At 39.3% G+C, this 68,406-nt stretch overlaps 1 protein-coding gene and 6 pseudogenes across 4 annotated transcripts; 3 read left to right on the top strand and 4 right to left on the bottom strand.

The window, feature by feature from the left end:
- Nucleotides 1-10,704: 10,704 nt before the first annotated feature.
- LOC143541845 (inorganic phosphate transporter 1-4 pseudogene) lies at nt 10,705-14,924 on the bottom strand (annotated as a pseudogene). The gene is made up of 2 exons (XR_013136815.1): nt 14,611-14,924; nt 10,705-12,307 (listed from the first exon to the last, which is right to left on the bottom strand). The product of XR_013136815.1 is annotated as an inorganic phosphate transporter 1-4 pseudogene (transcript).
- A 10,737-nt stretch (nt 14,925-25,661) lies between these two features.
- LOC143541844 (low affinity inorganic phosphate transporter 1 pseudogene) lies at nt 25,662-28,623 on the bottom strand (annotated as a pseudogene). The gene is made up of 2 exons (XR_013136814.1): nt 28,450-28,623; nt 25,662-27,304 (listed from the first exon to the last, which is right to left on the bottom strand). The product of XR_013136814.1 is annotated as a low affinity inorganic phosphate transporter 1 pseudogene (transcript).
- A 20,569-nt stretch (nt 28,624-49,192) lies between these two features.
- Nucleotides 49,193-50,969, top strand: LOC143541843 (anthocyanidin 3-O-glucosyltransferase 2 pseudogene; annotated as a pseudogene).
- Nucleotides 50,970-51,330: 361 nt separating this feature from the next.
- On the top strand, nt 51,331-51,918 carry LOC143541798 (UDP-glucose flavonoid 3-O-glucosyltransferase 6-like). Its single transcript, XM_077034526.1, has one exon. The coding sequence runs from the start codon at nt 51,331-51,333 to the stop codon at nt 51,916-51,918; it is 588 nt and encodes a 195-aa protein (XP_076890641.1).
- Nucleotides 51,919-52,011: 93 nt separating this feature from the next.
- Nucleotides 52,012-52,425, top strand: LOC143541797 (UDP-glycosyltransferase 71A15 pseudogene; annotated as a pseudogene).
- Nucleotides 52,426-56,674: 4,249 nt separating this feature from the next.
- LOC143541819 (anthocyanidin 3-O-glucosyltransferase 2 pseudogene) lies at nt 56,675-58,120 on the bottom strand (annotated as a pseudogene).
- Nucleotides 58,121-63,951: 5,831 nt separating this feature from the next.
- On the bottom strand, nt 63,952-66,925 carry LOC143541841 (low affinity inorganic phosphate transporter 1 pseudogene; annotated as a pseudogene). Its single transcript, XR_013136813.1, has 2 exons — nt 66,747-66,925; nt 63,952-65,594 (listed from the first exon to the last, which is right to left on the bottom strand). The product of XR_013136813.1 is annotated as a low affinity inorganic phosphate transporter 1 pseudogene (transcript).
- Between the last annotated feature and the right edge of the window lie 1,481 nt (nt 66,926-68,406).

Genomic DNA, 68,406 nt, shown 5'->3' with positions numbered 1-68,406 from the left:
AGGTTGGTACCCGATATGGTCAGCACTGAGGCTAAGAGAATCAAGTGTTATGTGAGGGGATTACCACAGAGAGTCCGCATGTTAGTCAGGACAAGTAAACCTGCTACTTTCGATTCTGCTGTCGAACTCGCAGAGATGGTCTATGCAGACCTGGCTGCGGATGATGTGGTGGTGGGAGACGAGAAGAAAGAGAAGAAATGGGCCGCTCCTGCTAAACGACCCGGTACTCAGTTATGGAACCCCAAAGATAAGAAGCAGAGAGTGTGGGAGAAGAGATCGTGTAAGACATGCGGAAAGATGCATGGTGGTGAGTGCAAGTGGGGTAAAAGTTCTGGTGTTTGTCTCAAATGTGGAAAGGCTCATGGTGGGGAATGCCGGATGGGGTCTAATGTGTGTTATAAGTGTGGGAAGGTAGGGCATTATGCCAATGAGTGCAGTGCAAAGCCAGCATGTTACAAATGTGGCATGACAGGCCACATGGCGAGAGAGTGCACAGATGGTGAAGCTGGAGGTAGTGGAAGGAAGGATGCCGATCAAGCTAGGCCAAGAACTAGAGCCTACATGCTGACCCAAGAACAAGCCAAGCAGATTCCGGATGTCGTCACAGGTACGTTTCTAGTGAACGGTGTTTCCGCTTCTGTATTATTTGATTCGGGCGCAAACAAAAGTTTCGTAGCCACACCATTTAGTAAACTAGCTAAAATGAAATGTTGCCGAGTGTTTGAAACTTTTGTAGTAGAAACCGCCAGTGACACTTCGGTTAAAATAACAAAAATGGTTAAGAACTGTAAGATAGAATTGGAAGGACATGAGTTCCCGGTTACCTTGTACGTTATGACCTTGGGAGGGTTCGATGTGGTTTTGGGTATGGATTGGTTGTCTGAGTTTGAGGCTCAGATAGTATGTAAGAGTAGGATGATAAGGTTAAAGTCATTTGATGGTAGTGCGGTAACGGTTTATCGTGATAAGGAAAGTTCTGGGCTTAATGTCATTTCGATGATAAAAGCCGAGGGTTTGCTAAGGCGAGGGTGTCGTGCCTACCTGGCGTATGTCGTCAACGCTGCGGCCGAGACGAAAGAAATGAAAAATGTTCCTTTTGTACGCGACTACCCAGAAGTATTCCCTGAGGATCTTCCGGGGTTGCCGCCGGAGCGAGAGATGGAATTTCAGATAGATTTAATACCAGGAGCCCAACCTGTCGCGAAAGCGCCTTACCGTCTAGCACCGTCCGAGATGAAAGAATTGATGTCACAACTGCAAGAACTCCTCGACAAAGGTTTCATAAGACCGAGTGTTTCCCTGTGGGGCGCACCAGTGTTGTTCGTGAAAAAGAAGGATGGAAGTATGAGAATGTGCATAGACTATCGTGAGTTGAATAAGCTTACGGTAAAGAATAGATATCCGTTGCCAAGGATTGACGATCTGTTTGACCAACTTCAAGGTTCAAGTTGGTTCTCACGAATAGATCTCAGATCAGGCTACCATCAGCTGAAGGTGAAGGAGGCAGACATCCCTAAGACAGCGTTCCTAACGCGGTATGGACACTACGAGTTCCTCGTAATGTCATTCGGTCTAACAAATGCTCCTGCAGCATTTATGGACATGATGAATAGGGTGTGTCGGCCGATGTTGGATAAGTCGGTTATCGTCTTCATTGACGATATATTGATTTATTCAAAGAACGAGTCTGACCATGCTGAGCATCTGAGAGAGGTATTGGAGACTCTGAAGAAAGAGAAGTTGTATGCCAAGTTTTCGAAGTGCGCGTTCTGGTTAAGAGAAGTGCAATTTTTAGGTCACGTGATTAATCCGGAAGGGATTACCGTGGACCCAGCTAAGATTGAAGCGAAAACGAATTGGAAGACACCGCAGAACCCGACTGATATACGAAGCTTCCTTGGGTTAGCTGGCTACTATAGGAGATTCATCGAAGGTTTCTCCAAGATAGCCGCACCGCTGACCGGTATGACTCGAAAGTCGATAGTATTCAGTTGGGGAAAGTTTCAGGAAGAAGCCTTTGAAAAATTGAAGAAGAGACTCACGCAAGCTCCAATCCTTACTCTACCCGATGGTGACGAGGATTTCGTTGTTTGTGCTGATGCTTCGCATCAAGGATTAGGTTGCGTGTTGATGCAACGAGGGAAGGTGATAGCTTACGCCTCTAGACAGTTGAAGGTCCATGAAAGTACTTATCCGACGCACGATTTGGAGTTAGCAGCTGTAGTGCATGCTCTTAAGATATGGAAGCATTATCTGTACGGTACTAAGTGCACTATCTATACAGATCATAAGAGTTTAAAGTACTTCTTCGAGCAGAAAGAATTGAACATGAGGCAGAGAAGATGGTTAGAATTGATAAAGGATTACGACTGTGAGATTAAGTATTACCCCGGTAAAGCTAACGTGGTCGCTGATGCGCTAAGTCGTAAGAATGAGGAAGTCCTTGCAGCAGTGAAGTCATACAAGTTGATCATGAACTCAAGTCTTTTTGAAGAAATCATCAAAGTACGGTCAGAAGTGTTAGTAGACGAAGGGTTAGTAAAGAAAGAAAGGATTTATGGCCAGCAAGATGGGTTGATGGAAAACACTCATGGAGTTAAAACTAGGTTCGACCGTATGTGGATCCCACGCCATGGTGATCTTAGAAGTCGAATCTTAAATGAAGCTCATAAGTCAAGGTACTCAATCCATCCTGGAGCTACAAAGATGTACCAAGACTTGAAAAGAGATTACTGGTGGCCAGGAATGAAGAACGATGTAGTGGATTATGTTGGTAAGTGCTTAACTTGCTTACAAGTCAAAGCCGAACACCAAAAGCCTTATGGGAAAATGCAACCGCTAGAGATACCTGAGTGGAAATGGGAACACATCACCATGGACTTCATAACTAAGCTACCTCGTACAGCTAAGCAACATGATACCATCTGGGTGATTGTGGACCGTTTGACCAAGAGTGCTCACTTTCTGCCCATACGAGAGGCATCTCGTCAGAAACGTTAGCAAGCTTGTTCATCAAAGAAGTTGTAACCAAGCATGGAGTACCGTTATCAATCGTGTCTGATAGGGATACACGGTTTACTTCGAGGTTCTGGAAGAAATTCCATGAAGCTATGGGGACGAGGTTGAACATCGGTACGGCGTATCATCCTCAAACCGATGGACAGTCTGAAAGGACGATCCAAACCCTTGAGGATATGCTACGTGCTTGTGTCTTAGATTTTGGTGGAAGTTGGGATGATCATCTGCATCTGGCAGAGTTCTCCTATAACAACAGTTACCATTCAAGTATTAGTATGCCACCGTTTGAGATGCTTTATGGTAGACGATGTAGAACCCCGGTGTGTTGGGGTGAGATTGTACAGAAAGAAATGGGAAGTCTAGAAGTGGTTCAAGAAACGTCTTCAAAGTTCGATCAAATCAAAGCAAGAATGAAAGCCGCGCAAGACAGACAAAAGTCTTATGCAGATAAGCGGCGACGACCAATTGAGTTTAACGTTGGTGACAATGTGATGCTCAAGGTCTCGCCTTGGAAGGGGATTATCCGTTTTAGGAAAAGAGGAAAGTTGAGTCCGAGGTACATTGGACCGTTCAGGATTGTAAATCGTGTGGGTGAAGTAGCTTATAAACTGGATTTACCCGATGAGTTAGAAGGAATTCATTCAACCTTCCATGTTTCTCATCTGAGGAAGTGTCTAGCTGATGACACGTCTAACGTGCCATTAATGGACATCGAGGTTGATGAACAATTGAACTACATCGAGCAACCGATAGAGATCGTTGATCGTAAGGAGAAGCAGCTTCGTCACAAGACTATACCTTTGGTAAAAGTGATATGGAAACACCGCAAAGGATCGGATGCTACTTGGGAAGCCGAGGATGAGATGCGCAAGTTTTACCCTAGTTTGTTTATGTAATAGTTAGGTTTCGGGGACGAAACCTCTTTAAGGGGGGAAGACTTGTAACATCCTAAAAATTTTAATGATGAATAAAGGAAGTTATGTTTAGTGATTTCGCGTAATTAATTAATATCGGGTAGGGAGCGGGTCTTGGACGTGGATTAATTGAGATGGGTTAAATGAGAATGGGATTTCAGGGATATAAATACCCCCAAAATCCCAAAATATCTTCATTTTCACCAAACTCCCTAACACCCCAAAACACACACACACACCACACGCATACCGCCGCCGGCCGGCCGAGCCAAGGGAAGAGTCGGGCAGGTCCGAGAGAGAGCGATTAGTGTACTAGCAAGTAAACGAGATCCAAACAAGCCCAAAAAGGTATGATTCTTAATCTTTGAAGTTTAAAGATCCAAGCTTTTTTAGTGTATAAGCGACCGAAAATGGTCGGGAAGCGTAGTGGGTGATATTGAACCATAGCAAGGGTGTTAAAATCGCTCAAAATGCTGGAAAGAAACCGAACAGCGGCTGTCTGGGCAACTTCGCCTGCATCTGGGCAACTTCGCCTTCAAAGCGATGAACTTCGCCTGCAAGCTAAGTTCGCCTGATGAACTTCGCCTGCAAGCTAAGTTCGCCTGATGACAACTTCGCGTGAGGCCAAGTTCGCCTGATGACAACTTCGCCTAAAGCCAAGTTCGCCTGATGACAACTTCTCCTAAAGCCAAGTTCGCCTGATGACAACTTCGCCTAAAGCTAAGTTCGCCTAAGGTTTAACTTCGCCTAAAGCTAAGTTCGCCTAAGGTTTAACTTCGCCTAAAGCCAAGTTCGATTAGGAAGTAAACTAAAAATCTAATGAAAAATGTGTTAAGACAGTTAATGGAAATAAAATTTTTCCAAGCTGACATGGCAGCTCGACCCCAGCCAGGGGCTCTGCCCCTTGGACCCTGCTAGGGGTTGCCGCCCCTAGACCCCGCTGCCAGGGGCGCTGCCCCCGGACCCCCGTTCGTTGTGGGTCATATAAAGATAGACATACATTATGAGAAGTGATAGTTAATTGATACGTATACTTGTTATACAGTCAGCCGTGCACAACTGAAGAAAGGAATTACGATTAACGGTGAACGTAACCGTGTTCAGGTGAGTTTTTAGCCCCATTCCTTGTTATGTTTTCGGGGCTGTGTGCATACTTGATGTGTTGTTAATACATTTATCCTAAGTGATAAGTGTACGCCCTATGTGATATATGTGTTATGTAAGAATGATTGCTTGATGGTACGTGAACGATCTTCGGATATTGCACGTACTGTCAGGTTGTAATGCAATGTATAAGGTAAGTATAATATGAATGCTTATGCGTATGAACGTGATAGAGATAATAAAAGAAGGAAATAATGATGTATGGTCGTATGGTTACGAAAAGGGGTACCGAGCCCTAATAATACTCGAGGTATGATGTATGGTTGTATGGTTACGAAAAGGGTACCGAGCCCTAATAATACTCGAGGTATGATGTATGGTTGTATGGTTACGAAAAGGGTACCGAGCCCTAAAAATACTCGGGGTATAATGTATGGAACGAAGAGGGAATCGAACCCTACTAATATTCGAAAACTAGGAACCAGACCCTTATAATATCTGTGATGTTAGGGACCAGACCCTTATAATATCTGTGATGTTAGGGAATCGAACCCTTCTAATATTCGAAACTAGGGACCAGACCCTTATAATATCTGTGATGGTAGGGACCAGACTCTTGTAGATGTATGGTTGTATGGTTACGAAAAGGGTACCGAGCCCTAAAAATACTCGGGGTATAATGTATGGAACGAAGAGGGAATCGAACCCTACTAATATTCGAAAACTAGGGACCAGACCCTTATAATATCTGTGATGTTAGGGACCAGACCCTTATAATATCTGTAATGTTAGGGAATCGAACCCTTCTAATATTCGAAACTAGGGACTAGACCCTTATAATATCTGTGATGGTAGGGACCAGACCCTTATAATATCTGTGATGTTAGGGAATCGAACCCTTCTAATATTCGAAAACTAGGGACCAGACCCTTATAATATCTGTGAGGTTATAGGGCGAAAGGCTTTTTAAAACGTATGATTATGTATGTAAAGAAAGTATGAAGGTAAAAATGAAAGTAAAAGCACTTAAGTGTGTATGAAAGAAAGTTAAGAGGTTAAGTATGAAGTGTAAAGAATGTATTGTATGATTATGTGCTTAATTAGAACTCACTCAGCGTAGCTGACTTTTAGTATGCACGCAGGTGAGTATGATGAGACAGCTGGCTTGAGCGGGGACACATGGCAGAAGAATAAGAGCCTGGCATCTGAAGACTTACGATGTTTTAATTTTAATGTTTTAATGTGAAAGACAAAGGACGTTTTGAGACAAGTTATGAAATATTGTAATGTTTTATGAAAGTTTTATATTCCGCGTAAATGTTTTAATTAACTCTGATATTTAGAACTGTGTTTATGAGTAAAACCAACACGAAAGTAGGGTTACCGGTAACGGGGCCTTACAACTTATGACCTGGAGTTTTATGCAGTGGTCCAAGCTGTAAAGCATTGGCGTCACTATTTGTTTCATAAAGAGTTTGTTTTATTCACTGATCATGATTCTCTAAGGCATATTCGCACGCAAGACAAGATATCTCATAAGCACGGGCGTTGGTTAGCTTTTATTGAAAAGTTTACTTTTGTGGTCAAACACAAAACTGGTGTTTCAAACCGTGTTGCTGATGCCTTGAGCAGGAGGGGAAATCTGCTTGTTGCTGTGAGGATCAATGTGTTAGGGTTGGATGTTATTCATGAACAGTTAACCACTGACCCGTATTTTTCAGTTGTATTGCAGGATGTGTAAGCGGGTCAGAAGTCAGACTTTCTTTTGCATGATGGGTTTTTGTTCAAAGGGAATCAGCTATGTATTCCTGAGATGGTGCACTTTATTCCTTGCAAGAAGACGACAAGTGCAGTTAATGAGGCTCAATTATTCTTTCGAGATGTTTATCGTTTGCATGGTTTGCCAACTTCTATTGTTTCTGACCGGGACACTCGTTTCTTGAGTCATTTTTGGCCCAGCCTATGGAAAATGGTGAACAGTCAGCTTAACTTCCGTAGTGCCTATCACCCTCAAACGGAGGTTGTTAATCGGTCACTTGGTAATCTTTTAAGTTGTCTTGTGGGTGATCATGTGAAGTCTTGGGATCAAAAGCTATGTCAAGCTGAGTTTTCTCATAATCATGCTGTCAATAGAAGTACCCGGGTTTAGTCCTTTTCAGGTGGTCTATTCTGCTCAGCCACATGGTCCCCTTGACCTGATGTCACCCCCTGTTCCTGGTTCTGTACCCAAAAAGGTGAAGGATTTTGTTGAAGGGCTACATGATATTCATAAAGATGTGCATGACAACCTGGTTCGAGCCAATTCAAAGTACAAACAAGCTGCTGATCAAAAGCGAATACATGTTGAATTTGAAGAAGGTGATTTTGTCTGGGCTATTTTGACAAAAGATTGTTTTTCTGTTGGGGACTACAACAAGTTATCGGCTAAGAAGATTGGACCCGTGTAAATTGTGGAGAAAATAAACTCAAATGCTTATCGTTTAAAACTACCGAATCACGTTCGTTGTTCTAATGTGTTTAATGTGAAGCATTTACTACCTTATTACGGGGACACTTCTGAGGATGAAGATGTTGCGGATTCGAGGTCGAATTTTTTCTATCCAGGGGGGAATGATGTGGGCCCAAGTATTGAAGACCGGGCTATTATGTTTCTTGAGGCCCAAGATCGCGCAACAAAGGGTGGCCCACGAAAACGGCCATAACTTGGCCCACGAAGCTCCGTTTCAGGCCCATTACCAGTCGAATCGAAGCTTGAGACGAGGAGCACATTGTGGCAAATGCCTACGGCTGTTTGGCCCCTGTCTGAAGCCCAAAAATGACTCTTAAATAAAGTTATGGGCATTTTATTGTTTTTCAGCACTTTTTATGTTTTTATTTTTGGGTTTGTGTTTGGCCCATGGCCCGTTTTAGGCCCATTTCGTATTAGAACTCTTATTTATATGTTGGTGATGTAAGATGAACAATCAGACTTGAATATTAATAAATTTTATTTTTCTCTTCATTTTCCCTAGACCTTTGGGTGGGATTTGGGAGTTTTGAAGTTTATCACGGGTATTCACTAAATCAACGTGATTCGATCTTCATTTTGTTTATACCGTTGCATCATATAGTTTCTAAATAAAAGGGGTGCAATAGTCCCTTTGTAAAAAGTTAATAAAAATGTTTACCGGTTTCACCAAACTCGAGTGTTTTTCTTTGTTATTGTTTTTATTTTACGTTTGCGCCTAAAAAAAAGTTTATCTCACAATACTTCTCTAGTTTGTTGGTTGCGGTGTTACCCTGTTGATGTTTACACTTTAGTACTTCATTCATTAAAGAGGTTTGTTATTTGAAGTGTTACACAAACTACGTGTGCGTAACCATCAACATGATAAATTGACAAGAAAACATGGACGAAAACTAGAGGAAACATAATACAAAATCAAGAATTGTGTGATGACCGCCAAGTCACCAGCATCACGTATAAGAAGTTTGGCTTGCAAACCAACCTTGAAAGTAATATTATCATAGTTTCATATAGGAACATTCATGTGAGTATGTTGGTCTATAACGGATGCATGTTTAAGTTTACTAAAGGAATATGATCTTTATACACCACATTTTGTTTATACGGCTCGTATAGGGCTATACATACACTTGTTAGTTATGTGTGATACATACAACTCGTATAGCTCTATACAAGCCGTATAGACATGTACAATCACCATAGAATGATGTATGATGATCACATCAATTACTAAATGTGTTAACCAAAATTCAAAACATTGGTATGTTAGTCCATAAAGCAACATAGCCCTCTAAGTTTGACTAACCCATTAGGCAATTAGTGGCCCATCACTCTCACTGCTTTCAACTACAACTTACAAGATTTGTTTAAAAAAAACTTGGATAAAATTATAAAAGAAGAGAAACTTAATTTTGCTTTTAATATTATTTTCCACAACTTTGTCATTCCAAAATTTTCGTAGGTCACACCTTAAAAGTAGAAAGAGACTCAAAATAAAATAAAAAAATAAAAATAAAAATAAAAAGAGTTTCATATCTACAAAAAGAAATTGAAATAATTAGATCAAAAAGTTTTGATTTGTTCAAAGATACGAAATAGAAAAACTTTTAATCACGTAACTTTATATGCTATTTTTTTCTTTTCTTTTGAATTTTCTATGCTATTAAAGTTGCATGGTTAGAGAAGTATCTTATTAAAGAACATATATTTATAAAAATTATATAAATTGATACTTTTTATTTAATATACTAACATAAAAAGTAACCAACTAAAATCTAGCTAAATCGTATCTTGGTGTGCTAAACAGTGTCATTTCTTTTAAAGATTGTGGGTTCGAGTCTTGTGATGAACTGTTGAGTAGATTAGACTGATGTTTAAGACGTTTTAAAAAATTTAGCATAGTCTATAATTAATCAATGGAAATTTGCAAAATCTCATCTAGACACAGATTATGACTTCAATAATTTGAAACATTTCATTAGCTTTGTCAAAGATGATACGTGAACATTAGGTGCACCTAAAAGTATAGAATATATTGGATAATTTTTTTTATTAATTTATAAACACTTAAAATGTTGTAAATAATATATCATAACTCCTTTATTATTAATAATAAAAAACCATTTATATCATATTATCATACATAACTTATAATTGTAATAATTATTATTATTGTACTTTATATACATGATTAATTATAACTCATGTATCATAGTTAATTATAAAATAATATATTTTATATGCTTATCTCACCATCATCATCGAACACAGTATATCTCACAAATAGCAAAGCTATGACAAGGTTTGAGAATGGTAAGTTATAGACAACCTTACCTCTACTCTTTAATACTCCTTCCGTCCCATTATAAGTGTCATAGTTTAAATTTTCAAGTTTTTATTTTGCAACATTGACCGTAAATATTTTTGTTCGTGTCATATAATACTTGATGAAAATTATATCAATGTAAAATACGTTTAAACCCAATCCATTCATATATTTTACATCAAGTAATATATAACACAAACAAAAATATTGTCGGTCAAAGTTAAATAAGAAAGACTTGAAAAATCAAACTAAGACACTTATAATGGGACTAAGGAAGTATTAGAGAGGCTGCTTCCGGTGAGACCCCCGGCTCGATAGTAGTTTTGCATCAAGCCTTGACAATAAAGCACACAACATAAGGTACATGCCGATTGGTGCATGTACCTTGGTCTTTCGGCTATCAACGCTACCATATGATGCCTGATTAACCTTCCGCCACTTTTAACGTTATTTTCACGAGATTAGTAAAATAACGTCAAAATTAATGCAGTTTTCCTTTTATCCACCCGAGAATTCACACATATATACATTATATGCGTGCACCGCAAACAATATTTCTATCTAATAATTGGTTTTTAATTTAAAACCAAAATTAGAATAAACAAACCAAAAGAACACATATATTGACACTCTTGGCTTGTTTGTTACAAGTAAAAATAGTACGACAACTTGTTTATCCTAAATAACGTATTCCCGACACAATATCCATGTTGTTATGTTGCGGTCTAGAGCTCGTCGTGCTCGGTCACATTCTCGCTATCGATCCCTTATCGTAATAACACTTAACTACTAAAAAACACACTATACTGACTACTGAGATATATATGAAATTTTCCCTTTATTTTAAACCGGGACTGTTCTATTTTCAACTGTTTCCTCGTCCTCGTCTTCATTTTCCCTTGACATTTCCTCCAACGACTTACCATTCGACTCGGGCACCAAAAACGTAAACAACATCCCGAGACAATTCACGACCCCGAGCACAATAAGCGAGTTTTTTACCCCAATCCCGGGCGGGTAACCTTTATCCGTCTTAGTTTTGTCTTGGCTTTGCGCCGCATACAAAAACCCGAATGCACCAATTATTGCCCCCGCTTTACCCGAAGCCGCCGAAATCCCGTGGCACGTTGACCGAAGCCTTGCGGGAAAAATCTCGGCCGGGACCACAAATGTAGTCGTGTTAGGCCCGAAATTTGCGAAAAAGAACGTTAACGCGTACATTACAACGAACCCGATTCGGTTCTCCTTTTGTGTCCAATGATGGTACGGTATCGCGAGCGCGAACATGAAAACCATCATAAAGAAAAACCCCATTAACTGGATCGCGAACCGCCCGATTCTATCGATAAAGAATACGGTGAACCAATATCCCGGGACCGTACTACAAAGCGCGATTAGCGTTTGCGCTCTCGAGATTTTAAAAACCTCTTGGATCGCGTTCATTGTCTTCGCGTTCGGGATCCACCCGATCGCACTAAATATGTCCTTTTGGAATAAGTTTTGGCTATAAAACGCGATATCAAGCAAGAACCACGTGCTTGTCGTCCCGAGCAAATGTAACCCGTGTCGCTTCAAAAACCGTTTCGAAAAAAGCCCGAACGTGTTTTGTTGTTTCTCGACCACTTTTTCCTGGTCAGGCTCGAGCTCGACTTGTAAAACTTTTGACATATCCGCCGCCGCTTGTTTCGTGTTTTTCGCCACTAAAGCCGTATACCGAGCGGTTTCGGGCATCTTCATCCGCCAATAATAAGTCATCAAAGCCGGGATCGCCCCGAACATTAAAATAATCCGCCACACATAATCCGCTTGTGGGACCGTGGACCCCAACGGGTCCACCTCGTAAGCCGGAGCCGGGTACTTGGCTTTAAACGCGGCGGAAACAATACACGCCACCATCCCGCCCGTCAAAATCCCGAACCCTTGCATCGCAAACACCGCCGCAATAAACGCGCCTCGGGTTTTCTTATTCGCGTATTCCGACATGATCGTCGCGGAAAGCGGGTAATCTCCACCAATCCCAAACCCGAGCCAAAACCGAAAAAAACAAAGGGTTGCCATAACCGCGGTCGGCTCGTTACTAAACGAAAGCCCGGACGCGATCGAACAAATGACCATTAACATAAGTGTCATTCCGTAAACTCGTTTTCGGCCCATTTTGTCACCGAGCCACCCGAAAAAGAGTTGACCCGCGAGGGTGCCACAAAACGCGACCCCGTTAACCGCGGCCGACACGTTAGGAGGCAATGACCCGGGTTTCTCGTCAGCGAAGTCGTGGTAGTAAATTCGGCCTAGTAGTTTCGTTACCAACGAGATGCAAAAGAGATCATAAGCGTCGGTAAAGAAACCCATACCGGCGATTACGATCGCCGTAAAATGGTACCATTGAGTCTTGGCTACATCAAGTGCATTCAACACCTTCAAGTTATCATTTGCCATAACCTATGTGTTCAAGAACAAAAATAAATAGTTATTAGTTCTTTACATATGTAAATAAAAGTAAGTGTGACAGTCCAAATATATTACTTATAGTTACACCGCATGTTTGTATTCATTTATTTAACTTTAACCGAACACGAGTAATGGAAAATAAATATGTTCGTGTTCCTTTATATTAACATTCTGAACTAAGGGTGCAGATGAGCCGAGCTGCTCGCGAGCTACTCAAGATCGGCTCGTTAAAAAGCTCGATCGAGCCCGAGCCTAAAAGTAAGTTCGTTTATATTAACATTCGAATTTTTTTATAAATTCCTATAACATGTAACTCCAACAATTTCCAGATGAATTTAAAAAAAAAAAAAACTAGCCCTTCTTTTACTACAACATCGCAATAATAACAATACGATTTTTCTAGGGAAAATTGTTACTGTTCCAACAAAAATATATTTATCAATTATGTTTATTATTTTTGTTAAAAAGGTGTTGGAAAACATTATACATATAATTATTTGTGTTATATATAGTATTATAATTTTGTTAGAAAGTTTGAAAAAAAAATAAATCAATAAAATAGATTTGTTGGAAAAGTGTAGAAACTTTGCAACCTAGTTTTGTAGAAAAATATGTTGAAAAAATATTAGAAATGATTTTTTCACATATATTTTTCTCACACAACTTTTTGTAGGAAAATCGTTAGAAAATAGGTTTTCCAACAAATTTTCAACAAAATCCTTGTAAGAAAATGACTCATCTTCTAGTAGTGATATCATGACTTAAACCCATTTATGATCCAACACAAGTTTAAGTTTTATCTAATTTCATTTGTCAGCAGGCAACTAATAAATGTTTTAAAGTTATCTAGAACATGTAATATGTATTCACGGGTAAGAAAAATATCACGAAGGAGTTGGCATGTTTAAATAGGTAAATTTAACGTGACTTGTTAGTTAAGGAACCAATTATAGCGTTACAAGTGACAACAATAGGATGGATAGATAATAAACGACTTTTGGAGTCTTTAGAACCAAACACAACAAAATAAGAAAACACCCAATAAATGAATACCGAACATATATGGTCTAACGGCCACAACTATTTGTCATTTATAATAGAAAATGGTAATCGAATATGGGACATATTAGGGTGTACACGTTCCTATAAAAGACCCATACATAATTGAAAGTGATGTTTATCGTCCTCTTCAACTTGGTACTTGGTAAGATGTATTCGGTTTTTGTAATTTACTGGTAGGTGGTTTGCATGAGTGTTTATTTTACGGTTATAAAAAATACGTGCTTTACATGTTTGTAATAGTACCTAATTGGGTTAAAGGGTATCTCGCCCGGATTGCATTGTACAAATTTGTAATAGTACCTAATTACGGATGTACATCTATCTAGCTTTACATGTTTGATTGGTTGTTACACTAAAATCTGATGCACATGTATATAGTAGTACATCAAACTCAATGCAACAAACTATCCAACTTTCATGTTTGATATAACGTTGTAATTAATGATCTTTTTCGATAATGTTGTGTATTTTGTTTGTAAAACTTGTTATTAAAGTGTGTCATTAGACATTTTGATTTTCTACTAACCATATATGTTTTTCACTTTTAGCAACTTAATGATTCCATTAAAAGGCTAAATCTTAATCGGTCAGAGATAAAAATGCGTTTAGTTTGGTTAACATAAAAAACACCTCTTAGTGATTTTCGAAGACTCTTAACGAATAAATTTGAAGTTGTCGAATATAACTAATTAACTATGTCAGAATTGCCTTTATTTTGTTCCTCTTACGTTGTTTACATAACTAAAAGAAAACACAACTACATATTTTAAGTCGGAAATCCAAATACCCCACATCACTAAAAAAAACTATAAGATCTTATATTAAACAGTATAGTCCTAAAATAATAATTTTTTGAATAAACACTTTATTTTTTCAAAACCTGTAACCGACCATTATTAAAATAACGTTGTGTTCCGGTATAACTAGATTTAACCTACTAAACATACATATAACTAGAGTAATTTAGAACTTTACACTTTTTACCAAGAGTAATTACAAATTTACAATACAAAAAAGAAGTGAAATAATAATAATAATTTACTGTAGCTGAAAACTTTAAAGTAATAATAATTATTCTAGTTTAATACAATTATGTTGATTATGTGTGCACTTATCACGTTAAAAGCTGTTTATAACCGTAATAAAAAACCGAAAGCATACCTGATATTAACATCAACTAAACAAAACACAAGTTATAGAAACAAGAAACATAAACAGTTTACGAATCTAACCTCAAACACACAACGAAGGCCGTGAACACCGAGCCTTGTAAGTTGTAACTTGTGCAACAAAAGTAGTACTTTAGTTCAGCCAGATTATGTAGTAGAAGATGGAGAGGTGAGATATGGTGTGGTTGGTGATATATGGCCCCTGTATATAATAACTTCAAGTGGGCCCACTTTTTATAGTTGTCTCACGCCATACGTGAATAATTAACGGCTAGGATTGTTTGATTGATGACGTGGCACAGATCGAATGTGGTTTTTACAAGTCAACAATGACTTTTTTTTCTTGCTTTTAGTGGAAAGTGGTAATACTTTTTGATTTCTTTTCTAGAGTTCATATAAAACTGTTGTTTGAAAATGTAGAATATAAAATGGGAATTTTGTAAGAGGGATAAAAAGGTGGTGAGAAAAACCGAACCGTTAATCGAAATTAATCATATGGTAAAAAACTTGACGGTTATGACTAAGTAAATTTGATTAACACACCGTTATGTTATTTTTTATGATTAATGTGTTTTCGTCAACCAACTTTAACTAAAATGAAGTTTTCATGTTTGTATATTTTCAAATATTATACCTCTCTTTTCATATTTTGTACATCCATTTCTATCTTCAAGCATATAATTATGTTAGAGTTGTTAGTAACATTGCTTGGAACACCATATCCAAGCTTGAATCCGACATATTCTATTTTTGAGACTACATAACTAAGCTTGAAGACTGTAACATAACCATTTTCAACAGTAACCATATCCAAGCTTAAACTCAGCATATTTTAGTTTTTAAACTTCATAACTGAGCCAGGAATACTGTAACCTAACCATTTTCAACTAAAACAGTGGAAAAAAAGTACATTGGCAGTTAAGGAAACTGACCAGTAATCGACGGTCAATCGACCTATTATGAATCGACCACTCGGTTATGGTGGCTATGGTGACTTTGTATACCCTAAGCTAATAAATTAATATATAATATGTATAAATTACGTGTAATAGATTATTTGTTTGAAATACTTTTAGTCATACGAATTACTTTCTCTGCATACAAAAAGGTTTTGAAATTGTGATATTGAAAAGTATAATCTCAATCGCAGGTATCAAAATATTAATGGGATTTTAGTCTACAAAGTACAAATCAAGTGATTCTAAATTCTAATTCGATCCTTAGCCACTATTGGTGTTCAAAAAATAAACCAGAAAAACTAGTAAACCATATTAATTTTGAATTAATATTGTAAATGAAAAAATGGATGATGGATATCTTTTGGATGGTTACTACTTACTACGCAACGTCAAAAGCATAACAAGAAATATATATGTGCGCATAAAGCGTTGATGTAAAATTATAGATAATATGCATTAAGTTATCAAGAATAATGTGTATTATTGATCAATTATATATCTTATGTATTGAAGAAACACTAAGTGACCCCGGCAGATTACGGATAATCTGGGGGTTAAGTAGATGTTTCCCACGAGGGTTAGGTCCGGCAAAGATGGTTATTCTTCTGATGACCTGCAAAACAGACACCGTGAGCTCGTCACTGAGAGGGGGGGGTACCTCCTTGTGACCACCCTCCGGCGTGAGAATCAGACTAGATTGCTCTGAATATGTGTATATTAAGAGAAATAGCTAGAGCAGATATATGATGGTGTAAGATATGATATAAGATGATCCTACCGTTCCAAGGTGTTGGAGTATTTATAGCCGAATGTAGGTTTCCAAGCAGGTACAGCCAGCTGTATAATATTCCTTTTCTACCAACTGTGGGCTACGCACGTGCCATGCTGGTGGTTGGTGGGTAGGCAGCGGCTGATAGTGACATGGCCGGCCGTGTACTATTCCTTTTCCACCAACTGCAGGCTATGTACATGCCACGACAAGGGTTGGTGAGTAGGCAGCGGCTGATAGTGACATTAAGTACTAGAGCGTGCTCCTCGTCGTACTGTTGTCAGTGAGCTGTCGCTGCTTTGGTCAGATCTTGTCTATTTTGTCCATACCTTGGCAGGTATAGTACAAAAGATCCTCCAGAAGCGTACGGACTGGCTCATTTGGGCGGGAGTATTCCCGGCTTGCTCATTCCTTCTTCAGGTGACATTACTGAATTATTGAGAGTTAGTGCCTTGTGCGTGTAGCCTTGCTATTAGTGCGGGTAGCCTCCGCTGATGGCTTGTATCCGCAGCTGCGGGAACAGGCGGGGTACTTCACCATTGAGAGGCTTTTCCTGCGGGAACAGCTGGCGTATGCGCGTAAGGTCTTCATCTCTCTGAGCATGGTGGGTCCTGCGGAACCAGTTGGTCTTTGCGCAGACGTCCCTCTTCAAGGTGAGTCTTGCGGGTCCAACTGGGCTCTGCTGGGACCTACCCCCCAGTCCAATGTTCTTCTCATGAATTGTTAATAAGTGAGGTGAACTTTTGGACTTAAGCAAGGGGTTTTGAAAAGGGTTTTTAGTTTTAAGGTTGTCCGTGGGGATTCTTCCCGCGGTTTCCCTAATGTCACGTGCAGAAATTCCCGACTTTTCTGCTTGATCTTTGGGTATGATGCGGGTAGGTGTGTAACCTCCTCGCAAGTCAGGAGCGTTGAGTTTCACTTGTAGATTCTCCACGAGGTTTTGGTAGTTTTAGACATAGTGATCAATTATGTTAAACAACCAATTCCATCTTGGAGCTTCAAACAATCTAGTTCTCAACGTTCTCGCTATGCGGGGATGTTATTTCCCTTTCCACAAGCATGGCCCAGAAGATCGTTCTTGGTTTTAATTCCCTGCGAGTGCTAAGTATGTGAAGGGTTTCGCCTTGACACTGTACCCGCACTCGTCTTATAGTTACTTGATTCCCAAGGTATTCTTGGCTTCAATTCCCTGCAGGTGCTAAGTATGTGAAGGGTTTTGCTTTGACACTGTACCCGCACTTGTCTTACGGTTTCTTGGTTACCAAGGTATTCTTGGCTTCAATTCCCTGCAGGTGCTAAGTATGTGAAGGGTTTCGCCTTGACACTGTACCCGCACTTGTCTTACGGTTTCTTGGTTACCAAGGTAAGGGGGTATATTCCCTCTTATTTTTGAATCTTTGAATCTTTTTGAATCTTTTTGATTTGCTTTATAAACGTTATATGACTTGCTCATGCATATTATAGTTTAATTTGGCACTTGTTTTGCCTCATAAACAATATATGATTCGCTGATGCATACTTTAGTTTAACTTAGCAATTTTCCAAGTGCTTTGAATAAGTTAACCTTTCGACGCGCGGTTGTCAATAGGTTAATGTTCAGTTTCCTCTATCATGATTGTGCGGGTAGGACCGTCACTTTCCTTTAGTGGGATGACCAAACTTCACCTATAACTGACATGCGTGAAGGTTTTCCTCATGTTTTCCTTAGAAATTTTTGCTGTTCTTGTGTTTATGCGGGTTTTGCCGCCGTCCACACGCAACGACTTCCCCACTTATTATGCGGTGAATACCGGCATATCAGTGTTTTGAATAAGTTAACCTTTCGACGCGCGGTTGTCAATAGGTTAATGTTCAGTTTCCTCTATCATGATTGTGCGGGTAGGACCGTCACTTTCATTTAGTGGGATGACCAAACTTTACCTATAACTGACCTGCGTGAAGGTTTTCCTCATCTTTTCCTTAGAAATTTCTGCCGTTTTTTGTGTTTACGCGGGTTTTGCCGCCGTCCACACGCAACGACTTCCCCACTTATTTATGCGGTGAATACCGGCATATCAGTGTTTTGAATAAGTATAAAGGTAAGACTATCAACACAATGTGATAAGGAGAATCATTTCCATTAGAAGTGGCTCTAGGCCTTTTCTTTATAAGTTTGGAATTGATCTACATGTAACATTTGCGTAATTGAGCTCCATTCCATGTTCTTGGGATGGGGGTGCCATCGAGCCTTTCGAGCCGGTATGCGCCCTTTCCCAAAACTTCTTTGATAATGTATGGCCCTTCCCAGACCGGGGCCAGCTTTCCTGGGCGTTCTTGGTTCGAAGCCTCGTTGTTACGCAGTATGTAGTCTCCGACATTGAAGTTGCAGAGTTTTACCCGCGTGTTGTAGTACTTTTGCACTTGTCGCTTGTAGTTCTCTTCACGCGCTGCGGCTAAGTCTCTGCGTTCTTCGGTTAGCATATGGTCTAACCGTCTTTCCGCATCATTGTCTTCTGGCTGAATCAAGACCCTTGGTGAGGGTAAACCAATTTCGACCGGGACCATGGCTTCAGTGCCATAAGTGAGGCTGAACGGGGTTTCTCCCGTACTGGCCTTTTTCAGCGTTCTGTTTGCCCAAAGGACGTGTGGAACTTCGTCCACCCAGCCGGATCTGTGTTCTAAGAGTCTTTTCTTTATGCCGTCGACGATGCTCTTATTTGCTCTTTCCACCTCACCATTACCCTGCGGGTGCGCCACTGAGGTAAAGGTGTGGGTGATTTGAAGTTCTTCCAGCCACTTTTGTAGCTTCTTGTCAGCAAAGTTGGTGCCGTTATCGCTCACCAAATTCTGGGGAAGTCCAAAACGACAAATAATAAATTCCCAAATAAATTTTTTGATATGTTTTGCGGTTGTTTGGGCTAGGGTTTTGCTTCTATCCACTTGGTGAAGTAGTCGATGGCGACCACTAGAAACTGAACGTTCCCTGCTGCTGTGGGGAAATGGGCCTGTCACATCGATGGCCCACTTCTGAAATGGCCATGAAGAGGTGACTGGAACAAGTTCATTCTTCGGGCGATGCGTGTTGGGTGCGTAGAGTTGGCAAGACCTACACTTTCAGATGTATGCCAGCGCATCCGTATGCATCCCCGGCCAAAAGTATCCCGCGTTGTTTAGCTTAGCTTCAACAGCGCGTGGACCTGCGTGTACTCCACAGATGCCCTCGTGCACTTCCCTTAGGAGGTAGCCAGCATCTTGGTTGTCCACGCATCTTAGGAGTGGGCCAAGAAAATTACGTCTGTAAAGGATGTCATGGATGAGTTGATAGTTCAGTGCTTTACAGCGTATTTTTCTTGCCTGTGTTTTTGACTCTGGTAGTATACCCACCGCAAGGTAATTTATTATTGGTGTCATCCACGTTTCTGTGCCGGTTTGGATGACACAGATTTCCTTGTGCGGGACTGATGGTGCTCCAAGGAGTTCAATGCGGATGTCCTTTCCCAAGTGAGTGAAGGCTAATGATGCAAGCTTGCTTAACGCATCCGCAGATTTGTTTTCGCTACGCTTGACGTGTATGACCTTACAATCGTTAAAGTCGCGCATAAGGGTTTTTGCTTGTGCGAGGTACAGGGCCATTGTGTCGTTCACGGCCGTGTACGTCCCGTTTATTTGGTTGGCTACTAACATGGAATCCACGTGGGCTTCCAAGTTTTTTACTCTCATCTTACGCGCAATTCTCAGCCCGACCAAGAATGCTTCATACTCCGCTTCGTTATTTGTACTTGGAAAATCCAGTCGAATAGCGTAATTTATTGGTAGTTAACTCGTCTTGTCTGCTTTACTTTGTTTACATTCCTATACAAGTAGTTAAGTAGTAATTAACTCGTCTTGGCTAGTTTAACATAACAATCTACTCGTATCTTTACTTTATGGTCTAAACTAGTCGTTACAGTGTTGTTTTAAAGTTTTCGGGTTTATATGAATGTCTTGTTCTTGTTGCTTTGAACCCGCACATCAATGGAGGAGGAAATTGATAATATTGTAGTTTGTTAGGCGGAAAATGGGAAGAAACAAAAGGAGCTACTGAGTATGTTCCGTTTGATTGTGGACGACAATGTGTATCTTTATCTTTGAGGTTCGGTTATTGTGAGTTTATAGATTTGGTAGCTAGTCGTTTTAAAATAGGTCATGTTAAACGACTAGTTTAAGATAATCGTAAAACTTATAAGATAATCCTTAAAAATTACAGATCCAGAGCAGCGAGTAAAAAAAAATAAAATTGGTCTCTAAAATATATGCTCAATTACTCAAATACAATTCTATATTAAAAAAAAAGAATGTAAATCCCTAAAAGTTGAACAAATAAATGTTGGTTCCATATCGACATCGTGCCAAATTGTCATTTTGTACGTTTATTTTTTAAATAGATTTATATAAGAAATATATACAATTATTCATCAAGTTTCATTTAGTAATTATAGCTCCTCAGGGAGAGTGGACCGTATGCAGTTGTAAACATAGCCCGGAGCATGGTCAACCCTGAGAATAATGCATTAATGTGTGTAAAATCAAACTAAATAAAAATAGAGCACATAAGATGAAACTGCATTACAAGTTAGGAATTACAAGAATCCCAAAATTAAAATATAAATTAATATATCATTTCGATTTATTGTATATTGCTCTCTAGGGATGTGCACAAAATCGAACAAACCAAACTGAAACTGAAAAAACTAAAAAAAAACGGACCAAAAAAACCAAACCGAATTAGAAACTAGCTGTTTGGTTTTGAACTTTAGCAAAAACCGAAATATTGGTTTTGGTTCGGTTTTGTATTTTGTTAAGAACCGAAACAACCGAAGCGAAATAACCATAACCATTAAAACAAAATCTACATATGACTATCTGTTTAGTTTAAACATATGCTAAATAACAAAGATATAACTTTTAATATTTAGTCTACATATGATTAATAACCTAATAATACTGGTACTTTTAGTTTTGATTTTGAATTTTGATTTATAATATGTATTTTATTAACTTTTAAATATTTGAGGTCAAAACATTCAATATTATACTAATCATTAGTTTAAAGAAAAAAATAATATCATGCTCAATTTCAATATCTTGGTCAAGTTTTTTTTGGCCAAAAAGTTTTGGCTCGATTAGCAAAACTGAAAACCGCATCCAAAACCGAACCGAACCCAAAAACCGAAAAAACCGAAACCTAACAATTTTAAAAAATCATAAAACCAAAAGTTTGATATTCATTTCGGTTTTAGTTAAAAGCCGCACTACACACCCTCGGTTGCTCTCATCATTAACAAAGCAAAAAACCTTATGTTCAACATAGTAGGATCGAATCTAGAACAAAATAATATTCACATGATTAACTCCCAAAATCACGACACGTACGTGAAAGTCAAAGTGGTAAAAAAGGGTATATGTGTGGATGAAGATCACTTACACACTCAATTAACATTTTGTTTATAGACCAATTGAATCTTTCATGTGAGAACAGGTTAGGATTTAGACTATGAAAGTTTATTAAAAAAATTATATCAAATAAAGTTACAAAATACTATTTTTATAAAATATACATGATAACCCAACCACATACGTTGTATAAGAGTTTTAAAATCAGGTCAACTAGATATCTTATTGTTGCCCATCTTGGCATCTTATATTTAGATAAGAGAATATTTATAACAATACTAATATATAGTAATCAAGTTTGTTATATAATCGACCTGTTTTCTTGAATGATGAATTTCTATCATCCGTGAAACTTTAACTCAATACCTTTCAATTGTTAATGTTTTAAGAGTTTTGTCTTTGCCAGTGTGCCACCAACCTGGCTAATTAGTGTTAAAGATTCTATTAAAGTTATTTAATTTTTTCTTTTTTCATATAAACTTAATTAACTTTTATTATATGTTCATTCTATGTATTTTTTGTTTTTTAAATAAATGCATGTGTACACTTTATAAAATTAAATCAGACAAAATAAACCATACATGAATCTTCGTTATTATTAGCTGGTGATTTTTTTTTTTTCAAAATTAACTTGAATTAAGAGGTAATAGTGAAGAAAAAAAATCAACAGATGATAACCGGATTTCATAATTTTTAAATTAAGATAAAACTTAACAAGATAATCAGTAATCATGATTCATATGTATTTCAAATGTCTCATTTAATTCTATTTAACATTTACGAAATAATTAACATAAAAAGCTAAACATTTATTAAAAGTTGAGTGAATTTAATAAAACAACTAAAAGCTTGTTTACTAAATAATAGACACACACAAACCATTTTGGGTCGAGACAGAAATAAAAACATAAGTGTATGGTTTCCTTAAGCCATGTGTTGTTATTCAATACAGATAATGTCGTGGAGCTAACGGAGTTCGTGCGAACCACTGTCCATGTCAACTAGAATATTATGTATTTAAGTTTTCTCTTGAATTCATATACAATCAAATATTCCATTTTTTTTACTAGAATTTTAAATAATACTTTATTAATTTTATTATTTCATGTTAAGAAATAACAAATTTTTTCTTTCCCTAAATTATTAGATAATAGCAATTATAACTAATTAAAAGTCAAAAAAATCCTCCAAGAAAAAAAAGTTACAAACAATAAGGGAATTATGACAGGAATACTTAATACATTTAAGACATGTTTATCAAAAAAACGTAGATTATCATCTTACTTAAATCAAATTACTTCTTGTTGATAATTTGTTAAAGATTTTATAGATTATAACTTTTGGTGAGTTTTATAGTATCATCTTAGTTACTGAAGAAACACAGATCCACTCCCCGGGTATGGGTCTTGGATCCAATGAGTCAACAGGGTACAATACGATAACTATTACCACGATATGAGTAAAGCTCCCTAAAGTCCAGTGACCGAAACCTGCAAAACAAATACCGTGGTCTCGTTACAGGAAGGACAAGAGGGGGGGGGGGGGGTCTTCCTGTAACCACCCTCCGGCGTGAAAATCAGTAACGTTCGTAATGTAGAAAATACTAAAGTACAGAGACTAAGTGTAGTCAGAATATATGTGAGTGAATGAATACCTCATACCGTTTGACAAGGTATTTATAGCCGAATGATGATGGAAGATGATTGGGACAGCTGTCCTCTTCTAGAAGATCTTTGATAACCGCCTGGACACGTGTCTTCTTGTGATAGGTTGGGCTATACATCCCATGTGCATGGGTACAACAACCTGGACACGTGTCACCAGCTGATAGGATGGATCGCACCCTGACCATGTGCACGGTTATAACAACCTGGCCAGGTGTCCTTTGTTCATTGGTTAGTATGTCACGTATTCCCCAAGTAAGAATCATGAGCCTTTCTTCTAGAAAGTATTTGAATGGTGACAGCTGTCCTACTGGCACTGTTCTCCAGTTATTTATGCGTACATATGTCTTGTCCCGCGGACGACTTTTGAGGACGCCCGGATGCTTCCGCGCGTATTATGAGGACGTTCCTCCTCTATCTTGATATGCGGGTGATCCGTTTGTCCCGCGGGTGGCTTATAAGAGCATTCTCTGTGACCCGCGGATGGTACTTAAGGGTATTTGGGTCTTTTTGGTACTACCTCTACAGTTACTATGAATTAAAGTAAGTGATTTGTGTCAATATTTATGTTATTGAAATAATAATATTTAATTATGCTAAACATGTTGCGTCATGTCGTTCATGTTATTAGATTGATTATATATAACCGTGTTTGATTTGTTTGTTTCGTGTGCCTGCTTATCATTTATGTATGTGTAATTAACAAGTTTAGTTAAATTTCTTATGTTCGGATATTTTGTTAATCTGTCGTATTAAACACGACATGTTAAACATAACACGAGAAGTTTCTTCAACTCTTGTTTCGATGGTTCAGGTAAAGCCAATTGTCTTTAATAGTAACATAATTTACGTAAAAACTCTTTTCAAATTCTATGTAAAATTTTAATTAATGAAATAGTAGTTGCTATCCATTTTCCTTACACTATGCTTTGACCATTTCTTTTTAGAACGACATGTACCATTTAATTTGAGAATCACCCAAACTTTATCATTATAATAAGTCTACATATGTAGTTGAAATATTGGTATAAAGAAATTATTTGAAGTGGAACGTTTTAAACCTCATATGACTATAATCACAAGATAAGACATATATGTCACACTAGTTGCTTAAATTTAAAGTCTCCTAAGTCCTAAGACGCGTGCGATGCAAAAGTATAAGTCGTTATTGAAACGATGCATTGCTTTGGAAAAATATGTTTTAGAAACTGTTTAATCTTGTCAACAAGAAAACAAAATAAGTAACGTAAAACACGGTTTTTTAAATTGTGTGTAATCAGTAAATCAACGTGTATAATTATTTAGTTGATTAGTTTGATTTATTTCGGTTTCAACTATTTATAAATACCCTTTCAAGCAGTTTAGCCAACACGGTAGTAGCATGATCACTTTGCCAAATGATATAAAGAAGAATTATATTGTTACATTTTCAAATTTATAATACTTTTCAAGTTGTATAAAAGAGTGAAAACTTTGTCTTAATTTAGATTTTATATATCTGAATTTAAAGTTTAGTTTTTAGACTCAGTATTATAAACGAGGAAAATAATTTCTTCCAAGTCGTCGTTTATAGTTAATAGCCAACATATGTGATGTTGATATGACAAACGTTTGAAATGAAATCTGACCCTAAAATGTATTAAATTGAGTGTACTCTTTAACAAGTAATAACATCAATAAATAAGGATGCCGTTAAAGTTGTAAAAGTCGATAGGCAACTGGAAAGTTGGGTGTAAAAATGGTAAATATAAAAAAATAATTTTTGGATATTATATATATATATATATATACTAATATTTATAGCAAAATAAGTAAATATAAATAAATAAGATAAGTATATTATAATACTAACTTATTCTAAAATTTGCTAATTATTAACTTAAATAGTGATATATTTTTTCAATATTATAGAAATATGAATTGTGTATTATTTTTTTAAGTAAAATGGGTCCGATTTATTTTAGGTGTTTATGTCCGATGTCTTGAAGAACCGGGCGCAAAACACTAGACGTAACAGTGGTTTATTTTTAAAACCAGACCGAATAACGAACCGGTCCCTTCATTATATTCATATCTTGTTTATATATTAAAAAAAAAAAAAGTGACAACGTTGGCTTGAAAGTGTTACACCTTTATAATAACTTTATAAAAGAAATAATTACGTACGTGCACATGAAAAAAGGTAAAACACCATCTACTGACCACATACAAACAACATATGAAAGCCATAGAATCTTTACAAAGATTCATAAAGCTATAGCAATCATAAGTACTCCACAAAATGAACACAAAAGTAGTCAGTTTGTAATATCAAACAGGAGCAGTTCGGTTATAAGTTGTGTTTGAGGCCGCGGGTTCGACCTCGTCTTCGTTCTCGCCCGACAACTCTTCGAGTGATTTCCCGTTAGGTTCGGGTACCAAAAACGTAAACACGAGTCCTAGCAAGTTGATCACGGCGAGAATGACGAGGGACGCCTTGATCCCGATCCCCGTGGGGTAGCCCGCGTCGGTTTTCTTGGGATCCGTGCTTTGGGAAGCGTAAAGGAACCCGTAGGCCCCGACGATGGCACCCGCTTTTCCCGCGGCTGCGGATATTCCGTGGCAAGTGGACCGGAGTCTTGCGGGGAATATTTCCGCGGGGACCACGAAAGTGGTCGCGTTCGGGCCGAAGTTGGCGAAGAAAAAGGTTAATGAGTACATTATGACGAACCCGAGACGGTTCTCGTGTTGGGTCCAATGATGGTAAGGAATCGCGAGGGCGAACATGAACACGGTCATGAAGAAAAAGCCCATGATTTGGATCTTGAACCGACCCATTCGGTCGATGAAAAAGACCGTGAACCAATAACCGGGAACCGTACTACAAATAGCGATAAGAGTTTGAGCCCGAGCCACGCGGTAAACCTCGCCAATGGCACTCATTGTGGCCGCGGGCGGGATCCACCCGATACCGCTTAGCACGTCTTTTTGGAAAAGGTTTTGTGAGTAAAAAGCGATATCGAGTAGAAACCATGTGGATGTGGTCCCGAGCAAGTGGAGCCCGTGTCTTCGGGCGAATTCTTTCGAAAACAACCCGAATGAGTTTCTAGTATCTAGAACAATTTTCTCAACCTTTTGCTCTTCGGCTTCGATCTCGACTTGTAAAACTTTAGCCATGTCTTGCGCCGCTTGTTTGGCGTTTTTCGCCACCAAAGCGGTGTAACGTGCGGTTTCTGGCATCTTCATACGCCAGTAATATGTCAAAGCAGCGGGAATCGCACCAAACATGAGAATAATACGCCAAACATAGTCCGCTTGTGGGACCGTGGACCCCGATTTGTCTGTTTCATAAGAGGGAACGTTAAACGCGTGGTCAAAAGATGACGACACGATTAACGCTACAATCCCACTAGCCAAAATCCCAAACCCTTGCATAGCGAAAACTGCCGCAATAAATGCCCCGCGCGTTTTCTTATTAGCGTATTCCGACATAATAGTAGCCGAGAGCGGGTAATCCCCACCGATCCCAAACCCGAGCCAAAACCTAAAGAAACAAAGCGTCGCCATCACACCCTTTGGTTCGTTGCTAAACGAGAGACCCGAAGCGAGTGAACATACAACCATAAGTGCCAAAGTCATACCATACACCCTCTTCCGACCCATTTTGTCACCGAGCCACCCGAAAAACAATTGACCACATAACGTTCCAACGAGTGCGACACCCGTAACCGATGAGGCCACACCAGGGGGTAGTGTCCCGGGCTTTTTACCGTCTTTAAAGTAGTATATACGACCGAGCAATCGGGTCACCAGGGATATTGCGAAAAGATCGTAGGCGTCGGTAAAGAACCCCATACCGGCTATAACAATAGCGGTAAAATGGTACAATTGTGTCTTGGCTGAGTCAAGTGCACTAAGCACTTGTAGTTGCTCTCGAGCCATGGCTAGCTAGTTACTTGTTCCAAAGCTATAGTCTATGAACACAAAGAAAATGAGTTAATACTTATAAATACACAAATGTTGAATTTAGACTTTAACTTGTTAAATGATTTATAAATAAATTATTAATATTAATATTAATATAAATATCTAATAGTATAATAAATATTTTCTAGGTGTCATGTCATGAATTATTATATATTTAAACATGAATTTAATTGTATTAAATTAAATGTTGGAAGACCTATTCAACAAATTAGATATTTTATTTTTTCTTGGTTGTAACTATGATGACAGAATTGGTGGACCAGTTAAAAGACTTTTGGTATTGGTAGTAAATGAAAAGTCATGCATGCATGTGGAAAACAAACAAATATATATATAAGTAACAATAGTTTAAAATTTAAATCATTGGTGTAATTTTGATTTGTAATTATTGTTTGTTTATCTGTTTAACCTTTAGCGTCTTGCTAGCTAGTGTCGTTTTGTTAATGAAAGTCAATGTTTGAAAATAAAAACGATAGTTTAAAGCAGAAACACTCTCTTTTCACGTAATTTATATATAAAAATATTTATGCATCTTAAATATATATAAATATATTTAATCTATTATTTAAAAAATATTTAAGATTAATAAATAATTAAATTCTTAGAAAATTATAAATACATGTTTATATTCCACTAAAAAATTACATAAATTCTATAATGACATAATTATCCAATTACCCGACTTGGTTAATAGCATGCTTAAACGTTTCATAAACCATTAAGACGGGAATTTGCCAAATGTTTACGACAATTTTAATGTTCCAATGAAAAATACGTAAACTCAACAATGACATAATTATCCAATTACCCGACTTGGTAAATAGTATGCTCAAATGTTTCATAAACCATTAAGATGGGAAATTGTCAAATGTTTGCGACAAATTTAATGTTCCAATAAATATACGTAAATTCGATAATGGCATATTTATCCAATTACCCGACTTGGTAAATAGTATGCTCAAATGTTTCATAAACCATTAAGACGGGAAAGTGCCAATGTTTATGACGATTTTACGTACAAAAATGAATTGCTCATTGATACATATACAAAATTCAAAAACAACCGTATCTGGTAAATCTTCTTAAACATCTTAAACAGTAAAAGATAATCGGTTTTAGAGAGAGAGAGTACCTTGTGAAGAGGTAAGCTATACACTATTTTTAGAGGAGAGAAGAAGAAGGTGATGAGAAGATGATATGTTGAATTGATCGCTATTTAAAGATTCACGAGTCTAAGAATCATTTGTAGCATATTGGGTATATGCTCTTATGGATGAGGTCAACGCTCAAATTGCTTCACCAATGATCTAATCTCTAATGAAGTCAACGGACAGCTTGCCTATTTTTGATAGAATTAATATGCTCTTGATCAGCCATTAATTTAAGCAAATTATAACGCTTGATTTCAATCATCTTGTATAATATTAATGAAGGTTGAGTAGAAACTTAATATAATAACAAACATTGCTTCATTTTTGCTTAATTTTTAACACTTACATCATTAAAAAAATCTCAACGTGTTGTAATAAACCTAAAGTTGAGACTTTTAGATAAATTATGATATATGATATAGCTTCATTCATCATAAAATATACTAAACATTTTACAACTTCATACTTTAATATCTTTTTTCACATTGAAGTGAACAAAAACTAAATAGAAATACTGACCTTTGTAATGCAGTTTAGTATTATATTTAATATTTTCTTCTATATATAGTCTGTTACGTACTCGGTTGATGAAGAAACACTAACCGGACCCCGGGCAGATTACGGATAACCTGGGGGTTAGATAGATGTTTCCCACGAGGGGTTAGACCCGGTAAAGATGGTTCTTCTGATAACCTGCAAAACAGACACCGTGAGCTTGTCACTGAGAAGGGGGGGAGGGGAGGGGTTCCTCCTTGTGACCACCCTCCGGCGTGAGAATCAGACTAGATTGCTCTTTAAATATAAATGTATATTAAGAGATTGCTAGAGCAGATATCAGGTATAATATGATGATAATGTGATAAGATATGATAAGATGAGATGATCATACCATTTGAGGTATTTATAGCCGAAGGTAGGTTTCCAAGGAGGTGTGGCCGGCTGCAATAGTATTCCTGTTCCACCAACAGTGGCCTACGCACGTGCCCTGCTGGTAGTTGGTGGGTAGGCAGCGGCTGATAGTGACCAGGCCTGCTGTGTACTATTCCTTTTCCACCAACTGCCGGCTATGCACGTGGTATGACAGGAGTTGGTGAGTAGGCACCGGCTAATAGTGACATACAGTACAGGAGCATGCTGCTCGCCATACTGTTGTCAATAAGCTGTCGTATCTTTAGTCAGATCTTTTGCCCATACCTCGTCAGGTACAGTACAGAAGATCTTCCCGTATCGTACGGACTGGCTTATGGGCGGGAGTATTCCCCCTCCCGCCTTTGTGCGGGATTGACCCCGAATTTGCTCATTCCTTCAGTTGACACTGAGTGATTGAGAGCTAAGTGCCTTGTGCGTGTAGCCTTGCTGCGCGGGTGGCCTTCCCTGATGGCTTGTATCCGCAGCTGCGGGAACAGGCAGAGTCCTTCACCATTGGGAGGCATTTCCTGCGGGAACAGCTTGCGTACTGCGCGTAAGGACGTCACGTCTCTGAGCATGGTTGGTCCTGCTGATCCAGTTGGTTTCTGCGCAGACGTCCCTCTTCAAGGTGAGTTTTGCGGGTCCAACTGGGCTCTGCTGGGACCTACCTCTTCAGTTGATCATTTTAAAATAGAAATATAATTTACATTTAGATATTTTGTAATTTCAAACGAATCCACTTTTGGTTAATAATCATTTCTTATTTACAACTATTTAAACTATATTAACTTTAAAAATTAACATAATTTAAAATTGTAATATGTTAATTTGAGAGTGAGAAGTAGGTTGATTCAAACAAAATATCTTTCAAGATTGTATTACAATAGCATCTCTTTTCGTCAACCATGATTAACAATTATACACGTCACATGGTATTAATAAAGATATAACAAGTTTACTACAAGTAATTATTTATATTTTAGCTTAGAAATATTAATAATTTAAAATTAAAAATAAAATTAGCTAGAAAAATTAACCAATTTAAAAGTAAAGTAATTTAGTATTAAAGACCGCGAAGATCTCAGGTTCAAGTATATATCTACAAAAGAATAGAATTGAAAAGAATAGAGTTGACGGTGTAAATTTTTATACGTATATACCATTTATAATAGTAATATATAGAGTCATCCAATTAATATTGTTTGTTTTGTAACAAATTCATGATTTTGTTTTGGTTACTTATGTTTTAAATCTTTCTCATGTTCAAAACCAATCTGTTTAAATTATGCTGAAGGTAATTGAGACGGAACATTTATTATGATCGAATTCAACGTCTTTCTTACTCATGGTTAATGTAGAATTACCGGTATTTAAGGCATGACATGTAGGTAGCGTTTGGTATGCAGGAATGGAGGATGGAATAGAATGACTCATTGTGAGAGAATGGAAAATATTGTGTTTGGTTGACCAAAGGAATGGAATGACCTATTACCCAGTCCATTCCATTCTCTCTAAAATACCCCAATTTCATTCCATCCATACCCCATATTTTTTTTTTCATTTCATTCCCTCATTCACCCTACATCACCTCCACCACCCTCCCACCACCACCACCGCCGCCACTGCCACCAGCCACCACCATCGCCGTCCACCACCGCCCACCGCCTCCACCACCCACCTCCACCAGCCATCGCCATCGGTACCAGCCACCAGCACCGCTAGCCGCCCGCCGCATATATCAATCATCGTCCCACCATCACACATGCCGCCTACCGTCACCGCTGCCCACCACCGCCGCCACTGCCACCAATCACCACCATCGGTGTCCACCGCCGCCACCACCCACCTCCACAAACCATCGCCATCAGTGCCAGCCTCCCAACACCGCCAGCCGTATCCTTCAATCATCGCCCCACCATCACACCCGCCGCCCACCGTCACCGCTGCGCACCACCATCTCCACCATTACCGCCACCGCTGCCACCACCACCACCACCACCACCACCACTCACCATCATTTTAATTTTTTTTTTTACCTACCAACAATACAAATTAATGATTCATTTCATTCTCATGTGGCAACCAAACATTTCATTTGAATGGTAATAACTCATTCCATTCCTTTGTCCATTCCATTACCACGTCCATTCCATTCTGTCGTCCATTCTATTACCCCATACCAAACAGACTCTTATTATAAAATCAAACACGTTAAATCGTGTTGGTTGACAGTTATAGGCTGGGTGTTGTGGTATGGCAATTGAGCGCCATCCATCCACCTCATCTATTATAACGACCCCATGCCACAACAACCCAAGGGTTATTCCGACGCCAAGCAATTCCACCCCCCCCCCCTCCCACGCTATGGTGGAAACGACGTTTTGGTGATAAAGGTAAGGTCTACCCCACTAACAACCAATCCCTCTTTTTGTTTATGTTTTTTTTTTCCTTTTCTTTCAAATAGTTTAATTATTATTTTATTGAGTTAGTGGTTAGTTATCCCACAACGCTTAAATTAACGAAAGGACAAGTTATTTATGTGACGATGAGGTGGCGTGACATGATAGAATAACTAGCTCAAACTATTTATTCCACAAAACACAGCCTAAACACAAACTTCTGCTGTTTAAAAAGTATAGTTTTAGTTCCTTATCACAATCTTGTACTACACGTTTCATGCTTATACCCCAGAAAAAAAAAATAATAATAGGAAAAAAATAAAAGAAGAACGGCTTTTGTTTGTTTCTCATTATTGACTGCTTTAACTTTGCTAGTGTCAGGTATGGGCCGATCTATCTATGAGTTGAATATATATATATATACCCAGCCGCCATTATTGATTTCAAACTCTTTTTATAAGTTGGTGTCTGCCCTTTCTTACATGGAGGAGTTAGTAACGTTGAATTTCATATTCATGAAAGTTGAAAGTTGAAAGTTGAAACTTGAAACATTACTAAGAGCAAAATATATTAACTTCATATACAAAAAAATCTTTTTTTCCTTTAACAGGATTGAAGAGGTAGGTCCCAGCAGAGCCCAGTTGGACCCGCAAGACTCACCTTGAATAGGGACGTCTGCGCAATAACCAACTGCTCCAGCAGGGCCCACCATGCTCAGAGAACCTTACGCGCAGTACGCCAGCTGTACCCGCAGGGAAAGCCTCCCAATGGCGAAGTACCCCGCCTGTTCCCGCAGCTGCGGATACAAGCCATCAGGGAAGGCTACCCGCACTAACAGCAAGGCTACACGCACAAGGCATTCGCTACTTCAGTAGTCACATGAAGGAATGAGCAAGGCGGGAATACTCCCGCCTAAATGAGCCAGTCCGTATGCTTCTGGAAGGTCTTTCGTACTATACCTACTAAGGTATGGGCGGAACAGACAATTTGACCAGAGCAGCCCATGAACCAATCACAGGGTGACAGCTCACCGACAACAATACAAGGAGGAGCACCCTCTTGTACTGTTTGTCACTATTAGCCGCTGCCTACTCACCAACCCTTACGATGGGACGCGCGCAGCCTACAGTTGGTGGAACAGTGCGTAGCCGGCAGTAAAGGAACAGTATACAGCCGACCTTTACTGTTGGCCGTAGCCTATCCACCAACCAGCATGGCCTGTGCGTAGTCCACTGTTGGTAGAACAGGAATACTATTCAGCCGGCTGTACCTTCTAGGAAACCTACCTTCGGCTATAAATACTCCAACACCTTGGAATGGTAAGGACATCATCTGATATCTCAATCTTATCTAGCAATCTCTTAATATACACTTATATTCAGAGCAATCTAGTCTGATTCTCACGCCGGAGGGTGGTCACAAGGAGGAACCCCCCCTTCTCAGTGACGAGCTTACGGTGTCTGTTTTGCAGGTCCCCTGAAGAACAACCTTCTCTGCTGGACCTCATCCTCGTGGGAAACATTACTTAACCCCCAGATTATCTATAATCTGCACGTGGGTTCACCTAGTGTTTCTTCATTGGCGCCATCCGTGCATAAAAGCTAGAACTAATTTAGTTTTTTCAAAATTTCTGAAGAAATGGTTAACGTTACTCCGGTCCCGAGGCCAGTAACCGACCAAGAAACCCCGGTAACCACAACCCCAGCAACTGGGGGAACACCGGCGGTTATACAAATCTTACGAACACTACCCCGACTACCCAAGCCGGGGCAAGTGCAGTAAATATTCCACTGGGGTTCACTGATGCCCAGTTGGAAAAACGAACGAGGGCCCCTCGCCAAACACTAGATCAAGTGAAGGCGTGGGCCGAAGCACGTCAGAGAGAGTTCCAAGCTGAATTGGATGAACGCTTGCGTTCAGCTCAACAGGCTGACGAATTCGGCAGTACTCGCCAACAGCTCAATATGAACAGCGAGTGCGAGTACTCAGACGAGGAGAGAGAAGAATCCGATACCGACGCAAACCCTCGCCATAAGGCGAAAGGGAAGCGTAAGGAAACGGACTTCCAGCCGAAAAGGAATTTTGGGGAAGCTTTTAAACCAACGAATGCGGAGAGAAACCCGCGTGACTTCTCCAAAACCTTTAGGCCAACTGCTACAAATGCAGGAAAGTCAAAGTTCGCAAGGGACATTGCGGAAGCAATCGCCCCGAGAAGTGCCAAACAAATGTCCAACATTGCCACTTATGATGGTCTATCCGACCCAGACGACCACTTGAACAGATTCATTGCGGGGGCAACCGTCAGTAACTGGACGGAACCCACGTGGTGTTATATGTTCCAGATAACTCTGGTTGGAGCGGCCAGGGCATGGTTCGATCGTTTACCGGTCCACCACATATATGACTGGGCGGACTTTCAGAACAAGTTCAGCCAGCACTTCAGCCAACAGAGGAAATATACTGAAGAACAGTGGACGATCCTCAACAGCGTTAGAGAGGAGGATGAATCTTTATTAGACTTCATCACCCGCTTCAACTCCAAAAAGCTAAGTCTCGGCAACATAAGTGAAGATCTTGTTCGCGCCGCTTTCATCCAAGGCGCCGAATACCCGGAGCTTATCCGCACATTGACGGGTAAGGATGGCATGCCATCAACATGGGATGCCATCATGACGGCGGCCAAGCGCTTTGCCGAGACGGAGAAGCAACTGGGAAGGGATCTTCCCCAGAGTACACACCTCTACAAGCAGAGGACAAGAGAGAACAATGTCCGGATCGCCCGGCAGAACAAAAAGAGGAAGCTAGGTATCTGGCAGTCAAGGGTAAACTTTGACACCTCATCCAGCTCTCACCCTCTTGTTGGCGGAAGAAATCACACACACCCTTCAAGCCAAAAGCACCGGTGGACGCCACTCACCAAAAGCGTCACGGAGATATTTGCCACTGAAAAGCTACCGTGGCCAAAAGCTCCAGTGATCCGGCACCGACCTAATGCGGATCAGAGCAAATCCTGTGACTTCCACGGGACAAAAGGTCATGGTACGGAAGAGTGTACATCCTTGAAGGATATTGTTGAAGCATTCCTCAAGGATGGAAGACTGGCACACCTGGTGGCATCAATCAAGAAGGGAGGACGGAACGACAACCGGTACCGAGGCAACGGACGAAAGCTCGTTGACATCAGCATCAACATGGTTCATGGTAACATCAGAGGAAGAAAAAGGCGAACGCCAGAACCATGTGCGTGGAAGGAAGCTGAGGTGCGCTTCCCGCGAGTGCCAGGAGGACCCAGCAAAGAAGGCCCTATCGTCATCAAAAGCCAGCTGGGGCACTACATCACTTCTCGCACTCTTGCTGACAACGGCGCCTCGTCAACGGTGATGTACAGGCAGTTCTTTGACAAGCTAGATGACGAAGACAAGGAACGCCTGGAAACGATCTGCGCCTCGATGGAAGGGTTTGATGGCAGCACAAACACCCCCCTGGGTATCATATCTTTCCCCGTCACTCTTACAGATGGGAAACACTCCCGCACAGAAGATGTGGACTTTGTCGTGATGAGGAAGCCACACCACACATACGACATTCTCTTCGGGAGAGACGGGATGGCAAGATTCAACGCCGTGGTATCCTCAGTCCACGGCATGATGGGATGGCCAACAGCTGAGGGTGTAGCGATGATCACCGGCATTCCCCAGGTATGCATCGCATCTGTCTCATATAAACCCAAACCAAAGATGGCTAAACCAACCATCACCGAACCAGAAAGATGGGCCTTCAACGGCAAGTACCCGGACCAGGCCGTCTCCATTGGCCCAACAATTGTTGATCCCACACGCACCTTACTTAAGCGCTTATTACAAAGGAACGCCGACATTTTCGCGTGGACACCAGCTGATATGACTGGTGTACCCTGGAATAAGGCAGAGCATAAGCTCAAATGCGATCCGGCTGTTACGCCGATCGTACAAAAGCGCAGAGTAATGGGGCCAGAACAAACTAACGCGTGTAGAACCCAAGTCAAGGAACTCCTTGACGCAGGCATTGTACGCGTTAGTAGATATCAAACTTGGGTTGCAAATCCCGTTATGGTACCGAAGAATAACAAACAATGGCGCATGTGCATAGATTTCAAAGACTTGAACAAAGCATGCCCCAAAGATTGTTATCCGTTACCCGAAATTGATCTTAAGGTGGACTCGTTGGCACCATTCCGCCTTGAATGCTTCCTGGACGCGTATAAGGGGTACCATCAGATCCACATGGCTGTTGATGATCAGGACAAAACCGCTTTTCGGACGCCCGATGGCACATTTTGTTACCAAATGATGCCATTCGGACTTAAGAATGCCGGGTCCACATACCAACGCCTGATGGACAACCAGTTTCATACCCAAATTGGGAGGAACTTGGAAGTCTACATAGATGACTTGGTCATCAAAAGCCCTGACCCAGAAGCGATGTTGAAAGACATCGAAGAAACTTTCAACACGCTCAGGAAGATAAACATGAAGCTCAACCCGAGCAAGTGTGCCTTTGGAATGGAAGAAGGGAAGTTCTTGGGGGTCATCGTCACTAAAGATGGCTTCAGAGCGAACCCTGAAAAGGTCGAAGCCATTATCAAAATGGAATCACCTACTACCATCAAACAGGCTCAGACACTGAATGGACGACTAGTGGCACTTAATCGCTTTTTGGCAAACCACGCGGATAAGTCGTTTCCCTTCGTGTCAACGTTGAGAAACTGTTTAAAGAAAACGCACTTCCGCTGGACACCAGAAGCGGAAGCAGCTTTTCAGGAGATTCGGTCACGCTTGATCGAACTCCCAACACTCACAGCACCAGAAGCGGGAGAGGAGTTAATCCTATACCTTTCCGCAACTGATAGAGCAACCGGGGCAGTCCTGCTAGTAGAGCGAAAAGGCATCCAGATGCCAATCTATTATGTCAGCCGTATCCTAACAGACGTAGAAACCCGGTACTCTACCCTCGAAAAATTAGTATTAGCACTTATACACGCTTCACGCAGGTTAAGACGATATTTCCAGGGTCACCCAATCACCATTCTCTCCAACTTCAAACTTGCAAACGTTCTAGGCAAACCCGAGTTATCGGGACGCCTAGCCAAATGGGCAATTGAGTTGGGAGAATACGCGATAAAGTATAAGCCAAGACCAGCCATAAAAGGCCAGGTTCTGGCCGACTTTATTGCAGAAGTGCCTGCATCGCGGGAAAAAGAGTGCCAGGAAGAGGCTCAACCCTCTCCAGCACAAGACATCAATGATGTCTGGCGACTCTACACTGATGGGGCAGCCAATAACGAGGGTTCAGGCGCAGGGCTAAAGCTAACCAACCCAACGGGCCAAGAATACACTTACGCTATTCGACTGGATTTTCCAAGTACGAATAACGAAGCCGAGTATGAGGCATTCTTGGCTGGGCTGAGAATTGCGCGTAAGATGGGAGTGAAAAACTTGGAAGCCCACGTGGATTCCATGTTAGTAGCCAATCAAATCAACGGGACGTACACGGCCGTGAACGACACAATGGCCCTGTACCTCGCACAAGAAAAATCCCTTATGCGCGATTTAAATGACTGCAAAGTCATACACGTCAAGCGAAGTGAAAACAAATCTGCGGATGCGTTAAGCAAGCTTGCATCATTAGCCTTCACCCACTTAGGAAAGGATATACGCATTGAACTCCTCGAGACACCTTCGGTCCCGCACAAGGAAATTTGCGTCATCCAAACCGGCACGGAAACGTGGATGACACCAATAATAAAATACCTTGCGGCAGGTACACTACCGGAGTCCAAAACACAGGCAAGAAAACTACGTTGTAAAGCACTGAATTATCAACTCATCGATGACATCCTTTACAGACGTAACTTTCTTGGCCCACTCTTAAGATGCGTGGACAACCAAGATGCTGACTACCTCCTAAGGGAAGTACACGAAGGCATCTGTGGAGTACACGCAGGTCCCCGCGCTGTTGTAGCTAAGCTAAACAACGCGGGATACTTTTGGCCGGGGATGCATACGGATGCACCGGCATACATCAGAAAATGCAGGTCTTGCCAGCTTTACGCACCCAACACGCACCGCCCGAAGAATGAACTTGTTCCAGTCACTTCTTCATGGCCATTTCAGAAGTGGGCCATCGATGTGACAGGCCCATTTCCTACAGCAGCAGGAAATGTTCAGTTCCTAGTGGTAGCCATCGACTACTTCACCAAGTGGATAGAAGCAAAACCTTTAGCCCAAACAACCGCGAAACATATCAAAAAATTTATTTGGGAATTTATTATTTGTCGTTTTGGACTTCCACAGAATTTGGTGAGCGATAACGGCACCAACTTTGCTGACAAGAAGCTACAACAGTGGCTGAAAGAACTTCAAATCACCCACACCTTTACCTCAGTGGCACACCCGCAAGGTAATGGTGAGGTGGAAAGAGCAAATAAGAGCATCGTCGAAGGCATAAAGAAAAGACTCTTGGAACACAGATCCGGCTGGATGGACGAGCTTCCGCACGTCCTTTGGGCAAACAGGACGCTGAAGAAGGCCAGTACGGGAGAAACCCCGTTCAGTCTCACTTATGGCACTGAAGCCATGGTCCCGGTCGAAATTGGTTTACCCTCACCAAGGGTCTTGATTCAGCCAGAAGACAATGATGCGGAAAGACGGTTGGACCTTATGCTAACCGAGGAACGCAGAGACTTAGCCGCAGTGCGTGAAGAGAACTACAAGCGACAAATGCAAAAGTACTACAACACGCGGGTAAAACTCTGCAACTTCAATGTAGGAGACTACATACTGCGTAACAACGAGGCTTCGAACCAAGAACGCCCAGGAAAGCTGGCCCCGGTCTGGGAAGGGCCATACATTATCAAAGAAGTCCTGGGAAAGGGCGCATACCGGCTCGAAAGGCTCGATGGCACTCCCATCCCAAGAACATGGAATGGAGCTCAATTACGCAAATGTTATATGTAGATAAATTCCAAACTTGTAAAGAAAAGGCCTAGAGCCACTTATAATGGAAATGATTCTCCTTTCACAATGTGTTGATAGCCTTACCTTTATACTTATGAACTTCCCACACTGGTGCCGGTATTCACGCACAAATGGGGGAAGAAGTAAGTCGTTACGTGTGGAAGGCGGCAAAACCCGCATAAACACAACGCTAAAAATAAGGAAAACCTACACGCAGGTCAGATGTAAGTAAAGTTTAGCCATCCTTGTAAGTGCAAGTGACGGTCTTACCCGCACAATCACGAACAAGGAAGCAAAACTTCAACCTATCATCTACCACGTTCAAAGGTTAACTTATTCTGAACACTTAGAAAATTTCAAAGGAAAAGATGAGGAAAACTTCCACGCAGGTCAGATATAAGTAAAGTTAAGCCATCCTACTAAGTGTAAGTGACGGTCATACCCGCACAATCATGAAAGAGGAAGCAAAACAAACTTATAATTTACCACGTTAAAAAGTTAACTTATCCAAGTACTAAAGAAATTACTAAGTTAGATCAAAACATGCGTAAAATAAACAAGGCAAAGAACAAACACAATCTTTATTTCATCAAATTCAAACATTACAAAGATAGCTATACAAAAGCAAAAATCTACGCTAATGGTGGAAAGGGATCTTCAGAATCAGGCTTCAGGACCACTTCCAATTGGACCCGCTCCATCAGTAGAGCGTGGTGGTTCAAGGAAGGCTTTAAGAATAGCTAGCCCATCATCAGCAGCAGCGACTTCGTTCACCTTCTCCACCACAGGATGCGGGAAGGCGGCATACTGGTTCACTGCTTGGTCGTAAATAGCTTCAGTATCCACATCGTACAAAGGGAAGTTGGAAGGCGGGATGCCTTTCTCAACGAACCCTAGACCAAGCAGGAAGCCGGCCTTTTCCCCATCCTCAAGAGAAGCGTTGAGGGCTGCGCTCATAGCATCGTCATAAGACGTCTCTGAGAAGACCCGATGCACAACCTACAAAGAAAAAATACAAGTATCAGAACCTTTTCTATTTATAAAGAAAAGCGTGAAGACATGAAGCTAGACTTACCCGAGACAACGCTTCTCGAAGAAGCCATTCATTGGCAACCAGAGCTTCTTGGAGGGCGGCTTGAGCTTGGGTACAGGCGCGTTCGGCTTCACTTTTATTAAGGTTGGCAAGCAACACTTCCTTTGCAGCAGCCTCTTCGACGCCCTTTAGCTTCCGCTCAGTGTAGTCAAGCACGCCCCTCTGGTCCAGGATCTCTTGAAGCTTCTTCGCGTCCTCCATCGCCAAAGCATCATGAGCCTGCTGGAGAGCCTCTAATTTGGCTTTAAGCTCTTCATTCTCCACGCGTAGAGGCTCGGCAACAGCTTCAGCCTTGGTGGCCCTTTCAGTCGCGTTCCTAGCAGTCTCCTTAGCCAGCCGAAGCTGTTCATTAACAGCTTGGGCAGCCTTGGAGCGAGCCTCGAGACGGGCCTGAACCTCGACTTCAAGGGCCTTGAACGCCTTCTCCTTCTCCGCCTCCGCGGCGGAAAGCCTCCTATTCTCCTCCCGGACAGCCCGCGCCTGAGCTACTTCCTGAAGGCGAGCTGCTTTTAACTTGTCGTTTTCACGACAAAGCAGCTCGACGCGCGGCTGCATCCGGGCCAGGAGAACCCGAAGCTCATTGCTTAGCCTACCCTCCTGGTAGCTAGCCATGGCTTCCCCCAACGCACCACTAGGAGCAGCGTGACGAGCCCACTCCACGCACTCCACAGGGGTGCGAAGGGTTGTTCCTCGGCGAATGTTCCATCGTGGAACATACACTTCATTGGAATCCGACACTGCAAAAAACATAAAGCAGTTAGGAAAAGATGATAAAGAAAAAATATATATAAATGGGCCAAAAGAACCCTACGCACCTGTAGGGTCAATTACAGGCCGATAGCCGCCAAACCCATCACCTGAACCCAACGGAAATCCATCCAAGAGGTCAGGCAGATGGGAAGGTGGCAGAGATTGGCGAGAAGCCCCATGCGTACCTGATGGATCGGCCGTCGTTGCCGATGGTGGGGGCATGGTAGCAGCCGCCGCGGTCGCCGCCGCGGAATCCGCAGCAAAAGTTACCGCCGGCTCGGTGAAAGATGCTGTAAAAATAGCACTCACAGCCGGGGGTGACGTCATCACAACTGGAACAGTCGGCTCAACGGAGTGAGCAACTGAACCAGTGGAAGCAGGCGCAGGCGCAGCCGCCTGGGTCGTCGCCTCAGGTAGGCTGACCGGGCCTACCGTCATTGGCGGGGAGGTACTCCTCTGCGCTCCACCCTGGAATGCGTCAACATCCACGTCTGCACAAAGAAAAGTGTTAAATGATATTAAGCTATGAAGATAAAAGCTAAAGGAAATTTGTACTTACGGGTTTTCTTGAGCCTGAAAGTACGGACGGGCGGGGATGAACCCGATGGAGCCGGCCTCTTCACGCCGGTCACCGTTGTCATCCTGGGCTCTTCGGTGACAGTTGTCACAGCCTCCGGAATGGTGATCTTGTCACCACCGGGATTCCCCGCCACCTCTTCGCTCTCGGTCTCCGAGTCAGACCGAGGCGCTGGATCGGCTGTGGAGGCCACCTTCTCCTTCCCCTTCCCGCCGGCAGCCTTCTTCTTCCGCACCAACGGAGGACCATCTGCGGATTCCTCATCAGAACATACGATTAGAGGAATTCCAGCAGAGGTTTCAACATTGAGGGGTCGAGGGTCGAAGAGCGCCTCACCTGGCCGACGGGCGCTAAGGATCTCATGGCCTAGCGGATAGACCTCCACGAACCGATCCGCCGTTTGTTTTAGGATGGGCAACTCGTTCTCATCTAGAGCGCGAGTACCCATCCGTGCGGGACCGTCAGCCTCCCGCGGGTTCAGGAGCGACTGCAAGTCGTTCCCCTCTGAAATAAACAGGAAAAAAGTTAGAAGAAATTCTAAATCAACAAAAAGAAAGAAAGCATACCGTAAGGAACAGAGTTCGAACCGTATTCGAGGACGATTGGGATCTTATGCGCATCCGCAGCCTTCCACACCCGGCTCATCCCCAGCATCACCATCCCGGACTCCGCAAACTGGTAAACCGGAGATTGGACCCGAGATATCTTCGCAAACCATTCCGCCTCCTGGTAGTTGGAGGCGTGAAGGCTGGGAAGTGCTTGCCCATTCTTGAATTTCATGGCAATGGGGATGGCGCGAGCGGATATGAAGAAGAACTCCCGCTTCCACGAGCGAAGACTGCGCTCGGTCGCGCAGATCTTTAAACCCTTGATTCGGGTTGTCAGGGTATACCACCCCTGGATGCACCTCCAAGTGTAGAAGGTCATCAGGCGGTCAACATAGGGCTCAACGCCCAAAATCCGGCACACCCACTCGAAGTGGCGAATCTTGGCGATCGCCATGGGGTGCAACTCGGTCAAATGAACACCGTGCTTCTCAAGGACACGGTAAACAAACTTTGTCAATGGGAACCTAAGATTCCCATAGACAAAGAATGCAGCATATACCCCGATCTTGCCTCTGGGGGCATCGTACACCGTCTGGTGGGGTTCAGGAAACTCAGGCTCGAGAGACTCGAGCATGAACTTCCTGACGACGTACCGATACAGATCGCCAGGCAGAGCACACTGGCACTCGCCAGCAGTACTCTTGTCATCGACTGCAGATTCGAGATCACGAGACATCTTGTAAAAGAAGAAGAAAACGATTTCGGGAGAATGCTTGCCTGAAAAGGTGAGTATTCGCCGGAAATCGCAAAGAAGATGAAGAGAAGAGTGAAAGTGTGGATTACAAAGAACCCTCTCCCCCTTTATATACTAATCGCAATTAATGCGATGAAATTAATGCGGAAGAGAGAGAAAACGAAGGTGCAATGAAACTATGACACGTGGCAAAAAGCAAGCTGGCAACAGCTGTTGACAGGACGCATACCATTAATTTCGCGGCCACGCGCCCGAAAAATCGCGCCCACGCGCCTGAAAAAGCGTCTGGAATGACCATGTACTGACACGTCACCATAACTTCCTGCACGTCCTGACACAGTCAGAAGAAACCGTCGCACGACGTGTCAGAGGTTTGGACTGTTCTTATCCTTCCACCAACTCTTCGAATTTCAAAATTCAAAATTCAAAAAGATTCAAAAGTAAGCGGGAAAATACCCCTTACCTTGGCAACCAAGTAACTGTAAGACAGGTGCGGGTACAGTGTTAAGGCAAAACCCTTCACAAACTTAGCACCTGCAAGGAATTGAAGCCAAGAATTCCTCGGCAACCAAGTAACCGTAAGACGGATGCGGGTACAGTGTTAAGGCAAAACCCTTCACATACTTAGCACCCGCAGGGAATTGACGCCAGGAATACCTTGGAAGTAAAGTAACCGTAAGACAAGTGCAGGTACAGTGTCAAGGCAAAACCCTTCACATACTTAGCACTCTGCAGGGAATTCAAACCAAGAAGGATCTTCTGGGCCATGCTGGCGGGAACGGGAATAACATCCCCGCATGACGGGAACGTCGAGAACTATATTGTTCGAAACTCCATGATGGGATTGGTGGTTTTAGCATAATTGATCAGTATGTTGAAAACTACCAAAACCCCACGGAGAATCCACACAAGTAGGACTCAACGCTCCTGACGTACGAGGAGGTTACAAACCTACCCGCTTCACACCCAAAGATCAAGCAGAAAAGTCGGGAATTTCTGCGTGACATTTTCAAAAACTCCTTGCTAAGTCCAAAAGTTCACCTCACTTATTAATAATTCATGAGAAGAACATTGGACTGGGGGGACTTGAAGAGGTAGGTCCCAGCAGAGCCCAGTTGGACCCGCAAGACTCACCTTGAATAGGGACGTCTGCGCAATAACCAACTGCTCCAGCAGGGCCCACCATGCTCAGAGAACCTTACGCGCAGTACGCCAGCTGTACCCGCAGGGAAAGCCTCCCAATGGCGAAGTACCCCGCCTGTTCCCGCAGCTGCGGATACAAGCCATCAGGGAAGGCTACCCGCACTAACAGCAAGGCTACACGCACAAGGCATTCGCTACTTCAGCAGTCACATGAAGGAATGAGCAAGGCGGGAATACTCCCGTCTAAATGAGCCAGTCCGTATGCTTCTGGAAGGTCTTTCGTACTATACCTACTAAGGTATGGGCGGAACAGACAATTTGACCAGAGCAGCCCATGAACCAATCACAGGGTGACAGCTCACCGACAACAATACGAGGAGGAGCACCCTCTAGTACTGTTTGTCACTATTAGCCGCTGCCTACTCACCAACCCTTACGATGGGACGCGCGCAGCCTACAGTTGGTGGAACAGTGCGTAGCCGGCAGTAAAGGAACAGTATACAGCCGACCTTTACTGTTGGCCGTAGCCTATCCACCAACCAGCATGGCCTGTGCGTAGTCCACTATTGGTAGAACAGGAATACTATTCAGCCGGCTGTACCTTCTAGGAAACCTACCTTCGGCTATAAATACTCCAACACCTTGGAATGGTAAGGACATCATCTGATATCTCAATCTTATCTAGCAATCTCTTAATATACACTTATATTCAGAGCAATCTAGTCTGATTCTCACACCGGAGGGTGGTCACAAGGAGGAACCCCCCCTTCTCAGTGACGAGCTTACGGTGTCTGTTTTGCAGGTCCCCTGAAGAACAACCTTCTCTGCTGGACCTCATCCTCGTGGGAAACATTACTTAACCCCCAGATTATCTATAATCTGCCCGTGGGTTCACCTAGTGTTTCTTCAAGGATGAACAATAACACACGAGATCATCCTAACAAATAGATTAACATTTCACTTGAAAAACATAATACGGTGACTTGAAGTAGATTGCTCCGAGCGAAACATGAACCCACGACCTCACATACGTTAAACAATGTATAATTGCAAAAAAAAAAAAAAATACTTTGTAAAATAACTCTTATTAATTTCTTAAAGTGAATACAGCAAAACTACGGGTGAGCAATAACCAAATCGTTAACCGAAAAAACCGAAAATCGAATTAACCGAACCGCACCGAACTCTTCATTTTTTATATATATATATATTTTCAAGCCTTTTTTCCTCTATTTCATGTATTATATGTATTAATTGTTTAATACTATCATTTTCATGTGTGTGTGTGTGTATATATATAGAAGATGGTTCAAATAAAAAACAACTGTTTTGTAAGAAGTGTGGGAATGCTTTAAAATAAAGCAACCCACCTAAATAAGAAACTATACCATATAAATAGAAAACTATACGGTTTTTAGAAACTACTAATCTCAACCGTCAGATCCTAGATCCAAGGGTCTAGATCTCTTTTTATGCTTCTTACAAAATTATTGTTTTTTACATTAACCCTACCCTATATATATATATAAACCTATATATATATGTATATATATATATCCATATCTATATCATATACTAATATCTCAATTTCATATATTTATACATTCAATTTATGTAGTTATACCTTCATTTAATATATTTAAGCATTTTTTTCATGTATTTTTAAGCAAAATTTAAGCCAAAGTTTGATATTGGTTATTGATCGAAATTAACCGAACCGAACCGATAACGTCCGATTGGTTCGGTTCGATTAATGCTAATAACCGAACCTAACCGTGCACACCTATAATCAAAACTTGTGAAACTTCTAATACCCCGTATTAATTTTTTTTGGCATGCCCTTTCACGAATGATTTATACTACCGTATAGATAATATATCATTTACTAAAATTATGTTTTGTAAAAATATAGAATTTGGTAAACTGGATGTGGGCATACAAAAATAAATATAGCTGATTACTTCAAATAATTAAAACTGTATTTAATTTAAGTAATGATGTAATTCTTGTAAACATATATTAAAGTCTAAGTAGTGTTTGATAATAAAATAAAAAGTAGGTGCTGTTAGAGGTGAGACTTTGAGTTATAAAAGATGCTTGTAGTATTGCGTTAAGTATAAAATGAAACAAAACCTAAATATATATAGTTGTGTTTAGATGATTGAAATGCTTTATACATGTGAATTTTGGTTTAGTGAAAAAGAATATATACAAGTTGAAGTTGCAAACAAGTTGTTTCCTTGGCACGAACTAAAGCTATCTCGGAATAATAATAATAATAATAAAAGTCAACTTCTCATCTAAGTAATATAATATATTAAACCATTGCATTACATATCCACTTAGAATCAAGAAGTAAACGTTACCCTATATTCTGGTCCCTTGGAGAATGACACACTTACCACATGGCTCCAAACCCTAATATTGATTTCACACACAGTGTTTGTTCATCCTCTTAACCATATGAACATCCAAGTTCCAAACTTACCAAGCAAATAAGCAAACAAAATCATAGAATTCTTATCAATTATTTTATTAATCCATACAAGTCTCAAATATTTTTTTTTGAACGACGAGTTTATGTCATCTGAGAGACTTAAATCCATGACCTGTCAACCCATTGATGTTTTAAAAGATTGTTAATCAAGCAAGGATCAATATATTCTAATAAAATGTATTAAGTTAATGAGCATATTCACCCCTTCATATCTCTACGAAGTTGTTAAGTTAGTTGAGTTAAGATAATTAATTAGCAAATCTAAGGACATGGGGTGCTTGTAATCTATTCAGGTTCATCCAATCAGTTTGGAGTTGTGTAATTCTTGTCTTTGTGTTTTCTTTTTGCGTGTCCTAAATTAGTGTTGCAGACTCGTTATGGTATTTAGTATAAGAGAATGGGGCATGGTGGTGTCAAGTGTGGTTCATTGGTGTGAAAAAAAATAACATCATTTCGTAATTACATTTTGAGGAAAAAAATTGAACGAGTACAAATTATAACCGAAAATTAATTGAGATGCTTAGTTAATTACAAATTAATAGATTTAAAAGAAATTTTATTGAAAAGTTTCTTTCAGACGTCATTTCCACGGAATGGAAAATTGTGGTCCATACACGCTAGGCGTGGTGTTTACGGCGTGACATTAAGCTATGTAATTCCAGAGACTAAACCACGCACCCACATCTATCGGCCTAATGGTGACAACGTCAAACTCAAAAGCTCATATGTTTAATTTGTTGTGAAGTTAAATGGTTTATGTCAAGATTTTTTGAAATCTAACATAACATGTCAAACAAATAATTACTCCGTATTATTTGTTTATAATATTTTCCTTATAGGTAATTCGTATGCAAAAACACTAATATGGACATCCTCTTTTAAAGTTTTTAATTTCAATTACTAGTCATGTACGTATATGTGAATGAACTTAATAGCCTTCAGTAACGGATTTATAAAAAAAATTCATGGGTATTCAGTATTCTAATATTTGCTTAGAGATATCCGATACATAAAACGAAAAAGAAAAATATTGAACTAATTTAGCACTTTGCCATGAAAGTTGAATAAATGTCCTCTGAATCACACGTAAGTTTCTCTTTCCCGCGTATTTTTTTATTTTTTTAATTGAATATCCATGTGGCACAATTGTTCAACAAACTGTCAAAATCTATGTTAAGTTTCTTAGAAAAGTCTCATAAGTGTATACTTAATACAAACAGACGGCCAATTCACTATTGAGTCAGATTCCTGCGACATTTGGTACGTAGATCATACGTTAATAATACACTGGCAGGATACATCAACTTTTGTTTTTATGGTATTGGACTCTTGGTTGGGACCATATCTTACGTGGCTTGGATTATTGATTGATCTTGATCCTATATTATTTAATGCATTACAAAAACATTAGTTTTTAACAAACAGTACATAATATCACAGGGCATTGAATTAACGCCTTAGCGGTATCAAAAAGTTATAAAATTTTTGTATTTTAAGTTGTGCGGGTTTAAGTTACGTCACTATAAAAAATGTGTAGTTTATGAGTATAGTTATAGTGTGTAAGACGGCCGACTGGATAGCCGGTATAGTTATAAATATATTATTGTAATTAGAAGGCATGAAATATTTAGACACCAAGGCTTTACATCCAGACACTATTTGACCCCTATACTGCGAGTATATGACTATAACTAGTCGTATAGTTTAGTGTGTGTACGAATTAATTAGGTGAAAAATATGATAGAAGTGGAGCAAGAACGAGATATTATAGCTTATACAGACACTAATACATAGACAAACATAAACGACTCTTAGAGGCAAACGGACTGAAACAACACTAACAAACAGACAAACATAAAAGATTACATATTAATTCAAGAATAATAATTATAACTCCACCCAAATACAACCACAAATCCAGAATTACACTAAATTATCCCTAAAAAACTTACAGTTCACGATAATCAAAACATAATACTCCTTTCATCTCTCTTTAAGTGTCATTGTTTGAAAACACAAAGTTTAAAGTTGATTGAATGGTTACCTTTTTTGTTTACCAAATGACAATAATGCCCTTAGAAATTGAGTCCATCAATATTGTTTATTAATTTTAGTTATGTGTGTTTAAAGGTAAACTTGAAAAATTGGCTAATAAATTTTGAAAATGGCCATATGTAATGTGACAAATAAAAAAGAAAATATAAACACTTTTAATGGGACGGAAGAGGTAGTTTTATAGTAAAACAAATAAATAAAATATTAATAGTACAATGTTAATACAATATTAGCCTAACCAGATGAACATAAAGGAACACATTCATTAACGAACATTCATTAACGAACGTTTAACCATATTATGTTTTTAATTTAACTTGTAAACTAACTTCCCACCCATGATTTATAAACGACTATAACATTTTCATACGTTAATATTTTTATAAACAAATTGCACCATAAAAACGAGCATTTTATTCTCTTTAATTTGGATATGATATTGTTGTAAATTTTTTTCATTTTAAATAAATTAATATACGATATCCAGTCCAATGACCTAATGGTTCGATTCTTGAACAAGAATCCTCAGCCTATGACGCTTGGTCACGAATCAAACCTTTTTTTTTCTCTCTTAACAATAGGATTCTAGAGCAATAACTTTAGAACAATTAATCTTTAATTGAAGGGCAAGTGGTTCCGCAGGTAACGAAGTTCAAGTATCTTTAACTGAGGACGTCCAGATCACCATTGAGGGTCTCTCTGGAAGCCACATCTTTATCCCTTTGGATAGAGGTACGGTGTGCCGACATCCCACCCTCCCCAGACCCTACTTATAGCTTTGCTACTGGCGGGATTCCACTATGTATGATTGATTGATTGAATCTTTAATTGTTTTAACTTCTTTACATATGTCATGATGGTATAAAACAAGGTTAAAAATCTTGAATTTTTTGCTTTGTTATCCAAACACTTATTTAATGTGGATGCTGAATTTTGGGACCAATGTCTCACTAAAATCTCAACGGTCTGGGATCTATCTTATTTATAGCTTACAGGGAATGAGACATCAACAAAATGCAAGCTTGAATTAAATCAACCATTAATGGCGAACACAGTTGCAGAGCTTGTGTTCATTCCTGCTCCAGCGGTTGGTCATATAATGTCCACCGTCGAGATGGCGAAAGTACTCGTGAACCATGATCAAAGGCTCTCAATAAGCGTTCTTCTCATACACCCTTCTGGCCCTGTCTCGGCTATCACCACCTACATCGAATCGTTGGCTAAAAACACCATCGAACGCATACGATTCATTGAACTCCCTCAAGTTGAAACACCGTTAAAGATTGAACCCAAAGCCTTCTTGACTTCTTGGTATGAACTCATCAAGAGTAATTGCCAAAACGTCAAATATATCGTGGCTGACATGATAAATCAACCTGGTTCGAGAAGGCTCTTTGGGTTTTTCGTTGATGTATTCTGCACCGGCATGATAGATGTGGCTGATGAGTTTAATGTTCCGACATACGTGTTTTACACTTCTAATGCTGCCTTTCTTGGCTTTAACTTGCATCTCGAAACACTATGTGTGGATGACCAGAACCAAGAGGTTATTAAGCTGTGCAACTCGGAGAGTGAGGTAGTTGTTCCGAGTTTTGTTAATCCGGTGCCGGTGAAGGCTTTTCCAGCACTGTACCAGGCACAAGATGGGTTGGACTTTCTGGTAATTTCTTTCCGGGATTTGAGAAAGGCTAAAGGGGTCATGGTTAATACGTTCTTGGAGTTGGAAACACACGCAATGAAGTCGTTTTTGGACGCCAACATCCCGCCAGTGTATCCAGTGGGACCCGTACTCAATCTAGACGGTGTGGCAGGAAAAGCTGATGACATGGATGTAATTAGGTGGTTGGACGGTCAACCACCGGCGTCAGTTGTGGTTTTGTGTTTTGGAAGTGCCGGGAGTTTTAATGAGGTCCAAGTAAAGGAGATAGCGCTGGGTTTAGAACGAAGTGGTCATCGGTTTGTGTGGTCTCTACGCTTAACAACTCAACTAGAGCAATCATGTGATGACCCAAGAGCGCTATTGCCCGACGGGTTCCTCGAGCGCACCAAGGGAATAGGGAAAGTGATTGGATGGGCCCCACAAGTGTCGTTATTGGCCCATGAAGCAGTGGGAGGGTTTGTGTCTCACTGCGGGTGGAACTCGATACTAGAGAGCTTGTGGTTCGGTGTACCAATGGCAACATGGCCCATGTATGCTGAGCAACAATTGAATGCATTTGAAATGGTGGTGGAGTTGGGATTGGCGGTTGATTTGAAGTCGGATTATAAGATCGACTTGTTTAACCCTGGCGCCAATACAGTCATCATCACGACAGAAGAGATAGAGAGGGGTATAAATCGATTAATGGAAGATAAAGAGGTTAGATCAAAAGTGAATGAAATGAGCAAATTAAGCAGGGCGACGGTGGCTCAGGGTGGTTCATCGTATGCTTCCGTTGGCTCCCTTGTTCAAGAAATCATGAGTAATATCACATGACTTCGAATTTTGTATCGTTACTACTAATCATATTCTCATATATGTTTTCTAAAGTCAGTAACAAAAACATTATTACACATTTTATTTTCACCATTATTAGAATTATTACCCTGTTAGCGCGGGTTAGGCGCTGTTATCATGTTTAAACTCTACTTCACATTCTTGCCTTGAATTTAAATTGATTAAACAATAAAACTTGAAAGCGAAATAAATTTGTTATTTTTGTGTGTTTGTACTATGTATTGAAAAGTGAAGATACAAAGATATTACAATACTTTAATTAGACAGTTTATTATGATAGGTCATAAATAGTTTCCTGGTTTTCTTTTTAAACATTGCATACAAAAATTCAACAAGATAGGGACCATGAAAAAACATTCAAATCTAACCTAAAGATTTGGATTCAATAAATATCATATATTCAATTATTGACACATTCAATAATTATGGAAAAAACTTATCCTTCTTTTACATGTCTTTAAAACATGTTATCATCAACCCATTGCCTACATCGAATCGTTGACTACAAACACTATCGAACGCATACGATTCATTCATGTCCCTCAAGATTTAGCATCACCAAAACTAGACCTCAAAGCGTCCGTGGCTTCCTTCCATGAATTCATCAACAGTCACTGCAAATACGCTAGAATTATCGTGTCTGACATGATAAATAAACCTGGTTCGGGTCGGGTAGTTGGGTTTGTGGTTGACATATTCTGCACCGGCATGATAGATGTCGCTAATGAATTTAAGCTACCAACATACGTGTTCTACGCTTCGAATGCTGCCAATCTGGGATTTAACTTATGTATCGAGACACTATGTGTGGAACTTAAGCAAGATGCTATTGAGAAGAGTAATTTGGAACGAGAGATAGTTGTACCGAGTTTTGTTAATCTGGTGCCAATGAAGGCTTTTCCGGTGGAGTACCAGCAACAAGACGCGCTGGACTTTCTGATCTCGTTTAGTGGAAAAATGAGAGAGGCTAAAGTGGTCTTGGTTAATACGTTCTTGGAGTTGGAAACACTCGCAGTTAAGTCGTTTCCTGACACCAACTTCCCGCCTGTGTATCGCGTGGGACCTGCACTCAATCTAGAAGGTGTAGCGGGAAAAGCTGATGACATGGATGCAATTAGTTGGTTGGACGGTCATCCACCATTGTCAGTGGTAGTCTTGTGTTTTGGGAGTGCGGGAAACTTTAATGAGGTCCAAGTGAAAGAGACGGCACTCGGTTTAAAACGAAGTGGTTAGCGATTTGTGTAGTCCCTACGCCTAACTCCTCCTCTAGAGAAATCGTTTGATGAACCACGAGTGCTATTGCCAGATGGGTTCCTCGAGCGCACCATGGGAAGAGGTAAGGTAATTGGATGGCCCCACAAGTGTCGTTGTTGGCCCATGAAGCAGTGGGACTGTGGGTGGAACTCAATACTAGAGAGCTTGTGGTTCGGTGTACCAACGGCTACATGGCCAATGTGCGCTGAGCAACAATTGAATGCATTTGAAATGGTTGTGGAGCTGGGATTGGCGGTTGACTTGAAATTGGATTATAAGATTGACATGTTCAATCCTGGTGCCAATATAGTCATTGTGACGGCGGAGGAGATAGAGAGGGGAATAAGGCGAGTAATGGAGAATAACGAGGTGAGAGCAAAAGTGAAAGAGATGAGTAAACTAAGCAGGGCGACGGTAGTTGAGGGTGGTTCATCATATGCTTCAGTTGGCTATCTTGTTCAAGAAATCATGAGTAACATCATATGAGATACTACAAATTATTCTCTAATGTTATAGACTATCAGAAATGTTATCTAGTCAATAGATTTAGCGAAACATAAGATGTCACCGGTCATTTCTGTTGAAAAGTGTTCCTTCACTATGTCAGTAAGTAAACCATTAATGTAACATGTCACATGTACCCGAACAAGGGTATAGAAAGTTGTTATCTGGTAGAGCATTTGCAGTCGAGAATTGTTGTTTACTTGTTTGAAATGCATAATGTGTTAAATGACTCCAAATGACAACATAATGTTTATAATGCTACATGTCATTTGTTTATGAGCAATATCAACAAGTTCCAGATGGCTCATATTTAGTTAGTACCCTTAATAATATCAACTCAAAACTTGTTACAAAAAATATATTGTTCACAAACAAATGATATATGTTTCTTGCACCATGAACAACCCTTCACTATGTTTAAAATGCTTTGACCATAACATAAAACTAATTAACTTTACAATTAATGAAATCATAAGGAAAAAAAACCTTAATGGTCATGGTCATTACATAGTGAAACCAGACTTGATTCAAACTTTAGCATGGTGCCAATAATTGGTGTGGGAGGAGTAGGTAAAGATTATATTTCAATCTGTTATGGGAAACTTTAGCACAAACCCACACTTTGATTTGTAATAATCAAACAGTTTTACCTATCCCACTCATACCAACTATGAACACAAGCTCAAGCAGCTTCTAGGAAGATACTGAAGATGGATTGAACACCATCTTCTAGGATTTTGGAAGGAAGAAAGAAAGAAACAAGGTTATCAGCAGCCATTGGATTTTGGATTATGATAAGGTTCGTAGGTGGGAAACAAAATAGGATAAATGACTTTATGTATGAAAGATAAAGGTGTGGACGGTTTGGTTTGGTAGCTTCACCAAATTAACTAACCGGTTTTCAGTTAATAGGTACGGTTTACTAGGTAACTTTTTTGGTTTTTGTTTCGGTTTGGTTAATAACTAAAATCAAACATGGGCTAAAATTTTTGCTAAGAAATTACATGAAATAGATGCATAAATACAAAAAATAAATGTATAAATACATGAAATTATGGTATAAAACATGAAATTGAGATATAAAAGCTAGAAAAATATGAAAATATGAATGGCTCGATTATGTTATTTTCAGTTGACCAAGGGTACAAAAATCTTATGGTAGCTTTTTGGTTACATTCGGTTTGATTTTGTTGGATAGTTTTGGCTATGATTTGATTATTGCTCACCTCTAATTAAACACACTTTACAATATTCCAGTATGATTAGGACTACTAATACCTGTTGCATGCCTTCTATATTTTATTACTATCGATTATTTAAGAAGTTTGGTGTCGCAAGCCTTTCCATTGGCCTAGGTACCGGATGACCGATTAACCACATTTAAGTTTTTTTTTTGGAAAATTGGTTTTAAATACTCCGAACTATGACATATTGGTAAATAACAGATCCAGCTTTACACTTGGCTGGTGGCAGTCACAACTAAAGAAGTATTTGTTATTAACGGTCCGCGGTTAACAGATTACTAACTCCGTTAGTATGTTGCTTACGTGGCACGCCTAGTTGTCAAATATGATATATGTGGCAGCTTATGTGGAAAACAAACCTTCTTCATCATACCCTACCCCATCACCTCCCCCACCACCATCACCATCACCATCACCATCACCTTCTTCTACCTCTTTTCTGCCACCACACACACGCCACCAACCTACCACCAACCCTAACTTCTTACACCATCTCCTTTATTCTTCATACATCATACTAACACCATCCTCTAATTTAGCGAATTCAAAGAAACCCCTAAATCGATTGAATAAACCCTAAACCCCCAAATCGATCGATGGAACTGAGTTTATTGGCACAATGTTGTTGCTGAAGGAATCCAGTGGGTCCGCCATCGTGTTTTTGCAGGTTGTAAGTGGTGGTGTTAGTGAAAATGGCCGGCCGGTGGTTTTCCGGCGAACCTGCAAACCTTGCGTGGCTCGCTCTACCGTGTAGATTGACAGCCCTCACAGCTTTTCCAAGTAAGTGAGTCAGTTTTGGTTCAGATCTAGTGATGTTTGGCTGGATTAGGACGACATATCAAGGTGGATGATGCTGGTAGTGCTGGTTAGCGGCGGTGGAGAGTGTGTGAAGCGATGGCAACACAGTGGTGGTGGTGGCCCATTAGTGAACATAGTGGCGACGGATGTGATGAGCGTGAGCAGAGTGGTGTTGGTCGATGGAAAATTTTGTTGATTGAAGCTGAAAGGTGGGTGAGTTAGTTGAAGATCTGGGTTTTTGATTCTGGTTTGAAGATTTGAGATTATTGCCACGTAAGCTGCCACATATATATATGTTTTGACAAATAAGCGTGCCACGTAAGCAACATACTAACGGAGTTAGTAATCCGTTAGTCGCGGACCGTTAAAAACAAATATCTATTTAGTTGGGACCGTCACCAGCCAAGTGTAAAGTTGGGCCTGTTATTTGCTAATAAGGCATAGTTGGAGTATTTAAAACCAATTTTCCTTTTTTTTTGATAGGTTTGATTTAGTTCCATAGACGTAACACACGTTACCGACAACATGGGGATTTTACCGACGCCTGGGTTTTACTATACCTTTTGTTTTAGTTTTAGTACCGTAATGAACGTAACCGAACACCAACTAACCACCGCAACACATGAGACAGACAACGCTCGGGTTTTACCAACTCACCGCCGCAAAGCCCAGTACCGACAACGATCAGGTTTTGCCAATGCTCGGGTTTTACCGACTCACCACAACAACGTCCAGGATGACGTCATGCTTTTACCGATGGAATATGTGTCGACTTACCGCTATAACGCTCAGGTTTTACAAACGCCTGGTTGGTTGGTTTGACAAACCAACTAAACATTATTTAAAATGTTAATTTTTATTTTCTAATATGATACGCTAGTACCGGTACTTTTTTTTGGGTTTTTTAATTTGTTAATTTGACAAAATTTATTATTTTGGGTTTATAAGTTGCATACCGTAACGAACGTAGTCAATACCAACCGTATTCGTGTTACCTTTCACGGGTTTTACATACGGAATTCTCAACTCAACGCTTGCGGGAAAATCAGTATCGTTACTGCTACGACCTTTTTAATGTGTTAATTTTTTTTATTATAGGTTATTCGAGCGTGGTGTCTACTTCCTGCGCTGACAATTTAGTGTCGCTATCTTGATGAACTTAACACATATGAACTGAATCCATATTAGTGCACCGACACAATACGACAGGAACATAAGTAAATCCCGGCTGCCCGGCACGACATGTAAGGTAAAACACTATTTATATACAAAATTTGATATATTAAATTAATTTGTCTTCAAGAATTGAATATTATAACATACCAACATCTTTTATCCATACTGAATCGAAACCGAATTCCCAAACTGTTACAAATTTCCTAGACTTTATTTATCATTCTTTTTCTATTATAACCTAACTCAGGTCTTTTTTATAGAACCATCCGACGAAATTTAACCACCCAACAAAACAATACAAGCGAAATACATATATGGAGAAATAAGATTTTAAATTTTAATGATCTAAATTTCTTTGGAAGACAAAGAAGTATGAGAAAGATGAGTTGCGGGGAGAAAAAAATGGAATATTCTATCAACTTTCATGTTTTAGTTATTTTCATCTAGTTTAGGGGTTGTTAGAGAAAAAGGGAAAACCCCTCATGAATTTAATTATGATGTATACCCCTTAAAATGGAGAGGAGAATTAATATACTAAATTGATTCGTCGGAGCGACAGGGCTGAACTCGCAATGTTCATCTTGATAGGGTGGTGCTCTTGCTTATAGAGCTATAATTCGCAGGAAATAAGAAAAGATCTAGCATAAATTTTGAGATCTAGTATCATGTTTTTTGTTTTTCTTAGAACTAACGGGTTCTGTTGGCCGGTTAAGCTGGATTTGTACCATTACTCAAGTGAAATTAAATAGTTTAAACGCATTCAACAACGACAACACTACTCACACTTGTCATTTGCCGCTATCACTATAGGTCGCCACTTGCGCTGGCATTATAATTGTCGCTGCTCACATAATAATGTAGTCACCACCCAAGATCACACACCTTTTAGTATGACAAAAAATGACAATTTTATTCAAAACAACTAAAAAAATTAAAGGACTGAAATCTAACATATCGTTCTTGTCTTTTGTGTTATCAACATCACCATATTGAAATTTAACAAAAACTAGCAATTAAGAAACGTTTCTTATAAAATCTTGAACAAGAGAACCAAATGATAAATACGATGAACCACCCTCAACTATCGTCAATCTACTATTCTGACTCATCCTTTTCACTTTCTTTCTCACCAAATCACCCTCCATCAGCCGCCTTATCCCGCTTTCTATCTCCTCCGCCGTGGGGTTAAACAAATCCTTTTTGTAATCCATTTTGATCTCAACTGCTAATCCCAGCTCCACTACCATTTCAAACGCATTGACCCGTTGTTCAGCATACATAGGCCATGTTGCCACAGATACACCAAACCACAAACTCTCTAGCAACGAGTTCCACCCACAATGTGACACAAACCCTCCAACTGCACGATGACCTAACACCGCCATCTGTGGGGCCCACCCAATGACTTTCCCAATTCCAACAGTTCGCTCTAAAAACCCTTTCGGCAAAACCACTCTAGGATCCTCAAAGTCTCTCGTGACTTTTGATAGTTGACCGGCTGGTGCTGGTTGACGTAGGGACCACAAGAAAGGGTAACCGCTCCTCTCTAAACCACGTGCTATCTCCTTCATTTGAACCTCATCAAAACCACCCATACTCCCAAAACACAAGAACACAGCCGATGAAGGCGGTTGATTATCCAACCACTTGATGATGTAATCGTCGGCACTAAAACCACCTTCTAGGTTGAGTATGGGTCCCACAGGATACACCGGCGGGACAGTGTTGTCAGAACGCAACGATTCAATTGCGTGTGTTTCCAATTCCAGAAATGAATTAACGATTATTGCTCTCACCTCTCTCAGTCTCCCGGCAGATGACAAAACATAATCCAGAGTTTCTTTGGTCTGGAGCATGGTCGGAAAGACCTTCGTCGGAACTGGTTTGACAAATGTTGAAACTAGTATCTCGGTGTCCAAGTGGCTCAAATTGATAACATCTTGGTTCTGATCATCGCATAGTGTCTGAATATATAATCTAAACCCAAGATAAGCTGCATTACAAGTGAAGAACACATAGGTTGGAACATTAAACTCATTAGCCACATCTATCATGGAGGTGCAAAACATGTCGATCACAAACCCTGCGACCCGGCCAGAACCTTGTTGACTTGTCATGTCGACCATGATGTTTCTTACGTATTTGCAATGACTGTTTATGTATTGTTTTAAAGAATTCAATAGACCTTTTGAGTCACGAGCGGGTGGGATTTCGCCTTGAGGGAGTTCAATAAAGGATATTCGCTCCATACCGGTTTTAGGTAATGATTCGATGTAGGTGGTGGTTGTCGTGCTAGAACCAGTGGTAGGAGGCTTATGACAAGAACGGTTATGGAGAGACGATGGTCACGATTCACCAATAGCTTTGCGATCTCGACGGTTGACATGATATGACCAAGGCCAGTGGAAGGGATAAATATGAGCTTTGCAACTGTATTTGCCATGTTTGTTTTAGTTTATTGTTTAAGGTTTTAATTTATAAATTTTAATATGCTTATAACTAGTATCTTGTGGGTGTTTGTCTACCAAGCCTTTTGGGTGATGCCATTGCTGGCAAATTGTAGATCCATTCCTATATTATCAAGAGCTTGAGGAATTAAGTATTGTAGCCTCACATGTCATCATCGTTCAACAACAAATACAACATATTAAGGTATTGGGACCACACTGAACACACAACTCCGTGTTAAACGAAATCTAGACCGAAGCTAAACTAATCAACCAGTTAATTAAAGTAGTTTAGATCGAAAGTTGCTTCATAGAGTAGAAAATAGATGTTTCGATTCGGTGGAAGCTTGTGAAATGGGTTATTTATGCAGAACTAAAATAGCTTAAAACAAGTCCAGCCACGACAACATCACTCACCGTCACTGCTTGTTGCTATCCGGGTGTAACTGAGTGAGCTGCTCGCGAGCTACTCGAGCTTGGATAAATTAAAAGCTAGAAAAAAAGTCGAGCTTTTTTTGAGCTGAGCTCAAGCCTCAAACAATTTAATAAGATTAATACACTTCACAGCCAAGCTCGGGCCAAGGTTGGCTCGTTTAAGGTTTTTCGTAAAATATACAAAATTAAAAATAAAACATATATAAATTAATTAATAAATATTAAATGAGCCGAGTCCGAACTTGAGAAAGACAAAACTGACATTCACATGAGGGGCACGTTGATGAGTTTAACGACTAGACTTAACGGGGTTATTCGGGTTTAAATGCAAGTGCAATGAAAACAAATGGACGAAAATCGCAAAATGGAAACTATTGGACTAAAACCGCATATTTAGAGAAATCACATGGATGAAAACCACATTTTACTCTAATAGTTTTCAGTTTCATTTATATGAGATGTTTTATACATATAAAACTTATACACTCAACAAACGCATACATGGCATGTTATAAATCGATTCTAACAACTTAATACTCGAAAGCATGTCTATCATGTAACTACAATAATTCATATTAACAAACGTGTCATGCTACCACTTTAGAAAACTTCATTAATCACTTTATGTAATGATACTTTACCGCCACAAATCTAGTCAATTTTATGTGATTTTTGACTCGTGTAATATACGTATATGATTCAAACTCTCAATACTTATACTAGTCTATTTGAAAGTTAGAACTCCAACCTTCAACACGCATATAACGTGTTCATATAACATGTCCCTATTACATAAAGTGAAAGTTAGAAAAGTTATCAGTTAAGTAGTCAGTGTAAACTATTATCGGTCCATGTGTCACAATTTGTCAGAAACTTTTTTTTTACCTAAAAACATCATATTCTTAATGAATTTTTTTTATTGTGCAAGGCATCCAAGAATTTATAAAAGGGAAAATTCTTAAAATAGGTATTTATGATTAGGTTTTCAGGTTTTAGGTGTCATTTTCAACATATTCTTAAAATATGTATTATAAACTATTCGTGACGAATAGTTTATGATTATTCACGAGTAGTTTGTATAACCAATTAAAACTTGCCACGTGTCTATAAACTAACCGTAACGACCAGTTTCACTAATAATCTACTCGTAGAGATTAAATAAGTTTAAACCCTCGTAATCAGCGCCACACGAGTAAATAAGATATTCTTTAGTCGCGACGAGCTGATTATAAAACCTTAAGAGTCGCGAGTATTTTATCAAACTAACCACGACGATGAGTTTGATTACCAAATGCATCTAACTGGTTTGTTTTACAAAACACTAACCGGAATGGTTAGTTTGTTTGGTCAACTAGTCTTTACGAGTAGATACAGGTCAACGACTACTTTATATCCATTGTACGTGTATTTTGTTGGTAACTAACTCGTCTCGATAAGTTTATCTGGTAAACATTACGCATACGAGTAGTTCATTTGTAGTTAACTCGTCGTGACTAGTTTACCTTGTTTATATTCCCAATACAAGTATTTTATTGTTAATCAACTCGTTCTGATAAGTTACTAGATTTACATTAACCATACGAGTAATTTATTGGTAGTTAACTCGTCTTGTCTACTTTACTTTGTTTACATTCCTATACGAGTAGTTAAGTAGTAATTAACTCATCTTGGCTAGTTTAACATAACAATCTACTCGTATCTTTACTTTATGGTCTAAACTAGTCGTTACACTGTTGTTTTAAAGTTTTCGGGTTTATATGAATGTCTTGTTCTTGTTGCTTTGAACCCGCACATCGATGGAGGAGGAAATTGATAATATTGTAGTTTGTTAGGCGGAAAATGGGAAGAAACAAAAGGAGCTACTGAGTATGTTCCGTTTGATTGTGGACGACAAGGTGTATCTTTATCTTTGAGGTTCGGTTATTTTGAGTTTATAGATTTGGTAACTAGTCGTTTTAAAATAGGTCATGTTAAACGACTAGTTTAAGATAATCGTAAAACTTATAAGATAATCCTTAAAAATTACGGATCCAGAACGAGCGAGTAAAAAAAAATAAAATTGGTCTCTAAAATATAAGCTCAATTACTCAAATACAATTCTATATTAAAAAAAAAGAATGTAAATCCCTAAAAGTTGAACAAATAAATTTTGGTTCCATATCGACATCGTGCCAAATTGTCATTTTGTACGTTTATTTTTTAAATAGATTTATATAAGAAATATATACAATTATTCAAAAGTTTCATTTAGTAATTATAGCTCCTCAGGGAGAGTGGACCGTATGCAGTTGTAAACATAGCCCCGAGCATGGTCAACCCTGAGAATAATGCATTAATGTGTGTAAAATCAAACTAAATAAAAATTGAGCACATAAGATGAAACTGCATTACAAGTTAGGAATTACAAGAATCCCAAAATTAAAATATAAATTAATATATCATTTCGATTTATTGTATATTGCTCTCTAGGGATGTGCACAAAATCGAACAAACCAAACTGAAACTGAAAAAACTAAAAAAAAAACGGACCAAAAAAACCAAACCGAATTAGAAACTAGCTGTTTGGTTTTGAACTTTAGCAAAAACCGAAATATTGGTTTTGGTTCGGTTTTGTATTTTGTTAAGAACCGAAACAACCGAAGCGAAATAACCATAACCATTAAAACAAAATCTACATATAAATATCTGTTTAGTTTAAACATATGCTAAATAACAAAGATATAACTTTTAATATTTAGTCTACATATGATTAATAACCTAATAATACTGGTACTTTTAGTTTTGATTTTGAATTTGGATTTATAATATGTATTTTATTAACTTTTAAATATTTGAGGTCAAAACATTCAATATTATACTAATCATTAGTTTAAAGGAAAAAAAATAATATCATGCTCAATTTCAATATCTTGGTCAAGTTTTTTTTGGCCAAAAAGTTTTGGCTCGATTAGCAAAACTGAAAACCGCATCCAAAACCGAACCGAACCCAAAAACTGAAAAAACCGAAACCTAACAATTTTAAAAAATCATAAAACCAAGTGTAGTCAGAATATATGTGAGTGAATGAATACCTCATACCGTTTGACAAGGTATTTATAGCCGAATGATGATGGAAGATGATTGGGGCAGCTGTCCTCTTCTAGAAGATCTTTGATAACCGCCTGGACACGTGTCTTCTTGTGATAGGTTGGGCTATACGTCCCATGTGCATGGGTACAACAACCTGGACACGTGTCACCAGCTGATAGGATGGATCGCACCCTGACCATGTGCACGGTTATAACAACCTGGCCAGGTGTCCTTTGTTCATTGGTTAGTATGTCACGTATTCCCCAAGTAAGAATCATGAGCCTTTCTTCTAGAAAGTATTTGAATGGTGACAGCTGTCATACTGGCACTGTTCTCCAGTTATTTATGCGTACATATGTCTTGTCCCGCGTACGACTTTTGAGGACGCCCGGATGCTTCCGCGCGTATTATGAGGACGTTCCTCCTCTATCTTGATATGCGAGTGATCCGTTTGTCCTGCGGGTGGCTTATAAGAGCATTCTCTGTGACCCGCGGATGGTACTTAAGGGTATTTGGGTCTTTTTGGTACCCTACCTCTACAGTTACTATGAATTATAGTAAGTGATTTGTGTCAATATTTATGTTATTGAAATAATAATATTTAATTATGCTAAACATGTTGCGTCATGTCGTTCATGTTATTAGATTGATTATATATAACCGTGTTTGATTTGTTTGTTTCGTGTGCCTGCTTATCATTTATGTATGTGTAATTAACAAGTTTAGTTAAATTTCTTATGTTCGGATATTTTGTTAATCTGTCGTATTAAACACGACATGTTAAACATAACACGAGAAGTTTCTTCAACTCTTGTTTCGATGGTTCAGGTAAAGCCAATTGTCTTTAATAGTAACATAATTTACGTAAAAACTCTTTTCAAATTCTATGTAAAATTTTAATTAATGAAATAGTAGTTGCTATCCATTTTCCTTACACTATGCTTTGACCATTTCTTTTTAGAACGACATGTACCATTTAATTTGAGAATCACCCAAACTTTATCATTATAATAAGTCTACATATGTAGTTGAAATATTGGTATAAAGAAATTATTTGAAGTGGAACGTTTTAAACCTCATATGACTATAATCACAAGATAAGACATATATGTCACACTAGTTGCTTAAATTTAAAGTCTCCTAAGTCCTAAGACGCGTGCGATGCAAAAGTATAAATCGTTATTGAAACGATGCATTGCTTTGGAAAAATATGTTTTAGAAACTGTTTAATCTTGTCAACAAGAAAACAAAATAAGTAACGTAAAACACGGTTTTTTAAATTGTGTGTAATCAGTAAATCAACGTGTATAATTATTTAGTTGATTAGTTTGATTTATTTCGGTTTCAACTATTTATAAATACCCTTTCAAGCAGTTTAGCCAACACGGTAGTAGCATGATCACTTTGCCAAATGATATAAAGAAGAATTATATTGTTACATTTTCAAATTTATAATACTTTTCAAGTTGTATAAAAGAGTGAAAACTTTGTCTTAATTTAGATTTTATATATCTGAATTTAAAGTTTAGTTTTTAGACTCAGTATTATAAACGAGGAAAATAATGTCTTCCAAGTCGTCGTTTATAGTTAATAGCCAACATATGTGATGTTGATATGACAAACGTTTGAAATGAAATCTGACCCTAAAATGTATTAAATTGAGTGTACTCTTTAACAAGTAATAACATCAATAAATAAGGATGCCGTTAAAGTTGTAAAAGTCGATAGGCAACTGGAAAGTTGGGTGTAGAAATGGTAAATATAAAAAAAATAATTTTTGGATATTATATATATATATATACTAATATTTATAGCAAAATAAGTAAATATAAATAAATAAGATAAGTATATTATAATACTAACTTATTCTAAAATTTGCTAATTATTAACTTAAATAGTGATATATTTTTTCAATATTATAGAAATATGAATCGTGTACTATTTTTTTAAGTAAAATGGGTCCGATTAATTTTAGGTGTTTTGTCCGATGTCTTGAAGAACTGGGCGCAAAACACTAGACGTAACAGTGGTTTATTTTTAAAACCAGACCGAATAACGAACCGGTCCCTTCATTATATTCATATCTTGTTTATATATTTAAAAAAAAAAAGTGACAACATTGGCTTGAAAGTGTTACACCTTTATAATAACTTTATAATACAATATGAACCCACAAAAAAGAAATAATTACGTACGTGCACATGAAAAAAGGTAAAACACCATCTACTGACCACATACAAACAACATATGAAAGCCATAGAATCTTTACAAAGATTCATAAAGCTATAGCAATCATAAGTACTCCACAAAATGAACACAAAAGTAGTCAGTTTGTAATATCAAACAGGAGCAGTTCGGTTATAAGTTGTGTTTGAGGCCGCGGGTTCGACCTCGTCTTCGTTCTCGCCCGACAACTCTTCGAGTGATTTCCCGTTAGGTTCGGGTACCAAAAACGTAAACACGAGTCCTAGCAAGTTGATCACGGCGAGAATGACGAGGGACGCCTTGATCCCGATCCCCGTGGGGTAGCCCGCGTCGGTTTTCTTGGGATCCGTGCTTTGGGAAGCGTAAAGGAACCCGTAGGCCCCGACGATGGCACCCGCTTTTCCCGCGGCTGCGGATATTCCGTGGCAAGTGGACCGGAGTCTTGCGGGGAATATTTCCGCGGGGACCACGAAAGTTGTCGCGTTCGGGCCGAAGTTGGCGAAGAAAAAGGTTAATGAGTACATTATGACGAACCCGAGACGGTTCTCGTGTTGGGTCCAATGATGGTAAGGAATCGCGAGGGCGAACATGAACACGGTCATGAAGAAAAAGCCCATGATTTGGATCTTGAACCGACCCATTCGGTCGATGAAAAAGACCGTGAACCAATAACCGGGAACCGTACTACAAATAGCGATAAGAGTTTGAGCCCGAGCCACGCGGTAAACCTCGCCAATGGCACTCATTGTGGCCGCTGGCGGGATCCACCCGATACCGCTTAGCACGTCTTTTTGGAAAAGGTTTTGTGAGTAAAAAGCGATATCGAGTAGAAACCATGTGGATGTGGTCCCGAGCAAGTGGAGCCCGTGTCTTCGGGCGAATTCTTTCGAAAACAACCCGAATGAGTTTCTAGTATCTAGAACAATTTTCTCAACCTTTTGCTCTTCGGCTTCGATTTCGACTTGTAAAACTTTAGCCATGTCTTGCGCCGCTTGTTTGGCGTTTTTCGCCACCAGAGCGGTGTAACGTGCGGTTTCTGGCATCTTCATACGCCAGTAATATGTCAAAGCAGCGGGAATCGCACCAAACATGAGAATAATACGCCAAACATAGTCCGCTTGTGGGACCGTGGACCCCGATTTGTCTGTTTCATAAGAGGGAGCGTTAAACGCGTGGTCAAAAGATGACGACACGATTAACGCTACAATCCCACTAGCCAAAATCCCAAACCCTTGCATAGCGAAAACTGCCGCAATAAATGCTCCGCGCGTTTTCTTATTAGCGTATTCCGACATAATAGTAGCCGAGAGCGGGTAATCCCCACCGATCCCAAACCCGAGCCAAAACCTGAAGAAACAAAGCGTCGCCATCACACCCTTTGGTTCGTTGCTAAACGAGAGACCCGAAGCGAGTGAACATACAACCATAAGTGCCAAAGTCATACCATACACCCTCTTCCGACCCATTTTGTCACCGAGCCACCCGAAAAACAATTGACCACATAACGTTCCAACGAGTGCGACACCCGTAACCGATGAGGCCACACCAGGGGGTAGTGTCCCGGGCTTTTTACCGTCTTTAAAGTAGTATATACGACCGAGCAATCGGGTCACCAGGGATATTGCGAAAAGATCGTAGGCGTCGGTAAAGAACCCCATACCGGCTATAACAATAGCGGTAAAATGGTACAATTGTGTCTTGGCTGAGTCAAGTGCACTAAGCACTTGTAGTTGCTCTCGAGCCATGGCTAGCTAGTTACTTGTTCCAAAGCTATAGTCTATGAACACGAAGAAAATGAGTTAATACTTATAAATACACAGATGTTGAATTTAGACTTTAGACTTTAACTTGTGAAATGATTTATAAATAAATTATTAATATTAATATTAATATAAATATCTAATAGTATAATAAATATTTTCTAGGTGTCATGTCATGAATTATTATATGTTTAAAAATGAATTTAATTGTATTAAATTAAATGTTGGAAGACCTATTCAACAAATTAGATATTTTATTTTTTCTTGGTTGTAACTATGATGACAGAATTGGTGGACCAGTTAAAGACTTTTGGGATTGGTACTAAATGAAAAGTCATGCATGCATGTGGAAAACAAACAAATATATATATAAGTAACGATAGTTTAAAATTTAAATCATTGGTGTAATTTTGATTTGTAATTATTGTTTGTTTATCTGTTTAACCTTTAGCGTTTTGCTAGCTAGTGTCGTTTTGTTAATGAAAGTCAATGTTTGAAAATAAAAACGATAGTTTAAAGCAGAAACACTCTCTTTTTCACGTAATTTATATATAAAAATATTTATGCATCTTAAATATATATAAATATATTTAATCTATTATTTAAAAAATATTTAAGATTAATAAATAATTAAATTCTTAGAAAATTATAAATACATGTTTATATTCCACTAAAAAATTACATAAATTCTATAATGACATAATTATCCAATTACCCGACTTGGTTAATAGCATGCTTAAACGTTTCATAAACCATTAAGACGGGAATTTGCCAAATGTTTACGACAATTTTAATGTTCCAATGAAAAATACGTAAACTCAACAATGACATAATTATCCAATTACCCGACTTGGTAAATAGTATGCTCAAATGTTTCATAAACCATTAAGATGGGAAATTGTCAAATGTTTGCGACAAATTTAATGTTCCAATAAATATACGTAAATTCGATAATGGCATATTTATCCAATTACCCGACTTGGTAAATAGTATGCTCAAATGTTTCATAAACCATTAAGACGGGAAAGTGCCAATGTTTATGACGATTTTACGTACAAAAATGAATTGCTCATTGATACATATACAAAATTCAAAAACAACCGTATCTGGTAAATCTTCTTAAACATCTTAAACAGTAAAAGATAATCGGTTTTAGAGAGAGAGAGTACCTTGTGAAGAGGTAAGCTATACACTATTTTTAGAGGAGAGAAGAAGAAGGTGATGAGAAGATGATATGTTGAATTGATCGCTATTTAAAGATTCACGAGTCTAAGAATCATTTGTAGCATATTGGGTATATGCTCTTATGGATGAGGTCAACGCTCAAATTGCTTCACCAATGATCTAATCTCTAATGAAGTCAACGGACAGCTTGCCTATTTTTGATAGAATTAATATGCTCTTGATCAGCCATTAATTTAAGCAAATTATAACGCTTGATTTCAATCATCTTGTATAATATTAATGAAGGTTGAGTAGAAACTTAATATAATAACTAACATTGCTTCATTTTTGCTTAATTTTTAACACTTACATCATTAAAAAAAATCTCAACGTGTTGTAATAAACCTAAAGTTGAGACTTTTAGATAAATTATGATATATGATATAGCTTCATTCATCATAAAATATACTAAACATTTTACAACTTCATACTTTAATATCTTTTTTCACATTGAAGTGAACAAAAACTAAATAGAAATACTGACCTTTGTAATGCAGTTTTAGTATTATATTTAATATTTTCTTCTATATATAGTCTGTTACGTACTCGGTTGATCATTTTAAAATAGAAATATAATTTACATTTAGATATTTTGTAATTTCAAACGAATCCACTTTTGGTTAATAATCATTTCTTATTTACAACTATTTAAACTATATTAACTTTAAAAATTAACATAATTTAAAAATGTAATATGTTAATTTGAGAGTGAGAAGTAGGTTGATTCAAACAAAATATCTTTCAAGATTGTATTACAATAGCATCTCTTTTCGTCAACCATGATTAACAATTATACACGTCACATAGTATTAATAAAGATATAACAAGTTTACTACAAGTAATTATTTATATTTTAGCTTAGAAATATTAATAATTTAAAATTAAAAATAAAATTAGCTAGAAAAATTAACCAATGTAAAAGTAAAGTAATTTAGTATTAAAGACCGCGAAGATCTCAGGTTCAAGTATATATCTACAAAAGAATAGAATTGAAAAGAATAGAGTTGACGGTGTAAATTTTTATACGTATATACCATTTATAATAGTAATATATAGAGTCATCCAATTAATATTGTTTGTTTTGTAACAAATTCACGATTTTGTTTTGGTTACTTATGTTTTAAATCTTTCTCATGTTCAAAACCAATGTGTTTAAATTATGCTGAAGGTAATTGAGACGGAACATTTATTATGATCGAATTCAACGTCTTTCTTACTCATGGTTAATGTAGAATTACCGGTATTTAAGGCATGACATGTATGTAGCGTTTGGTATGCAAGAATGGAGGATGGAATAGAATGACTCATTGTGAGAGAATGGAAAATATTGTGTTTGGTTGACCAAAGGAATTGAATGACCTATTACCTAGTTCATTCCATTCTCTCTAAAATACCCCAATTTCATTCCATCCATACCCCATATTTTTTTTCATTTCATTCCCTCATTCACCCTACATCACCTCCACCACCCTCCCACCACCACCACCGCCGCCACTGCCACCAGCCACCACCATCGCCGTCCACCACCGCCCACCGCCTCCACCACCCACCTCCACCAGCCATCGCCATCGGTACCAGCCACCCAGCACCGCTAGCCGCCCGCCG

This window comes from Bidens hawaiensis, unplaced genomic scaffold, assembly GCF_021521415.1.
Source record: "Bidens hawaiensis isolate Kalapana, Puna unplaced genomic scaffold, B.hawaiensis_p1.1 tig00012650_1, whole genome shotgun sequence".
NCBI lineage: Eukaryota > Viridiplantae > Streptophyta > Magnoliopsida > Asterales > Asteraceae > Bidens > Bidens hawaiensis.
Note: the sequence above shows the minus strand (reverse complement) of the source record. Positions and strands in the feature narration are given on the sequence as shown.

Bases quoted from the DNA above. Each gene is read 5' to 3' on its own strand.
- LOC143541798 (XM_077034526.1), top strand. From the start codon at position 51,331: ATGATAAATAAACCTGGTTCGGGTCGGGTAGTTGGGTTTGTGGTTGAC.